Genomic DNA, 72,089 nt, shown 5'->3' with positions numbered 1-72,089 from the left:
GGATCTAGGTCGTCTCACATATTTTTTGGGAATCCAGGTGCACTATCTACAATCTGGGTTCATACTCAATCAAGCAAAGTATGTGAAGACTTATTACATAAACTTGAACTCACAAATCTCAAGCCTGTCGCTTCACCGTTCATAATAGGTAAACATCTGTCTCTAAATGATGGTCAACTACTGCCTGATCCATATCTGTTTAGAAGCACCATTGGTGCACTTCAATACCTGACAAACACTAGACCAGATATAGCTTATATATTAAATCATCTTAGTCAGTTTCTTAAAGCACCCACTGATATACATTGGCAAGCCACCAAAAGAGTGCTACGGTATGTCAGTGCCACTAGGCATTATGGGATTTTGTTTCAACCAAACATTGACCTGCAACTCATAGCCTATTCGGATGTTGATTGGGCTTCAAATGTTGATAAAATCCCAACCAAACATTGACCTGCAACTCACAGCCTACTCGGATGTTGATTGGGCTTCAAATGTTGATGATAGGAAGTCAATTACAGTCTACTGTGTGTATGTTGGTAACAACCTTGTTTCTTGGTCTTCTAAAAAGCAAACAGCAGTTGCTAGGTCTAGCACGGAGTCCGAGTACCGTGCATTAGCTCACACTATGACAAAGATCATTTGGCTTAAACAACTACTTGCTGAATTACATGTTCAACAAACCTACAAACTGATTCTGTGGTGTGATAATATCAAATCCTGTGTTTCATGTTCAAACAAAGCATATAGAACTTGATGTTCATTTTGTACGTGATCAGGTTGTCAATGGTCATCTCGAGGTCAGGTATATCCCCTCTTCTGATCAGATTGTTGATTGTTTAACGAAAACCATTGACACAGTCACAATTTCAACTACTCAGAAGCAAACTCTGTGTTGTAGAACTCCCCATGAGTTTGAAGGGGATGTTAGGATAAAAGATAGCAAGGACCAATCAAGTGGCAGCACTAAGACACCTCAGCAGCATCTCACCACATCGTCCGTCCAACAAAGAATTGAAGGACATTTAAAAGAAAAAGAAAAGGTTATTTAGCCAATCGGCCCCCCCATTTCTTCAAGCCTGTGATCACGTGACACGTAGGAGGCTGTGCAAATATGTTGTTTTTCTTTATTCTTTCATTATTAAGTGTAAATGTAAAACCCTAAGGGTATTGTATATCACATATAAAAAGGCTGTCCCTCTGTATCAGAAAACACTGAGAAATACAAAGGATATTCAGCTGCTACTCTGATTCTTCCCTTTTTCTGTATTCAAACTGAAGACATTCTGACCTTTTTGAGAGTATAGTTCTTTGAATTTTGATGTCTTTTCAAAAGAAGTTAACACCGAGCAGTGGTAGCGGTAGCCAAACCTCAGCTTTATCCACAGCCACCGTTTAATGCGCCCTCTCCAATCTTTAAACAGGAATTACAGAAGGAAATTGCCAAGAATAGATGAAGAATTTCCTCGAAGACATTCATGAGAAGCTTGATTGGAGAAAAATTCTCATGTTTCTCTACGAGAGCGATCGTGCATGGCCGTTGTTTGCATGTTTCTCCCTCCCCGGCGACAATGTTCCTATTCGTTTGACGACTGCAACAGAGACAGCTCTTCTCTCGCTGTTCCGCCACCGCTCATGACGACAGTGCGCATAATTGGAACAAAGTATTTCTAGTAGGAAAAAAAACTCTCACCGAGTAAAAACGGAAAAATCTTTTGGAGCGGCAGAGAATTTTAAAGCACTAACTGCATCCGGTCATCTGCATTTCGGCATTTTCTGTTCAAGAGAGAGCAAAAAGAAAAGGCTGGAGAAGAAGATTAAGAAGCAGAGAAGAGATGGAGATCAGCCATCCATGTACCAAGAGTTAAGAGAGCTTATTGGACCTCTTTATGAGTTGATTTAAATCTTAATTGATTAAGATTTTCAAGAAAATCTTTTCAATTTGGCAGATTTTAGATTTGAATTCTCTCTCAACTCCAAATTTGAATAGATTTATAATAAAATTTGAACGGATTGATTCATTTCAAATTAAATCAATGTTTGGGTTGAAATTCACGAGGTTTCTATCAATTGGGTTATATTCCAAATTTTATCTCAGATTCAAATAAGATTTTTGTGTTCAAGTCAAATTGTTGATAAAATCTCAAATTAGCTTAAATTAAAATTTGGTCATATACCAAATTTTACCCAAATTCAATTCATCCAAGTGTAAGCTTTGTCAAATTAAATTTTGGATAATGCCCCAAAATTACCTCAAATTAAAATTTGGATATATTCCAAATTTTATCTCAAATTCAAACAAATTTAGTTGCTTATCTCTAAATCCAAATCAAATTGTGGGTAAATTCTAAAATTTTCTCTCAAATTAAAGTTTAATCTATGTTTTCAACTTTCTCCCAATTTTTAATTAAATTTATGTACAAAATCCATAGTGTGATTAATTTGACATGTCAAATGGAGCCAAAATAAGAACAAATTACTTGTATTTTTCACTTCAACTATATCTTTTTCAAAATCCACCCGCCTATGGATGTGCATAAATCTCCAAAAGGGGTATTTGTTGAAGCATAAATGTTGGACTAATCACAAATTTTCAAGTCATTTACCAAATTAATGACAATTATAAATAATTGGATTTGTAACGAATTAAAAGTTGACATGTAACCCCAATTGAAATTGAAGACATAAATTGAAAAATTCCCATGATGCCACGTGTTTTCATCATAACCGTTGGATTGAGTTAAATTAATTCGGTCCAATTTGATATTATTATTTACACGAGAGTCAAATTAGGTCTAAAAATATGCTTAATTTGACCCAAATCTTAAATAAGGTCCAAGTCCAATAGAACCCAAGGGTCAAGTCCATGGACCAACCGCTCATACATAAAACTCGTTTGAAAACTCTATAAATAGATCATTGTTGCACCTTGAAGCTCAAGTCCTGAGGATCAAGTATGAGATCGAATCACATCTGCATCAAATCTACATCAATACGAGTTAAGAAACACATTTCTCCGAAAATCTCATGTGAACACATGCAATGGAGCCTACCGTGAAATATGCTGCTTACACATTTCAACAACTACACTCTTATTGAAGTTCATGCTTGGATACATGTCACAATAAATTGATGAGATAGGTGATAGTTTCTGATAAAGCTAAGTCCTATTGAAACTCGGGAGTAAACTGGTTGGAAAATAATTATCATCACATTAAATAAAAATTAAAGTTTGTAAATCGGTGTAAAACATAAGTAATTTAGAAACTTGAAAAAGTTATCATATAGAGAAAATCATAAGCATTCTCTTGCAAATGTAAACAAAAGTTGTAAAAATATTCACTAAACTTGTATCCGAACATGGGCATATTATATACGGAGGAACTCAACGTATATAGAAGAGATAACATGATCATACTATGCATAGAGTGATCTCAAGATGTATAGCAAAGCAAGCATGATCATACTATTTAACGAATAATCTAGCATAATAAACATTGGTCATACACGCACGAACAACCTTCAAAAAGTCTAAAGCTTATACATGTGTCAAAATGTCCCAAAAATCTCTTGTATCATGGCCTACATAGTGGAAACACATTCTTGATCTTATTAGTGAAAAATAATCATCATGAATATATTCATCTATTGGTTTAAAACCACTTCAAACTTAATACTCTTTACTTTTAAATTAAATCTTAATTTAACTTCTTTTTTATTTACTTTATTTGATTTAACTGCATGTTATTTTTTATCTAGGAAAAACCAGCTAGGTCCTTACAAATTTAAAATTATAAAGTTTACGAATTAATTCCTTGAAATAAAGAAGAAAAAAATTCGTACTCAAACGGTTGGAAAAAGTATAGTAGAATTTCTTTGATTATGAAATATATAAGTAAGATTTGGAGTAATAATATATAGTGTTCTTATCAATGGACTTTGTAGTTTTCTAGTATACCAATTTATGGAGTGGTTGCACTCGAAGGGGGAAAAATTGAGTATCTTCTGAAATACTAACAATCACCAATAAGAAGTATACTATTGGAAGAAGCTTCCAATTTGGTATGAAATATGTGTTTTATTTCAAATTCATATTAAAATGGAAAAAAAAAAGATAAAAAACAAAAAAGGCTCAATACTATAAATTCAAAACTATAGAGTTTAAAATTCAGAACCAAAATGCCTAAACCCAAAGTACCTTTTTTTTTTCAAAAATAGTAATTTGTACGTGCAAATTAGACATATGAATCATATTTTTTGAATAACATTTTTACTTCATTGAGTTAAAATACATATTGAAAATTTCCAAAAAAAATATATATTAATTAAGTGGAATGAATTAAAAATATACATTCGTTCTCTTTGAATGTTAATGCTTTTGACATAATGTTGAAGAAGTGGATGAACAATTAATTTTTTTATTATTTATTATTATTTTTATTTATTTTTATTATTTTTATTTTTTTTTTTATTTTTTTTTTTTTGTGGTGGTGGGGAGCGGGGACTTTAAAAATATTTCACTTTAAAGGGAAGTTCTTTCGGAATTATATATTGAATCAAAAGCTTCAACTTTAGAAATCTTAATAAATGAAAAACAATATTTTAGCATTGTCAAAATTTTACCCAAAAATAAACGCTCTACACTACAAAGATATTAATTATAAGGAAATATTCTTTTATTGTTTACTCGCAACCAATCATATACAATAAAATTCAGCTTCTCCAAAATTACTTAATATGTATCATAATATCCCATTTGGAGTGAGGAAGGATGGATAGATCATCTCAAATGGTATATGGTTTTGGTAATGGCATGTCCTTCACTAAACCACATAGCAAAGTATTGTCTGGGATGTTGTACTCATCTCTGAGGGAACGAGCGGGTGAAAGCACACTGATGTAGAGTTGTTGTCCTAAGTAACGGTTTTCTGTCAACTCAGACCTCAAGTTCCACATCCCAGCATTGTCAAATGTAAGAAGTATGGCTGCCCACGACTTAGGAAAGACTTGGATTGTATGCCTGCTCACAGCGTCAAGAAGATTGTAGTTGGCTCGTTTCTCCGGAGACCATCTCCCAGGCTCAATGCTGTAAAAATATTGAACAAAAATTCATTAGTCATGCTAAGTTGATGTATTTTTACACACTAATTACACACTAATTGTTTAAGACCACCACATAATACACATAATACTTACGCAACAGCGAAGAATGAGTAACCATTCAAATGCCATGATTGGAGGCTCTTCTCGTGGTTCTCAAAAATGATTTCAATGAAATTGCGGAAGGTTGCATTAACAACATTCGGAGCAACTGTCACAGTGGTTGCACCTTCTGCTAGCCCCTCATCAGAAATGGTATCATACTTGAACACCTTATCAGTAATTTCAAAGTACTCTGCAAGCTTCAATGGAGTTTCAGGATCAACATGAGAGACACCATTGATGGCATATCTTAGTTTACCATCCACCATACTAGCTGAATTGACGAGCTTGATGGTACGAGTAATGTTGATGGAACCATAGTGGTACGAACCTTGGGGATTAGGCCTTGCAGCACTGGCAGTGAGGTTCCAACGGAAGGTACGGAATTGATTGAGGGACCAAGCCCAACCCACGGGTGCCTCAGGAATTTCAGGAGAGGCGGGGCCTTTTCCATCGGTATATCGAACAATGCCTTTACCTACAAGAAGGTTCTTAATGAATCTAGTTGATGCAACCATGTAATAGTCTTTGGGCTCCTGGTTGGCTGTGACTAGCACCGAAAAGCATTGCCCTACATGGACGTCAAGTGATTCATAATCGTTTTGCACGGTATGAGACCCCTCCATCTCTACCAACTTCATGGTGTGTCCTTGGAATCTGAAGTTGAGAGATGACTTGAGACCCACATTGCAAACTCGATACTTGTAAGTCTTTCCAGGTTTCATGGTGAAGAGTGGCTCATCGGTTCCGTCACCCTTAGCAGTCTTTCCGTTGATGAGGACACCGTCAGGTCTAGCAATGGAGCGACCGCTATCCAAAAATTGCTTGAGGGCGGTGTGGCTCTTGGTGTACCAATCACCGATAAGGACAGTATAATCATCTTCTGGGTCAGCATAAGGGACAGGAATGAGTAAACGACTATTCACACGAAGGCCACCAAAGCCTCCCGCTGCCCTGTGCATGGCAGTTGATGGGTAGTAGAAGAAGCTTCCAATTTGGTCCTTAACTTGGAAATGGTAGGTGAAGTTTGTTCCCGGTGGGATTGGGCAATTGGTTCCAAGTAGTCCATCTTGCCACGAGTTCTTCCTGTGCTGAATTCCACTCCTGCAAGTCCCATCCAATTTATCAAATTAAAAGTTACATTTTTACGCATATGTAAACATATATGAATATAAAAGTGTGATACCAATGTATAAGGAAAGGTTCGTCGAGGTAGTTGAAGACGTTAATGACTAGGTTATTGTTGGATGTGGAATTGATATTAGGTCCGGGGAATTGACCATTAACGAGAATGCCCTGTTGGGGAACGCCCAAGGGAGAGATGGTGCCATAGGTGACGTTCCATGTGAAGAAGAAATAAGGGTCTTCAGCCCGGACCGTCGACATTGTTGCAGCTGAGAGGCAAAGCAGCACGGTAAATATCAACCCAGCCATTTTGTACCTCTCCCTTCTCTCTCTTTTGTTATTTTTTAAATCACTGCTCTTATTGTCGAGCAGGCTTTGTATCCCAAGATGGGTTATTATCCGTTCCCTGATGGCTAATCCCTCCAATCCTTCATTTATATACATGTTGGACTCAATTTCTCAACCATTTCGACTCCACGTTTTTCTCTAACTGCTCCTGCTTTCTAGCCTTCAATACTTCCCTACCTCTCGTATTTTAGAAAAATCCCATCATTCCTCTCCAAACAAAATGTCTCATTCAATATTTAAATTTGTGGTTGACTCTCCAAAAATAGTGGAGTATGAGAGACTCAGTTTCCACCAGATCTAAACTTTAAAGTTTATTATTTTATTTTCTCCAAAAATAATAAATTTTACCGAATATGTTTTCTAAATGATTAATTTTATTCAAGAAAAATTCTTCAAATGCTTTTGAATCCAGTGTTATTCCTAGCAAATTATCTTTCGAAAATATTTCTTTTTGTTTTTTTTTTAATTTATAATATATGTTTTAATCAATTGATTGTCTTGCTAAGATCTGCACTAGATCTTCCATAACCGTATGTCCAAAAAAAATTTGTATTTCTTGGTTACAATTTTCCGATTCATGAATGAATATATTAATCATGTCTATATTTAAGTTAATGGAGTCATGACTAAGCAATTGTTACGTTATATGAAGTTGGAATTAAATTTGTTCTCTCATTCCTAAAATTTTTTTAAAAAATCAAAAAAGAAAAATAAAGATTCAAATCCCTCACCCACATTTGCTCTAACTTAAATTTTCTCCGGACAATAATATAATGCTCATACTATTCTTCTTCAACTTATAGTAGAAAAGTAGTTTAATATGTTATATGAGAACTTGAACATAGAATCTGATTAAACATTTAAATCTACTAATTTTCCAACAAATATATTTTCAAATGTATATGGACAAAATATTTTTTAAAAAAATTAAAATCTCATATAATTACTGAAAATAATTAAAAAAAATTAGTTTATAACCTTTTAAACTCTATTCATAAAAATTTTCATAGATTAAATTAGTAAATTTGAAAAGTCAACGACAAAACATACCTAATCTTAAAAATTAGATGACCAGAAAGATATATTTGTAATTAAATACACCTATTCTTCGAAAATCGAGATTAGAAAGATAATTTCTCCCGAAAAAGGTAAACACACATTATGTATATATGTAGAGATATTAGTTCATATAATTGACTACATCAAGATGGTATGTAATAAGTCCTCGTTTTAAGAAATGTCTACTAAATTTCTAAACACTCAATTTTCTATCTAATAGATTTTTAAATTTTTAATTTTGTATGTAATAGATCCTTGAACTTGAGAAAATGTCTATTAAATTAGAGATCTATCAAATACTATTGAAAATTCAAGAGCTTATTTGATGGAAAATTAAAAGTTTTCAAAATTCAATTAGGCAAATTGCAAAAATCACCCTTTAAACAAGAGGACTTTCAAAATTGTAAAAATGAGACCTTCAAACCTTAAAAACTAAAATTATTGAAATTGGCCCGATTTATGAGAAGTCCAACCTTAACACTTCAGGTTGTGTTTAGAGATGTCCACGGGACGGGACAGGGCTGGGGATGTCATTCCCCATCCTGTCCCCGCTCCCCATTTCATTTTCCTCCCTGTGAAATTCCCCACGGGGATCAGGGCAGGGATTCCCGAGGGGAATTCGCGGGGATCTGGTTCCCCGCGGGGAATTTTTCTCCGTTACCTTTTTGTTTTTTTGTAAAATTTCAATTAATTTAAATAAGCAAATTTTAATTAAATAATTAACTTTATCACTAAATTATTTAGTATGGTTAGTTTTATATGACCATTTGAATTTAAAGATAAATTACTCAAATTTTGGTCTAAAAAAATAATTATTTTTTAGTAGAAAGAAATAAATATAAATCAAATTATCCATATATATAATCTAAATTTAAACATTCTATTTAAACATATTCATTATTTTTCCCAATAAATAATTAAATTTGAAATTTAAATGTAATATTTATACAATAATAATAACAACATAACATTAGATAACTATACTAAATAAATATGTAAAAGCTAATCGGGGCGGGGACGAAGAACGGGACAAGGTTGGGTTGGAGGCGGGGATGGGGAATGCATTTCCTGTTCCCGTCCTCATTTAGCTCACGAAGAAGTTTTTTTCCCCACTCCCTCCCCCATTCCCCGCCTAATCGGAGAATCCCTGCCTGGTTCGGGGTGGGACCCGACGAGAAAATTGGACTTCTCTAGTTGTGTTGGATGCCCTGCCTTTAGCACTTGGCATGAAAGAATAGTTGGGGTTTATTTTAATTAGCTAAGGTTATAGCTCTCTCTCCCGTCTCCATTTTGGGTTGGAGTTTGTTTTCGTTTTTCCAAAAGATCATAACCAACTTTAATTTTTTAAATCAAACGTTTGAGGATCAAATTTCTACGAATTTACAAGTTTGGAGCTTAATTTTTAAAAATGGTACGTGTATGTTTCCTAATTTTCAAAAATGGTACGTGTATGTTTAAGGATTAATTCTTACCGTTAAATATTTGGAGGTCAAATTTTAACGCTTATATAAATTTGAGTATTTAATCTTTACAATTGTTTAATCTTTACAATTGAAAGTTTGAGAGGGTAACTAACTACCAATATATTTTAGGAGTGATTTTTACAATTTGTCCTAAATAACTCTTTTTTAATTTTCCAAAGCCTATTATATATTTTCTCTTTGCTCCTCTATTGTTTTAACTCTATACCTATCCGTGAGACATGGCAAAGAAATAAAGATAAAACTTTGAAGGTTTATTTGGTCCCTCTACTTTTTATGTTTGTTCATTTTAATTTATATACTTTCAAAATGTTAATTTTAGTTCTTATACTTTCGACTTTAGTTCATTTTGGTCCATGTACTTTCAAGAAGTGACCATTTTAATCTTTTCATTTCTATTTTTACTTCATTTTAGTCTCTTCATTTCTATTTTTACTTCATTTTTAATAGATCAAAATGGTTGTTTTTTTTAAAATTTAAGCACCAAAATAAATAAATGTTGAAAATACAAGAACCAATGTGAATGTTTGGAAAGTACGGAGACCAAAATCAACGGACCAAATGAACCTTTTAAAAATACAAAAACCAAAATGAACAAAAACCAAAAATATAGAAATGAAAGTAGTATTTAAACACGCTTTGAAAGTAATTAGGACATTTTTTTATACACAATTTGGATTTTTTTATAGATTATGTGATCTAAATAGTATTGTTTTTGTAAACAATTTTTTTATGCTTTCAAAATATATAAGTTTTAAATTTGACATTTTAAAATCAAGAATTATATTTTTAAAAAAGGTTTAAAATGTTAATAAATATAAAATTTCATGTTGTAGACTCGATTCATTTTTCTGATAGTCACTGATAGACTATCATCATCTATCATTGATAGACATTAATAGATGTTTGTCAATATCTATCACTAATAGACTGTGACATTATCAAACCCCACCCTAAATTACCATACCTGAACCCAGAAGGAGATGTGACAGCAGTAGACCCAAGCGTGCAGTAGAGCCTATTGTCAAATTTTCCTTGAACTCGAAAGTTAACTTGTTTGCACATTGCTAAACAAACTGATGAGTCAAATGACATTTTATTATCAGCTAATCCCTGTTGAAACTCAAAAGCAATTTGACGGGGGAGAATATTTTTAAAAGGTTGAGCTAAAAATGCTCAATGAGGGATGAGAGTTTATAGGAAAATAATTTGAGAAAACTATATAATCATACTAAATAGAAATTCAAGCTCTATAAATCAATGTAAAACATGAACAACTCAAAAACTTGAGAAAGTTATGATAGAGAGAAAATCATAATCTATCCCTTGCAAACGTAAATGTGAAATTGTAGAAAACTTCGTCAAACCTATGCCCAAACTTAATCATATTGGCATAGATCACGTAGGTCAACATTTACACCATTGAAATACGTTCTGGTGGTGTATCGGGCAGCATAATCATATCATTTACACCTCAAGAACACATTGTCAAAGTATATCAAGAAACATAACCATAACATTTTACACATTAGAAACACATTCTCAATGTGTATCAGGAAACATAACCATAACGTTTATACCATAGAAACTTATTAACAGAGTGTATTGGTTAATCACATGGATACAAGATGTAGTGCTTTAAAAATCACTTTATCGTAAATCTCATAACCGTATTTTTCTCATTATTCTGAAACCATTCAGAATAAAACAGACTTGAGCCTTCTTAAGCATATAACTTCAACTAAGAACATCACTTCTAAAATAGTAGATTATCATAAATTTCCTGAAATCTCATAATATTTAAGTACTAATAAAACATTTCATAAAATAAACCAATCACTCAATTATTATTGTTTTAGATCGTTCAAGAACCCAACTTCGTCCATCTTGAAATTTCAAATTGAATGTTCAACAATCCATCTAAAAATATCCAAAAATCCATTACACCTATTATTCTTCTATTAATAATCTTTTTACTTTATCAATGTACCTATTTTAATTTGTCACTTTGTCACTTCCACATTATTCTCAAAATTTATGTAATTTCTCTCTAATCTCATCATACACTTTGCTTCTCCTCGTACCTTTCTTCTTTTTTCCACACTTTTTTTAAAGGTATTATAATTAAAATGTAAGATGAGAAAATCGAACCTCAGACCACGAGGTTGATAATATGAACACTATATCAGTTGAGTTACGTTCTTACACTTCCACTCTACTTTGTTTCTCTAATGAACCTTACTATTTTTATATTTTCCTTCTTAGTTCCAACCGAACTAAACTACAAAAATAAAATGAAATAAGAACCATTACCATAATGGACTTTCTTTTGTTTATTCATGTTGAATTTTATCTTTCATAAAAAAGAATCTAACAATACACTTCAAGCCTCATTACATATTGGTTGAAAATCACATACTGGTTGGAAACAATAATTCCTACATTATTAGAGGTTAAAGTTAAATCCTCCCTTGAACTTCCTTATTTCCTATTTTCATAACAAAAACCTAAAACTTTATTGCCTAAGCAAACCCACATCAAATCTCTTTAAATTCTTAGAGTTTAACGGTTTCCTTCCTCCATCTATGAAAAGAGAACTTACCAAAATCCCAAAATTTTAGTCTTACTTTCCAAATGCAACAAGATTCGAACCCCTCGCCTCTTTTCAGCTTTTCGTCAGGCACTTCTCTTTTTCTATTCACTGTCCCCCTTTCTTCAACCAAAAAGAAGAACATTATTTCTCCCTTTCTTTTTTTAGAACAATAAAGCAATCTTAGCCACACGTCAAGAAATAAAACACCCACAAATCCAACACCCGTCAAAACCACCCTCTCCTTCAACGTTTTGGCTAAATCTTCTTTTATTTATAATAATTTCCTTCTTTTTTAATTAATTAAATTTTCCCTAATTTGATTTAATTATTAACTTTTATTATTTTTTAGTAAAATGAACGATATTGATCTTACTATTGTAAAATTGAGAAACACAACGACGCACAACGAGAACTCGAATATGGAAAAAATATAATATAGTAATAAATAAATATGATAATAATATATAAAATAAATAAATATAATAATAATATAAAATAAGAAAAGTAAAATTATGAAAATTTTTCCTAATCTTTTTGAATTGCTCACCAATATGTGTGTCTCTACAAAGTCCTTCAAATGCTATTATGTATAGGTAATTTGACAAGTAGAAGATGGATTACGTGGATAATAATATTGTGTAATCTTGTTAATTTGACAAGTAGAAGATGGATTACGTGGATAATAATATTGTGTAATCTTGAGACACATGGACAACACATGGAATAATGGAGAAGTGACACTTGGTCTTTGGACACTAAGAATAGACATCTAAATTACACCTCTTTTGTAATATTTATAATACTCTCCCTTAGATGCCCATTATATATATGAGTTATGCCTCATTAAAATCTTACTAGGAAAAATCCAATGGGAAAAAACCCTAGTGAAGGAAAAAATATATATATTTCATATAATTTATACTCTTAAAAGAATATATTTGTTCCCCCTAGTGAAAGCTGTTGGGATTGGTGTCCTAATTCTCCCAGAATCTCGTTGTTTTGTAAAGATACACATTGTTTGATGAATAAAATAAATGTTATTTAATTCTAGCATTTACTCATATCCAATAAACAAAGCTCCTTGGTTATCTTATTGAACTTAAGCATGTATATGTGATATACAAGTAGATCATATCTTAAGTGATAACCTAAATAGGTCTGTAGTATAAGGATTAAGGTGGGATACTTGATCCTAGTGAAACTACGGATACGACCTGCTTTGTAGAGATTTGCAAGTGTTGTAAACTACTACAAATGGTAGATCCTAACCATTCATGTGGAGACGTGCGAGTGGAGGTGTCCTATACAAAGAGTTTGTATAAGACTTGGACCATGAGATGATTAGACTCTGTATATAACACCGTTGATACTAAAGACTTACATCTCACCTAAATGACCATAGGTGACAGGACCTCAATCATGAGTGTTTAGGGAACTCCTGCCTTTGAGGGCAGTCCTTTGATTAGTATGGGTGAGAGTGGCCAGATTGCCAACTCAACATGCCTACCTTTTTGGGGACTTGTCTGATCTAGAAGCTGGAAACTCAATCCACAAGATGGAATTCAATCCTTTCCCAAGGCAGAGATAAGTAGAAAGATTACTTCCTTAAGGGCTTGAACGTAATGGCCACATCTTCTCTTTAGAAGAGAGGACTCAGTCATAGTAGGACTATGACTTATGTTCATTAGAGGGATCAGTGGTACCTAGGGAGTTAGATGTAACTACAGGGGCATCACGATTATTAGCCCAGCTGTACTTACGAGCGATCTGTGAAGGGTTATCGCACTGCTGATTGGTTAAGATGGACACATATCCGTGGTAAGGAGAGTTCAGCTGTCGGTCTTTAGTAGAGTGCCTGCCAGTTAATGGATGGTGGATCCCATGACTAAAGAGTTTAGTTAGTTATTCACATACCGTTAGAGCTTCATACCGTTGGAGCTTCGAGCTACAGGTCCATAAGGTCCCCTTGGTAGCTCAATGGATAAAAGTTGAGGATCAGTTCTTGGTGTTGATTTGAAATGTTCAAATTGACAAGAGGTATTTTGATTATATATGATATAATTGGTATGATGTATGAGATAAATCTAGTGGAGGATTAATGTAAATAAGATTTACATTAAGTACCATGGAATACTAAGGTTTATATGTTTCATGAGATGAAATATTAAAACTATAGATTATAAATATAGTATGATAAGTTGGTTATCAATTATATTTATAATAATATTAATTATTGGATAATTAAATTTTTTTCTTTAATAACCAATTGAGTGGGAGGTTATTGGTGGTTCATGGTAACCGTGAGATAAAAGAAAAAAATTTTTCCTAATTTTAGTAAGACTTTTGGGAAAATGTTTTGAGATTTCTCTCTCGTAAAAAGGAAACTCACAGAGCTTGTCAAGTAAATACTGATTTACTAAGCGGCAGCTTGAACGAAGTAAACGATTGTGTAGTGTTTTGTAGGTGACAGACACTGAGCTAAACGATGAGCTAAAAGATCACTTAGCTTTTGTTAGACGATCGCTTAGCTTTAGCTAAATGATTGGGCATCGACCTATGCGATAGGTTTCAGCCATCTCCCACTTGCCCAATCGTGTACACAATTGTTCATTCCTCCTTCATCTGCCTCATACCAAGTCCACACAGAGCCCACCCTTTGGATTCTCATACTGAGAATACCAAGGTAACCTTCTTAGTGGTGTCATACTCAACTCGACGCCATCAAGGTTCTGTGGAGGTTGTTCGTGTTGCTGGAGAGTTCGTGACAAGGCCATCATTGAGGACGAGCGCAAAGTGTTCGTGCAGTGTTGCGGTCGTATTGTTCGAGCGTTCGAGGTTGCTATGTTTGAGCATTCGTGAGCAAAGAGCATAGAGACGAGTCAACAAACGTTTGTAGCATTCTCCTTGTTTATTTGATTGTTCATGCTTTAATTTCTGTATTGATTGCATAACTGTATGTTTTGTGTACGACTGTAATTGTAATGTTCATACATGATTGTATTTTGGAATGATCTTTTCCGCTACTCATGGAAATCCCTATGATCGATTTCCTTCAAAAGCATCACTTAAGTTCTTTAAGTCGCCATGTTCCAATGTTGTGCATCAATTTTTCAAAGGTTGCGGTTGGTAATGATTTTATAAATAAGTCTGTCAAGTTATCTTTCGAACAAATTTGTTGTACAGTGATGTCACCATTTTCTTCAAGATCATGAGTGTAGAAAAGTTTTGGTGAAGTATGCTTTGTTCTATCTCTGTAATATATCATCATTTGATTTGGGCTATGCATATTGTATTGTCTTCGTATAATATCGTTGGAAGAATTTTACTAGAAGACAAACCACATGTTCCACGAATGTGTTGAGTCATTGATTTTAGCCATACACATTCTCGACTAGCATCGTGAATTGCTAAAATTTCAGCATGATTTGAGGAAGTGGCCATTATGGTCTGTTTCATTGATTGTCAGAATATGGCGATTCCTCCATATGTGAATAAATAACCTAGTTGAGATCTAGCTTTTTATAGATCAGATAAATAACTACAATCTGCATAACCAACTAGATCAAAATTTGATTTATTTGAATAAAATAAACCCTTATCGATCATTCTTAAGAGATAACAGAGCATATGTTTAATTCCGTTCTAATGTCTTTTTATTGAAGAAGAACTATATCTAGCTATAAATTTATTGAAAACATGATATTTGGTCTTGTATTATTAGCAAGATACATAAATGCATCGATTGCACTAAGATATGATACTTTAGAACCAAGAAGTTCTTCATTATCATCTCGAGGTTGAAATATATCTTTCTTAACATCCAATGAATGTACTTCCATTGGAATATTTAATGGATATTCTTTGTCTATATAGAACCTTTTTTAAAAAAAAAAAAATCCATATAAGTTGACTGATAAACAAATATCTCATCTACTAAATGCTCAATTTGAAAACCAAGAAAAAAATTTTATTTTTCGAGATTTTTCTGCTTAAATTCTTTTTTAAGATATTCTATTGCCTTTGAAAGCTCTTCAGGACTTCCAACTATATTTAAATCTTCAATATATACAGTTATAATTGCAAATCCTGACTATGATTTCTATATAAAAACGCACTGATATATTGGCTTATTTTGATATCCTTCTTTCAACAAATATACACTCAAGAAATTGTATACCACATCTGCCCTGATTGATTCAATCCATATAGTGAATACAACTCCTGAGAATTTGATTTATATATTTCAGGTATCTTAAATCCTTTTGGGATTCTCATATAAATAACATTATCAAGAGATTCATATAAATATGTTGTGAATACATCTATAAGATGCCTACCAAGACTTTCATACATAGTCAAGTCAAATAAATATTTTAGTGTAATTGCATCTACTACCGGAGAATATGTCTCCTCATGATCAATGTCAGATCTTTCTAAAAAACCTTGTGCAAAATCTTGCATTATATCTTGTGACCTCATTATTTTTATTTCTTTTTCCCACAAATACCCATTTGTATCCCACAGGTTTGACACCCTCTGATGTTCGGACTACTAGTCCAAAAACATTACATTTTGAAAGTGTTAATTCTGCCTCGATTGCTTCTTTCCACTGAAGCTAATCTTTTCTATGTTGATATTATTCAACAAATTTTAGTTCAGGATTCTTACATTTTAGATATAATATCAAGAGCAACATATTGCAAAAATGTTGTCAATTATTACATTAGTCTGGTTCTATCCTTCTTCTGTCATGACATAATTTATTGAAATCTCATTATTGTCTTTAGGTAACCTTCCTCACTAGTCATGTCATGAATTTCTTCATGAGTATTTATATCCTCAACCAAGTCTTTTTTTTACTATAAACTATTTTTATTTTTTGAGAATTTTTAGCTTTAGAACGGAACCCATTGATCTACCATACTGGCATCTTCCACACTCATTAATGAGAACTTGCTGTGTTGAGATATGAATTTTTTATGGAACATTTGCAGCTGGTATTGTGATTTACTTACTTTCTTAGCATCTAAATACATCTAGTAACTAATTTGTTATATTTTACAAATGAATTATTTTATGAACTTCAAGTTCACATTGATCTGTATGGGGATCTAAATGAGATAATAACGATGCATTCCATGTGATTTCTTTTTCCAACTTCTTAATTTTTCCCTCTAATGTTGAAAATTTTGTTTCATTAAAATTACAATCAACAAATCGTGCAGTATATACAACACCCATCAAAGGTTCAAGATATTTAATAATTAATAGAGAATCATATCCAGCATATATTCCTAATCTCTTTTGAGGAACCTTCTTAGACGTTGTGGTAGAGCAATTGAAACATATACTGCACATCCAAAAATTCTCAAGTGGGAAATATTTGACTCACAGTCATAAGTTAATTGTAATTGTGAGTACTTATGATAAGCTACTAGCCTAATGCGTACAAGTGGCGCAGCATACAAAATAGCATGACCTCATACAAATGCAGGAAATTTAGCTCTCATAAGCAATGGTCTAGCAATTAACTGCATGCGTTTTATAAATGATTCTACTAAACCATTTTGTGTATGAACATAAGCTACAAGATATTCAACACTTATCCCAATAGACATACAATAATTATCAAAAGTTTGGGATGTAAATTCACCAGCATTATCGAGACGAATAATCTTAATTATATAATAAGGAAATTGTGCTCTTAACTTACTTATTTGAGTAAATAATCTTGCAAATGCAAAATTTTTACTTGATAATAAGCACATGTGTGACCATCTACTGAATGCATCTATAAATACCATAAAATATCTAAATGGTTCACTTGGTTGTTAATAGGTCCACATATTGGAATATAAAATTGAGAAAATTTGAGAAGAGATATAATTAATATATGTATATGATACATTATAATATAAAGGTTTATTTGAGAGAAAATAAATATTTTAATATTATTCAAATATTAAATATATGAATGTGATTCATATAAATACTATAGATTAAAATTAATGTGAATATGATTTGGGAACTTGACCTCATTCCTGAATGAGTTGGGAACTCCTACCATTGAGGGCGGTTCTTTGATTTGTATGGGTGCGAGTGGCCAAGTCGCCGATTCAAACCTACCATTTTGGGGATTCATCTTATTTGGGAGCTGGGAACTCAGCTACACAAGATGAAATTCACTCTTTCCCCGAGGCAGAGGTAAGTAAATAGATGGCTCCCTTAAGGGCTTATTTCGGGGCATGAATGATGTGACACCACACACCTTCTCTTGGCCTGAGAGGTGTTCACACATAGTTGGACTATGTTGTATTGTTCATTAGAGGAATCAGTGGTACTTAAGAAGTGAGATGTAACTACAGGGGCAAAACGGTAAATTGGCCCAACTGTACTTACGAGCATCTGTGAAGGGTCATCGTACTCATGATTGGTTATATCCGATGAACACAGAAACATATCTATGGTAAGAAAAGTTCAACTGTTGGTCTTTAATAGAATCACTGACAGTTAACGGATGGTGGATCTCGTGGCTAAAGAGTTTAGTCAGTTATTCACGTACCGCTAAAGCTTCGAGTCACAGGTCCATTAGGTCACCTGGGTAGCTTGGATAAAGTCGAGAACCAGTGTTTGGGTTAATTTGAAATGTTCAAATTGATAAGAGGAAGTTCAATTATATATGATATAATTTGACTAGTTAATTATATATGATATAATTGGCTAAATGTATGATATACATTATTTTGGAGGAAATTAAATATAAATATGATTTATATCAAGTATAGGAGAAAATACTACAGTAGATATATGATATCAAACTATAGGATATAAATATAATATGATTATATTTATTAATTAAATTAATTGATTAATTATTTGATAAGTAACCGATTGATCAGCGTTCGGACGTGGGAAGTGGGGCTGCGAAGGTTATGGTAACCAGCGGATTAAAACAATGAAAATGATTTTCATTTAATTCATTCGTGCATTCGTATTCGCCCGCGCCCAAAAAGAATCCGTGAAAGCGATCGCGAGAGCCTATACGATAGAAGCTCGTTCGTCTAAATGATCGTCTACCTCACACGTTCTCTAAACGATCGTATACATCTTTCCTAAACGATCGTTCAGTTTTTCCTAAACGATTGTGTAGCTCTACTATACGATAAACATTTTCGCTATAGGATAGTAGAGTTTATCTCCCACTTACTTATCGTCTACACGACACCTTCTCCTCCGTCCTCTACTAAACTCACCAGAGCCCACTCTTTGGGTTTTTGACGCCGAGGATACTCGGGTTTCTCTTGTGGTGGTGTCGTCCCCGCTGTATTGTTCGTGTACGCTTTGATCGTGTTGTTGCAGTCCACATATTCGCTGGGTACTGTAGATCGGTAGGAGGTTTTCCGCTGCTATGGGTTCACACATACAAAGAGAGTCTTCATCTGGTATGAACCTTTTCCTTGTGTTTTATTGTATTCTGAGCATGCCGATAATGAGTTTTATATGCCTAACTGTATGGATGGAATGTATGTCGTTTGTGTTTCGGTCACTGTGAAATCGGAGCGATCTAAGCCCGCTCATGGAACTCTCGGTATGAGATCCTTCAGAAAGTTCAGCCCAAAGAGTGAAATACCGAAACTATCCCTACCCATACAAAAAATCGCGACCCGCTAATTATTAATCGGATTATCCAAATTCGTCTGATATCCGCGTCCATTTCCACGTCTTTTTATTGCACCGACAACTGATCTCTATCTTTCACCCTCTATCTCGTCGACTTCTACCTCCGTTGCTTTTTTTTCTCCCGTTGTTGCTGCTTTCAATTTTTTGGTCTCTCCTTCATCAATAATCATCAACCAATCTCCGTTGTTTATTTTGCCGTCTTTTCCTCTTTAACCAAATTTTTCTTCATCTTCATCTTCTTCTCTTATTGCTACTTTCAATTTTTCAATGTTATAATCTATCATCATATCCTTCAAGTTAGTAATCATTCTTTTTTCATTTCATTTCATTAATTTTTCTATTTAATCATACTTATTAAAAAAAAAATTACCTAATTTTATTTAACTAAATGGTAAGTAAAAAAAAATAGTCAAAGTTGATGAAAGAAAAGGAAAAGGAAAGAAAATAATGAAAGTTGAATCATCAATAATCAGAGCAAAAGCAAACAAATCTGAAGAGAAAAAGAATGTAAACTATCAATAAAACTTTAACATCAATACATACTTGTTGTGCATTATGTCAACTATCTATATTAGGAACTTTAACAAAAACTTTAACTTCAATCTATCTATTATTGATAAATTTAAATTAAGATAGATATAGATAAAGGTCTATCTCTATTTATCTCAGATAAACAGTGATAGACTTCAATGGTAAACACTAATATTTGTTCCTATAGTTTCTTTACATGGATTTCACTCTATATTTGTTTAGTTGAGTGAGTCTATTGATAACTTTGAATTGAGATAGACAAAGATGAGATAGACAGTTATAGACATCAATAGTAAACACTAATATTTGTTTTCTATCATCTCTATATGGCTTGCACTTTATATTTATTTAGTTGAGTGGATCTATTTATTGATAACTTTGAATTGAGATAGACAGAGATAGAGCACTATCTCTATCTATCTCAAATATACAGCAATAGAGGGCTATCTCTGTCTATCTCAGATAGACAGTGATAGACTTCAATGGTAAACACTAACATTTGTTCACTATATGGTTTGCACTATATTTGTTTAGAGATGAGATAGACAGTGAGATAGACGGTGATAGACTTCAATGGTAAACACTAATATTTTTTTCTATAGTTTTTATATGGTTTGCACTCTATATTTGTTTAGTTATGTGTTATTATTGATAACTTTGAATTGAGATAAACAGAGATAGAGGACTATATCTATCTCTCTCAAATAGATAGTGATAGATATTGTTAAATATTATTGATAGTTATCTTAATAGTTGTTGGTGTTATTCAAATTTTACTTTCTAACATATTGTTAAATATATCTTTTCAACAGGTGGAACATGAACTGATCATGGAAAATGAGAACAGACACTTAAAAGTTACAGTCTACTTTAGTGTAGAGGTCTTAAATTTGATAAGAACAGAGTTAGATGAAACAATTTTTTCAAAAGTTTTAAATGGCCCATTTGGACACTTTCTTAATATTAAAATGACCAAAATACCTAACCAATTCTTCAACTACTTAATAAGAAGACAATGTTATACAAAAAAGCCAAATGTCCTTGCATTTAACTTCAATGATCATATAGCATAAATTGGGTTGAAGGAATTTCGTTTAATAACTGGATTGAAAGGCTACAAATTTCCTCAATTAAATTTAAGCCAAAGAAAAGTGTTTGAATCTAGGAATACTTTTTTTCTTCGTGACGAACATATAAGTAGGAGAGATATAAAGAGAACTTTCAAAGCATTGCGCAATGAAGAGGAAGAGTCATTGAAACTTAAATTAGTCAATCTCTACATCCTAGAAGCTCTTTTAATCCCCAAGCAACAACACAACCATGTCAATTTCAAATATCTAGACATTTTGTATGAAGAACAAGTCTTCAAAGACTATCCTTGGGGAAGATTGTTTTACAACTTAACCTATCTATTTTTTAGGAGAGCATCATATACTGGGAAGGATGTAATCTACCTCTAAGGATTCCCATTAGCATTAGTTTATTGGGCTTTTGAGACAATCCTAGAACTTTCCGATTTAGATTTTGGATTTGTAAGGAAACTTGGCATCAAAGGCCCAAGAATCATCACATGGGAGTGCTTGGAGTCAGATGAATGGAGGACTCTAAATAAAAACATTTTCGAAACCGAAGATGTAAGTAAATTCTTAAATGAGAATATTTTCATTGTCTATCACTTAAAAGATAGACAGTGATAATATTTTATCTCTATCTATCACTGATAGACAGTGATAGACTACTATCACTGTCTATAACTGATCATGGTGGTTTTTTTCTCTAATAATTTAATATTTGTTCACTTGTAGTTTTTCATGACACCACTGCATCCAATAGAAGAAGAATGTCAATCAATTTCCAAATATTTCATAAAAATTGAGGCCGGGTGGAGAAAGAGAGAGAAAAATTGTAACGGCCCAATTTTTTTTTTTTTTAAGGTAAAACGTTCTTAAATTATTTAGGGTTTATTTTGGTTTTGGATTTTAATAATATGTTTGAGATCTTTTTTATTGGGACAAATAAGTGAGGAATTAAATTCATTTGGTTGAGATTTAATTTCCTTTAGAATTTTATTTGAATTTTGGGGAATTAGGATTAAAGGAGATAAATTATATATATGTATATTTAATTAATTATGGTTTTTTGGCTTTAAAAAGGGTAATTAATGGCCTTGCAAGGAGCCTCCGCCGCCTAGTTGTAGCCACCGCCGACCATGCACCAGAAGGCGTCGCCGTTCGAGTCGCGCCCGTTAACCACCGTTCTCCGTCGTACTCGTCATCGTCGTTCCAAACGTAAGCCGCATCCGTTTTCGTCGTCCTCAGTCGCGCTAGCTGTCGCCATTCAAAACGCGAGCCACGCCCATTCGCAGCCGTCCTCAATTGCGTTCCACCGTCGTCATCAAGGTTGTCGCATCCGCAGCAGTGGTCGTCCGTACAACGCCGAGCCTGCTCATGTGGCCCTCTATTCATGCATTGTGGGGTAAGAACTTTGTTGTTTTGATCAATTTTTAAGGTTTCTTAGAAGATCTTGGCTATTTAATGAAATTTTGGCTTGACGATTGGTCCAATTTTGAATTTAGGAGACCAAAATGGAGGTTCTAAGGTGTTGTAGTAGCTGCCAAAGTCTTCATAGGTTCTTTTTGACAAGTTTTGGGGGTAAGTTGTGTGGTAATTGCTGAATTAATTTGTGTATATTTTGGGGATTCGCCCCACAAGTTGAACTGTGTGTTTGTGGTTGGTGTTAGGGGCTTTGACTCAAGCCTTTCCTAAATTAGGAGGGAGGTTCAGTTGTTCGCTTGTTTTTGCTTTGGCCTAAACCCAAAGTAAGTGATTTACTACTGGTTTGCCCTTGAACCCAAGCATGTGCCACGTACTGGTTCCTACGATAGTATGAGATATCTTGATATGCATGTTAGTATGAGATAGATTGATATGCCTGTTAGTATGAGATAGATTGATATGCCTGTTGGTACGAGATATCTTGATATGCCTATTGGTCAGTTGAAAATTTTGGAAGCTTACGTGAAACGTTAATGTTGTGTGTTGTAACAATGTTTGGTGGATGGGTAAATGTGAACTATTATGTGATCTTAGCATGATTTAAAAACTCAATTGTATGCCTATGTCTACTTGAGATTGCAGTAACTGTTAGCACTTCTATTGGGCTATGCATATCGTATGTTGTGAGCCTTCGGGCTCACACCTTATGCCTATGTACAATGTTCCCTTGCGAACACCATTTATGTTTATGATTATGCCCTCCGGGGTCACTACTTATGAAAGCGTACCTTTGGGTTCGCCCCTTATGCTTATGTTTATACTTATGCCTATGTTTATACTTATGCCTATGCCTACGACGTCATTATGCACTTGTATCCCGATGGGAATGCTAATAGATCACTGAAGGGGCCCAGTAGTGGTTCGCTTACTGAGTATACTTATATACCCATCCTTTCCCTTTTATGTTTTTTAGGTAAAGGTAGAGACAGACTGGTGAATGACAAGAGAGTTCTATGACCTGACCACTTGGACATTGTTTCCGCACTTTGATCACATGCGTTGATCTTCATGAAGACCAGATCGTTGCATGGATTGTTGCAACTATAGAATGATAACCATGATAGAAGGTCGATTGCAAAGTGGGTGGAATGCGTTGATACTTCAGAAGAAACAATCATGAGCGCATACCTTGGGAGTATTGAAAAGATAAGATGATGTTGACATTCCACCTAACACATCAAAAATGGCAGTGATTCAGAATGGGATTACCAATGCTATCAGCCATTTGAGCTCTATAAATAGAGCCTTTGAGCCCAAATTCAAGTCATCTGAGTCTCTGCCTTGGGCAGACTCTTGTGATCACAGATGAAGCTTGAGCAAGACATTCTTTAAGAGTTCTTCACTTCCACAACCCTTTTCGAGTGACGATCGGAGCTTCTCCGGAGGTAGAGCTCGAGAGAGACTACTCCACCGCCCATCTATGACACCACCGATAGCCTTGATGTACATCTGATGGAAGCAAGAGATTGCCTACATCTAGACCTCCACCTCTCTTCTTATCTCTGTATTGTATTATATTTTGGCTTAAGACATTAATACATTTTGTAATAAATGCATCTCTTTAGTTCCTTCAACACTATTTGCATCTTCTTCTTCTTCTTCTTCTTTATCATCTTTTACTTTCATCACAGTTAGTTAAGTGTTGATTGCAAGAGTTATCGCATACTCAATCATGCGGCATAGAGATATGAAGCATGTAGCAAACCATCGAGAGGTGTGTATTACGTGAGTATAGTGAGATAATCCTCTTTTCTTAGTGCGATGCTATCGTAATGCTTGTCTACGAGCTGAGTAGCTATAACCAACTGCCTGAAAGGGTAAATAGTGGAACTCACTAAGCAAAGTAAGCAATGTTCCTAGAGATAGGAATAATCTTATGCTCAACACAACCATACATTATAGAGATATAAGCATGGCTGACCACCGAGAGGTGTGCAATGCATTAGTGTGGGGAGCTGGGATTACCCTTGCAACCAAGCTTAATGACGTGGTGAATTTATCTCCTCCACAATTCTACTTCTCCATGCATCTTATTACGCATTAACAGTTGTTGCATCTCTACCAACTCTCATAATCAAACTTCCATTGCTCAGTCTGTTTAGCTATGAGTAGGAGTAGCACATAGTCCATTAACATCTTTCTTTTTACTTTTATTAACCTAGGAGTAGCACATAGTCCATTAACATCTTTCTTTTTACTTTTATTAACCGCCTCAAATGCATTACTTCACAAACATCATATTAGTTACAAGTCCCTGTGTCGACCTCAGATCATCTCGAGAAACTTTCATTCTCGTTATACTTGGTGAGAGAGCAAGAAAACTTGTGACAAAAATGCATGGTCATCGCATACACGATTAAGGCATATTGAATATTCTCCAATTTAACGCATGACCATCAATGCATAGAAATCAATGTATATCAAAAGAGAATCTTTTTCCTATCATCACCTACAGATGGAATTCTTTGTTTTTTAGGTCTTCTAATTTGACGTTCAACAATAGGAGGTAATGTTTTCATGACATCATCTTCAGCTCTCCAGTCCAAATGAACTCCAACAGGTCAAACACAATAACTGTATGTTCCCGATAATGTTCTTCTATAATAAAAGTCAGTTACATAAGAATAGGTATTTAAATTAAGCATTCGGAGAACGGAAAGTGCATGTGCACATGGAATTTCCTCAAAATCCCATACTCGACAACTGCAAGATCCCAAGTCTAGCTTCATACTGAACTGTTTATGTCAATGCATTATCTTGTATTCAGTTTGCTAATGGGACCAACCTAATAGATAAATATGAGAAAGTAATCAGTATCAACAAATAGAATACTATCAAATTGTTTATTTGAGAAAGATAGTGATAGATAAACAATAAGAAAAAGACAGAATTCTTACCAAGAAACTTCTTGACTTTTCATGTTCTCGTCATAATCTGTTCTCAGCCCAAGAAGTCAAAAGAGTTTTCATTGCAAAAGCAGCTTTACTTCGATCATAAAACCACTTTTGCAATATATCTCTAATTGAACTTAACATGCTAGACACGGGTAATTCTCTAGCATCTTCAAAAATTTGAGTTTATACTTTCTGCAATATTCGATGTCATCATTCCATACGTTCCTCTTCATGAATATGCCCGAGCCCACTTCTCAAACTCAACACTACTAAGATAACTTCTAATATTTGGACAGATTGACCCCATGGATCTCATGGGGTACTCAAAGTCAGCAGTAATTTAGGCATTAGTACAAATAAAGAAATAATTATCAAGCAATAGATCCTTAAAATGAAGTTTTAAGTTTCTTAAGAGATGTTATATGCACATACACAGTACTAAACATTAGCAAACACTCTTAAAACTCTTTTAGGAATGCTAAGATGCATATCAGAAATAATGACTAGATTCTCTCGTTTCTCGAAACTACTTCGTAAGTTTTCAAAAAACCATATCCATGATGTGTCATTTTTAGAATCTACGATACCAAATGCAAGGAGAAAATTTTGATTGTTATCTTCTACTGATGAAGCTGTTAATAGCATGCCACCAAACTTGCACTTCAAAAATGTTCCATCAACAGATATGATAGGCCTACGATACTTCTACCCCTCGATTGATGCACTAAGAACCATGAAGCAAAACTTAAAATGACAACTATCATCCATTTCTAAAATAGTGTAGGTACCTGTAAAAAACACATAAAAACATTTCTATCAATGTAAATAGTAACAAAACATATATACGTGTGTGTGTGTGTATGTATGTATGTATGTATGTGTATGTATGCATATATATTAATTTGATTAAATTATTTTATTTTATTAGATTATTATTTTTAAATAATAATGCATTTATTGGGAGGGAGTTATGCGATAACTCCTACCCCGGTTCTCTCTTTTGGTGTGCGTGGGATTTTGGAGAAGGGAAGTTTTTATTCTCATTCTTCCTCCTTCTCAGGTTGAGGCAATATAGATTTGTTTCAAAAGAAAATCTGTGTGCAATTTGCTCTCAAAATTCAATTCCCTTTATCTGCCAAAATTGAAAGAAGCCCACAAAACTCTCGTTGATTCTCTACCCTCCGAGAATACTTAGGTACCCACATGTTGGTGTCCGATTAATTGGGTTTTGTTATTGTGTTCAAGGAAGAAAGAGTTTGTTCATTAACGTACTGTGAAATTGGAGAGGTACGTGAAGAATTGGTTTTCAAGGGTTAGTGAACTCTTTAACCTTTGATTCCTTTATTTTCTATATAGCATGCTTAATCAAGATTGTAATTCTATTTTCTGTCCTCTGTAATTTATATGTTCTGTAAAATTAAATTGGGATTACGATTCGCTTCCACTTCGGGTGTTCACACATCCTTTCAATATCACCATGAATTCATTCCAAAGATGTAGGTGATTCAGTTCCCACTTTAGCTAATAATAGTCTAATTATCAATTTTCCTTGAGAGAAAGCGTCACATGTTAATTCATTAGATTGAAGAATTTTCTTACTCTTTAATGGATGTCTATTTGAATTCTCAATAATTCTTCTCATCATTATAGACCTTGGTTGACCTAATCTATCATGCCAAATAGTAATTATATATGGATTCATGAACTTCAGGTTTATTGTTGCATATGTTTCAATTATTCGTATATGAGTATAATATAATCCAGAAGATAAAGTATGTAACTTTTTCAATATACATTTTTCATGTGAGACAATAGAGAGAATATATAGGTATTCCACATTATTCTTACTATCAGTCTCAATATGATAACAATTGCAACGTATATTTTTAAAACTTAGAAGATTTCTCTTCGATTAACTAGAGTACAATGCATTATCAATTGTAAATTTTGTCCCTCTAGGAAAAATAATATTTGTTTTTCCGTAACTTTCAATCAAGTTTGCATAAGCTATTATTGTATTTACTTGTGCTTTCAATATTGTCAATTTAGAAAAGTATTTTTTACTTATAAGTATTGTGTAGTTGTGTAGTTGCACTGTCTGCCAGACATAGATCTTCTTTCCTCATTTTTTAATTACCCAACATATGAAAATGATCCACATTTCTTCATTAAAAGGAAATAATTACAATAAGAAAAAACAACATTTGGAATATACAAAGATTAACTAAGAAAAAAAAACATAAAGATGGATAATAATTTTAAAAAATAACAACAACAACAACAACATTAATTCTAGATATTCTCAAAGTCATTTGATGTTCCATCAACTGTGCTGATTTTCTCTTCAAGATATTCAAAGAAGTCTGTCACATCCAAAGTTATCAAATGGGATGGGTCAAATATATCATTATCCTAGCATGCAAAATTTGCTTCCACATTTTTTCCTTTTTTCCTTCAGAGAAGCTTGATATTGATCGACTAAATGTATCAATGTACGACAAATTGTGATCAATGTCCAACCATACCACATCGGAAGCATTTTTGTTCATCACCTTTTGAATTTTATCTTGTGAAGTTTTTCCTTCATGATCATTGTTTCGTGTGGTTCTTTTGAAATTTGAATAATTAGAACGACCACCACAAAAATAATTATTATTTTCTCCTCTTCCCGGTCACGACCTCGGCCATGATTATTAAAATTCACATCATTCACTTCAGGGAATGGTATTGTTCCAGTTGGTCGAGATTTGTGATTCTTCATCAATAACTCGTTATTTTGTTCGACATAAAGAAGACATGAGATTAGTTCAGAATACTGTTCAAAATCTTTTCTCTCGATACTACTATTGCAGGAGCATATTCGCAATATGAAATGTGAAAATTTTCTTCTCCAACATTTCTGCATCAATAATTTTCTCTCCGTATAATAACAGTTTTGAAATGATTTTAAATAATACAGAGTTGTAATCACTTATTGATTTGAATCCTGTAGCCTTAAGTGCATCCACTCATAACGGAGTTTAGGAAGAATAAATGTTTTTTATGATCATATCTTTCTTTCAAATTACTCCACAAGATATGGGAAACTTTTATTATAAGATACTCCATTTTCAATCCCCCATGGAGATGATGACAAAAGAAAATCATGACTTTTGCCTTTTCTTGACTGGTCATTGTATTCTCTTCTTTAGATGTTTCTCTCAAGTTCATAGCATCTAGGTGGAATTTGGCATCGAACACCCATGACAAATAATTATTATCATTAATGTCAAGGCCTACGAATTCTAATTTTGTAAAATTTGTCATGGTAACACTATCACAAAATATTGTATTTATATTAGAAATTTAATATGTACCAAATATGTAAAATAATATTTAGTTTATTAATTATAATAAAGAGAAAAAAAAAACTTACATACCTTTAGGACTTACCTTCAACGGGGGAAACGGTAGGAGCTCGTGCTGATAACGTGTTGTGAAATTGAGGAACACAGCGGTGCACGATAAGAACACAAATATGGAGAGAATATAATATAATAATAATGTATAAATAAATAAATATAATAATAATATAAAATAACAAAAGTAAAAGTATGAAAATTTCTCTAAATTCTCCACTTTCTTCAATATTTTTGGATTGCTCACCAATATGTGTACCTCTACAAAATCCACAAGGTGTCATTATTTATAGGCAATTTGGCAAATACAAAGTGGAATTTGGATGTGACACTAATATTGTATAATCTTGAGACACGTAGAGAATACTGGGATAATAGAGAAGTGACACTTGGTCTTTGAACACTGAGAATGGGCATCTAAATCACACCTCTTTTGTAATATTTATAATACTTACTATTTAAGTTAAATTTTCTTTGTTTTTAACCACCAATTCAAATTTTATTTTATTTTTATTTTCAATTATCCAAATACTAGAAGATATAAAAGTGGGTCTTACAGACATTGTACTATATTTAAAAACATTTTCAACAATTTTATCATTTAAAATAATTTTTCACTTTTTAACCTAAAATGTGTTCACAAACTAATTAATAATATGCTTCAAAAAAAAATAGTTAATGATAATTTATATTTAACCTAATATTTAGTGGGTAAATATAGCAAATTTTATTGTTTATTAATATACTATCAAACACATGTTCAACAACAGTTGAATTTGAATATAGTTTCTAAATTTGTTACCAATCACGTGTTGGATAAAAAAAATACAACTTCATTTTGAACGGAACACTTGTTTTCAAATTTTTTATTTTCAGCCTATCGATCCGGGTCAAATTTTGTTCGATTTGGCAGTCCCGATTTGGAAATGAGGGAAACCAAATATATCTAATCCAAATTCGAATTGGGAGTCGACCGGTACTATTCATATTAAAACTAGAGGCAACCACCCTTGAATCTCATAGATGCAAACGAACAAGAAAAGAAAAAACATCAAGAATATGAATGCTTTTAAAACGGAGAAGAAAAACCATATCAATGGAAAATCGTGGACATTGGCACACCTACCATACCAGAGTTCTGTAATATTCCTCGCTCAAAAAAAATATAATACACATTTGTACATGTAGGAGAAGTAATCGAACTTATTGGAAGAATATTTTTCTTTTAAAAAAAATGAGTATTGAAGAGACGCATTCAGATGAGATCCACGAGACATTATTAAAATATAATAAAAACAAACTGTAGTTCACCTTATAAGCTAGGTTAATTTCCACAATATCCCCAAAATTTGAAAATATTATAATAAAAAAATGTGTTTCCTTGTGCCATAGATTTCTTCCGCTCCAAGATCTAACCGACCCTTTTATCTACGGAATTCGGGAATAGAGTGAAAGTCAGTTCTTTTTATTGAACTTGTTTCCCCATTTAGACGTCAAAGCCAACGCATCGCTTTTACTCAACACAGCCGGACGTTCCAGGAACTTCCTTCGATGAAAAAATTTTATCCTCGACAAAAGAATTATACCTAGTAATGTGAAGCTGTACAACATCGATCTACATTAACCAGCCGCACCTGAGTACTGAGTAGCTAGTCGTAAACGACGATATTTGTGACATCAAAATAACACGAGTAAATAATCAACAGATTCACTAACTCAATGCTCTAAACCGTCTGCAGCTGATTTCCATCTGCATACTCATCCTACAAAGACTAAATCGAGTTAGTTAGAACTTAGCAGCAACATGTGCAGCGGGGGTGGGTGAAGGCAGAGAAACAATCTGGTGCAGCAAAATAAGCTTACAGAAGATAAATGCTGGAAAGCAGCGAATTATTGATAAGATACCTATTAAATAACAGTTCAAACTGCCACATGCATTTCATCAATTCAATTATATCGAAAAACTAAGCCTCTCTCATGTTGGCAAGGGGAAAATGATGCATAAAGTAATCTTAAGCTCTACGAATTGACCATAATAAAGACGTTGGAAAAGACGATACTCTCCAAGTTATCAAACCATGCTTCTTACATGGTGCATTTTATCCCAGTACTCCTTTATAGTTAACATCCCTAGTCTCCTTAAGTTGACCACAAAAGAAAGTAAACAACAAAAAGACATGTATAATACACCAGAATTAAACATCTACGTTCCCAAATATAAAAGAGAGGAAATCACCAATCAACCCAAAAAAAATCAGCTGATAGGTTACGGACTTGTGATTAGTTTAATTACATCAATATTTCAACATTTTTCCTCCCTTGTAGGCTCAGAAATTTGTAGAATGTCCAAGTGAAAATCAATATTAATTAGAGAGAAAATGACCTTATAGGAGTTCGAACACAAGATCTCATGCTTAAAATCATAATCATGTTAAATCACCAATCAACCCAAAAGCTTAAGTACATAGATAATGTTAGATTTAATTATATCCGCAAATGCCATGACTTCACAATGTCATGGTATAAAGAAAATGTTCAACAATTATTCCCCCATGGTATTTAATCTATCATAAAACAAATTTAAAGCATCCAAAAATTTTGTCGCATTGCAACAAAATGCAGGCTGATTTCTAACCACCGCTTGGTAGTCTTTGAACCCTTTTGTAGAGCATGGAGTCGAGGAAAGTCAAGGAAAATAAATTCATCTTCACAATGTAGAATAGGCAAAGCGTAGTAGATTATCTCATCAATGATAAATCTAGTCCAAAAAAAGCTTCCACGTATGACTTTACCATTCTTTTGTCCTGTGTTATGTGGCCTTTAAGACCAAGTTCATATCTTCTTTCAGCGCTCTTCCCAAGACTCGCTGGTTTTCTTTGTTCTCTGTTTTCAACATAAGCTGGTTTTTGGTAAAGATGTTTGAAGCAATGTTTTCCAAATTGTTTGTTGTCTGTCTCTTCCATTCAAAGCCAAGCTTTTTTGGATCAATGCTTCCCTCCGAAAAGAAATCTTTAGGACAAATTTTAGTCATATCATTTTGAGTCAAGATCAAAGCTTCGAGCTTCCCAAAGGTGTTCCCTCTCAAAAACTTTCGAGGGTTATTCTTTCCAAGAAATTTGTAACAATTGAGAGGCTTTTTTGTAGCTTTATGCTTTAATTTCTCTTCTTATATCTTGTGTATTTTTTGCTTCTTTCTTTTGTCTCCCTCAGTCTACTATACTCTACTTTTTATTTTATCTTGTACTTTTTTCTTCCTTAGTGTCAAGTGTTGTTTCCTTTTAAGAAAAAATAAAATAAAAAACTAGATCTACCTAGTAACTTTTTTCTTTAAGGCCCCAATTATACATACATATAAACGTAAAGGTAAGAAAGGGACTTTACCAAAGGAAAGTTAGTGGAGTTTGTTATTCTTGTGGGGACCACGGGAATTGAAGGGTTTATGTAGGGTTCTTGCCTAGAGGGGAGGGGGTGTGAATTGTGATCAAGCTTTGGCTTGTAGGAGATGATTTCCAACCCTCTAGAGAGTGGTGATAGCTAGGTTCCCTTTGAGTATTTTCTTTCCCTGTTGCTTGTCTTACTGTGTCTTTCCCTTGAAGTTCTTAAATTATATTACCAGAGTACTACTCTGATTCTGGGGATTGTGCTTGTTAGAAGTGTTTGTTGGCAGGTGAGTTAGATTCCTAACAAATTGGTATCAAAGTTGCAAACACCCTGGGAGAACAAGTGAAACAAAAAAAGATGAAAGAGAAAATCGAAGACAGCACGAAAAGCATTTTCAAATTGAAGGAATAAGGGCATGGATCACATCGCGGCAACAATGCAGAGTAAATCAATGGGCCGATAAGGATGGATCGATGGTTACATCAAGTTCATAAAAACCATTGAAGGATAAAGATTGAGAAGGCCAAAGCTCTCGGATCAGAAATGTTGGTGGAGGTGTAGACCGGAGCAAATATAAAAGGTTGGAGATGCTGATTTTTTCGAAAGGAAATCCGGATGCATGAATTGTCAGAGATGAAGATCAAGGTATTTGTAATAGCATTTGTGCCAAAGCATGGTCAATTGGTTCCGTCGAACACATAATCGTAAACAAATACCTACCTGGGAAGCCTTGAAATAGAGGTTAATCGAGCACGTTCGACCAAATCAAGAAGGTTTGCTTCACTCTCGGCTTCTTCAAATTAAGCAAGAAACTCAAAGCGTACTCGGCTCCTCTACCTTGAACAGCCAAGGAAGTTCTTGAAGAGAGGTTCTTAAATGGACTATCACGGGAGATCAAGGCAGAGGTAGTTAGTCATAACCCGGTGGGTTTGGATGCTTGCATGAAAGAGGCCCAATCCATAAGTGATCGAAATATCTCCCTAAAATTAGCACTAGAAGATATGGGCTCAGGATGACCGGTGGCCCAATCCAACTCGAGTAAACAAATCGTCCAGAGTGGGTCAAAGAATCAGGGTCAAGGCCAGGGTGAAACGACCCTAAAGAATGTCTTGCAGCATGATAAAGGAGGGATTCAAAAAAAAAAAAAAAAAAAAGCATCACTACGAAAATTATTAGACACTAAAATATAAGACGAACGCGAAAAGGGACTTTGCTTCCGTCGTGATGAAAGGTACTTTCACGGTCATCATTGCAAGGCAAAGGAAAAACATGAGTTGAATTCATTGATAGTTCACAATGAAGAAGACGAGTTAGAAGGGGTTGCGGAAGCTAAAGAAGACCAAGAAGTTAAGGCTACCAAGGTTGCAAATAACGTGGAAATTGCTTTGCGATTCATTCTTGGATTCTCCGCAAAAGGAACAATGAAATTGAAAGGATTAGTTGCGGAAAAGGAAGTTGTGATGATTAACTATGGTGCAACCCATAACTTTATACATCAGAAGTTGGTGGATGATTTATAGTTACCGGTGGTGCACACATCCAATTATGGCGTAGTAGTGAGCAATGGGATGGTCATTCATGGTAAAGAAATACAGAAATTCATGGCAGTCGTTTTATCTGAGTTGGCAATGACTGAGGTCTTCTTACCATTGGAGTTGGGACGTGTTGATGTTATCTTTGGAATAATCTAGCTCTGTAATATGGAATAGATGGTAGTCCACTGGCGAAGTCTAACCATGACCTTTGTGGACGGTCAGCATAAAATCACCTTGAAAGCGGATCCATCCTTGACGACTATCATGGTATCCTTGAAATCATTTGAATATGCTCTTGAATGTCTTGCAAGTTGCAAGATAACCAATTGTGTGCCAATATGGGATAAAATGTATTTTAGCTCAAAAGAGAATCCATTATGTGGGTCATTGGATCTCTGAACAGAGGGTAGCCAATGGAAATAAAGCGCAAACAATGTTGGAGTGGCCAATTCAAAAGAATTTGTCTAAACTCCGTGGATTTCTTGGCCTTAATGGTTATTATTGAAGATTTGTGGTGGACTATGGGTCGGCAGCAACTCCTTTTTTTAAAAAAGGAAACGATTCATTGTATTAATAAATAGAGAGGAGCGAAAGTTTTAAGTACAAGAGAGTTATACAAAGAGCAAAGCAAGAATACAAGTGCTTGTAAAAGGATCAGGAGATGCACCCGGACGTCTCAACTAGGTTGACACTCCCTTAGCACCCTCATCATCTCCAATTCTAACCCATAACTAGGAGATAAGAGAACAAGATTACAAAAAGAGGACAAAGCCTAAAGAGACAACAAAAGTGAAAAACTAAGGATAAAGCCAAAACAGTGGCCTAAAAATAATGGAAATATATAAAAAGTTCAATAAGTGTTGCTGAATTCTGGAAATTTGGAGAAGTTTAGTGTTGTCCGATAAGAGGGGTTGAGATAAAGGCCTCCCAATTGAGGTTGAAGTCTGAAAGGCTGTAGGCACGGAAAGGGTCGGAAAGGAGGCACCAAGAGGAGGCTTGACGACGGGCGGCTTCAAGGCGGTCTTGGCAACTAGTGGCTTGTTATGGAAAATTCTTTGATTTCTTTCAAACCAAAGGTCTGCCAATAAGGCTTTTACAGCATTACACCATAACAAATGGATGGATTTGTCAGAGATGGGGCCAACAAGGAGCTGAAACACGTTACTTTTGAAATCATTGCACAAGGTCCATGGAAGATTGAAAAAACACAGTAGCTTATTCCAGCACCAATTTGAGTAAGGGCATGTAAAGAAAAGGTGAAGGGAGTCCTCACTATGATGTAGGCAGAGTGGGCAAACTGTGGGGGAAAGGGAAGATGCTGGTTGCTTTTTCTGAAGGACTTCAGCTACATTCAATTGACCAAAAAGCATAATCCAGATGTTGACTCTTCTTGGGCTTTTTGTTTTCCAAATAGCCGAGAAGATGGGCTTTTCCAAAGGGGAGAATGGTGTTAGGTGGCTTTTGAGGGATTTAACGGTGTATTGGCCATTGGTTGAGATGGACCACACTTTTTTATCAAAAGAGAGAGAAGGGCTTCTACTTATAATTTTTCTCAACAAGTCTTGGAAGGCCAACACTTCTTCATCTTTAAGCGATCTTTGGAAAGTAATGGACCACAAAGCTATGTTTTTGTCTCAATGATCGGCAATTGAGCCATTGGGGAGCATGGTGATTCTGAATAAGCTAGGAACAAGGATGCTGAAGGGGGAATGTCCTTCCCAAGTGTCTAACCAGAAAGCAATATGACTGTCATTACCAAGTTTGAAAGTGGCCAAGGATTCTACCTTCAGCCATGTCTTTGAGATGCTGACCCATGGACTTTTCAGACTTCTACCTCCTTTCCCTGTCGTATGCCAATCAAAAGCATCCATACCATGAATGCTTCTAACAACTTTGCCCCAAAGAGAGTTTTCCTCATTGAAAAATCTCCACCCCCATTTAGCAAGGAGTGCAATGTTCATAGCTTTGAGCCCCCCAAGACCTAGACCACCATCTACTAAAGGTTTTTGAACCAATTCCCATTTGACCAAGTGATTATGCTTGCTGCCCTTATTGCCTTCCCAAAAAAAACTTCGTATTAACCTTTCCATTTTAGTTGCTACCCCTTCGAGCATAAGGAAGATAGCCAAATAGTGGGTTGGGAGGTTTGAAAGGACTGAGGTACAAAGAGTGGCTCTTCCACCCCTAGATAGATTGAATCTTCTCCATTTGTCGAGTTTACCTTGTATTTTATCTAGGACCGGCTGCCAAAAGGAGGCTCTTTTGGGTAACCCCCTAGAGGCAACCCTAGATAATGGAAGGGGAGATAGTCAGCCGAAACATTTAAAGAAGCTGCTGTAGTATAGAGCTCGCTATCATCCACATTAATGCCATAGAGTGCTGATTTATCCCAATTTACCTTCTGCCCTGAACACCATTCAAATAGCTCCACTGTATGCTTAAGTTTTGACAGCATAGTGCTGTCATGTTTGCAAAACAATAAGGTATCATCCGTAAAATGGAGTATGGAAACTTGGACTTGCTCTTTGCCTACTAAAAACCATTCAATGATGCCGGATTGGTTGAGTTTGGAGATTAATGCACTCAAAACTTCGCTGACTAGAAGATAAAGAAAAGGGGAGAGAGGATCACTTTGTCTAAGCCCTCTTGAAGCGGCCACTCTTCCCCTTGGTCTCCCGTTAATGAAGACCGAGTAAAGTGGGTTTTTAACACATCCCAAGATCCATTCTATCCATTTCTGATTGAAGTTCTTGGCCCAAAGCACTTTTTCTAGAAAATCCCAATCAACTCGGTCAAAAGCTTTCTCCATATCAAGTTTAAGTATCCAACCCTTCTTCTTTTTTGCTCTATACTCTTCCACTACTTCATTGGCTATAAGTATGGGATCCAAAATTTGTCTTCCTTCTATGAAAGCACATTGGGATGGAGCAATGATGTCGAACATAACCCCTTTTAGTCTCTCGGCTAACACCTTAACAATGACTTTGTAGATTAATGAGGTTAAACTAATGGGTCTATAATCACTTACCTTGATTGCTACTTTCTTCTTTTGAATTAAGCAAATGAAATTCTCTCTTATACACGCATTGATCTTGCCATTCTTGTAGAAGTCATTAAAGGTATCTTGGAAGCTTGTCTTGAGAATAGGCCAAAACTTTAGCAAAAATTCAGTGATGAAGCCATCGGGGCCTGGGGCTTTGCTTTTGCCAAGGGTTTTTATAGCTGAGAGGATTTCTGTGGCTGAAAATTATTTTGCAGGAGAAGATTCTGATTCGAGTTCACACAAGGCCAATCTAGATTTAAAGGGAGGTGCCTCTGCCCTGGAGATTTTAGGTAAAGGTTGCTGTAAAAGTTGAGTATTAGGTTTTCAATTTCTGCACTCGACTTTGTTGGGATCCCTTGTTCATCAACTAACTCATTTATAAAATTTCTCCTCTTTTTTGCTGCTAAGAATCTGTGAAAAAAGCTTGTGTTCTCATCTCCCTGCTTAAACCAGTTTAGTTTACTCTTCTGCAATAGATTAATTTCTTCCAACCTATATAAGGCCATTAGTTCTGATTTTGAAGAAGACCAAGCTGCATAATCAGTGATAGACAGTGGGGAATTCTCAGCAAGTGTACCCCATTTTTCTATTTCTGCTAGCAACCTCTCCACTTTCTGTTTTAACTCTTCCTTATTGCTGAGATGCTACTGTTTTACTGCTGTTTTCACATCTTTCAGTTTCTGATTTAATGCAAAACCAGTCCAACCATGTGTTTTGCTGTCAAGCCATGCTTTCTCTATAATTTGGATGCAATCTTTGTTGAGTAGCCAACTATTGCAAAACCTGAACGGTGAAGGACCCCAACTAAATGATCCAGCTTCTAATAAAATTGGGTAGTGGTCTGAAAAAAACCGGACTTGTCTATTGGTTCTAGAATTTTCAAATAACTCATCCCAACCTTTTGATATGAAGAAGCGGTCTAATAAGGATCTTGAAACAGTGATGCCTTCCCTTGACCATGTAAACTTCCCATTACTCAACCGGATTTCTATGAGTTTTGCTTGCTCAATGAACTTATTAAATTTTTCTCATGCCTCTAGTGCTTCTACCCAAGGGAAATCTTTCGTGTGCCCATCTTGTGATATTAAAATCGCCACCCATACACCATGCGTCTTCACAATAAGCTACCAAGGACAGAAGTTCTTCCCACACAAATTTTCTTTCTTTGTAATCGATTAGCCCATATACATTAGTGACTCAACAAGTCTTTTTACAATTAGTGTTGCATTTAATTGAGAGAGGGTAACCGCCTTTAAGGGTTTCTATTACTGAAATTAGACTTATATCCCACATTGTTAACAGACCACCCGAAGCACCAAAAGATTCAACGAATTCCCAATCAACATCTTTAGAACTCCATAAAGATTTAATGAAACTTGCATCAAAAATTTCCTTCTTGGATTCTTGAATTAACACAATTGAAGGGTTAATTTTCTTTAAGAATCGTTTAAGGGCCAATCTTTTATTAATGTCTTTGAGACCTCTGGTGTTCTAGGATACAATCTTCATCTTTTCGAGAACAATTATCAATGCCAACCAAAGGTTAGTCCAATAATAAGCTGCATTCAGTGACTCTCCTTAACTCTATTACTTCATAAAGATACCTTCAAATGGACAGAACAAGCCACAGATGCCTTAATTCTCGAACAAGTGATAGTAACTCTTTCGATTTCGGCTCTCCCTAATTTTAACTTAACTCTTTGTGATTGAAATAGATGCTTCAGGTTTTGGGTTGGAAGCAGTCCTTATGCAAGAACAAATCGCTTATTTCAGTCAAAAACTTTCCACGAGGGCTCAAGGTAAATCCACCTACAAACAGGAGTTGATGGTTGTGATATTATCAGTACAAAAGTGGAGACATTACCTGTTGGGATGAAAATTCATTGTGGTATCTGACCAAAAAGCTGTGAAATTCTTGCTTGAACAGTGGGAAGTGCAGCCATAGTTCCAAAGGTGGTTAACCAAAGTTATTAGGATGTGATTTTGAGATTCTTTACTAGCCTGGTTTGAATAACAAGGCCATGAACGCGCTCTCTCGAATGCCACCCTCTGTTGAATTGTTAACAATAGTGGCACCATCCCTGATTGATGTTGATAAGGTGCAGCAAGAAGTAATAGAAGATGTTGACCTTCAGAAGATCAGACAGAAGGTGGAACAAGATCCTCTAAGTGTGACCAAAGTTTTCTTTGAACAGGGAATCTTGCTGTACGAAGGCAAGTTAGTGTTGGTTAAAACTTCCTCATTTATTTCTACTTTATTGAATACCTTCCATGATTCAGTTTTGGGAGGCCATTCAGGATTTTTGGTATTTATAAACGTATGTCTGGAGAACTATATTGAATGACATGAAAGAAGATGTTAAATGACATATATCAGAATATTTAATCTACCAGAGGAACAAAAATGAATCTGTAGCACCTGCTAGATTGTTGCAACCATTGTCTATCCCAGATAGGGTGTGGGAGGATATCTCTATGGAATTTGTGGAGGGATTTCCGAAGTCAAAGGGATTTAATTCTTTCATGATAGCAGTAGATCGACTAAGTAATACGGGCACTTTATTCCCCCAAGTCACCCTTACACAGCAAAGGGAGTTGCGGAAAATTTCATTAGAGAGATTGTAAGGTTGCATGGGTTTTCGAAATCCATTGTTTCAAACAAGGATAAAATTTTTGTTAGAAGCTTCTAGATTGATTTGTTTGTTGTTTACAACACGGTTCTTAAATGCAGTACATCCTTCCACCCTTAAACGGATGGCCAACAGAGAGGGCAAACAGTTGTGTGGAGGCTTATCTTCTATGCTTTTATAACGAGCAACTAAGACAATGGAGCAAATGGGTTCTGTGGGTGGAATACCGGTATAACACTATTTTTCATACATTGATTAATACAACTCCATTCAATGTATTGTATGTTAAGAAGAATAGGGGTTAATTGGGTAATTAGGTAATATTCTAGGTTATCTTGATTCTTGGAGAAAATTCTCCTTTTATCTCCTTTAGGCTATGGTCGTCCAGCTCCAGCTTTAATCTCTTTTGGACATCCAAAAACTTCGAAAGATACATTGAATCAACAGTTGATTGAGAGAGATAGAGCCTTGGTTGTCTTAAAAGAACATTTATTAGTGGCTCAACAGAGAATGAAGAAATTTGCAGACCAACATCAAAGAGAGAAGACTTTTGAGGTCGAAGATGATGTGTTCCTTAAACTTCAACAGCACAGACAAAGGACACTAACTCAGCGTAGGTATGAGAAGTTTGCTCCTTGATCTTTTGGCCCTTATAAGGTGCTGGAATGAGTGGGGGAATTGGCATATAAGCTGGCGTTACCTGCAGATGCCATGATACACAATTTCATGTATCACATCTTAAGAAGTGCATGAGGGCTACTACTAGAGTGCAAGATCACCCACCAGACCTTTCAGATAACTTTGAACTGCAGATGGAGCTTGAAACTAGTACTTTGGGATAATGAGATGGTGAAAGAAGAATGGCTAGTGAAGTGGCTACACCAACCTGAGAGTTGGGCTACTTAGGAGATAGTGGATTGGCTAAAGCAACCATTCTCTTCATTTGACCTTGAGGAAGAGGTAAATGTAGAGGTCGGGGTATTGTGAGGCCCCCAATTATACATACATATAAACATAGGGGTAAGAAAGGGATTTTACCAAAGAATAGTTAAGGTTTTGACTTTAGATTGGGGAGAAGGGATATTCGTCTAGAGCTTTAATCCGGTGAAGCGTTTTTCCCGCAAGTCATATTTTAGGATTTTAGTTGATCCCTCTCCTGTTGACAGGTCGATCTTTGATGTTTTATGGAGGATTAAGATTCCAAAGAAAGTTAGGTTATTTGCCTATCAGGTTCTATTTGGCCATGTGAACATGATGGATAAGGTTTTGAGGAAGATGTCCTTGTTATTGGGTTCTTTTTGTTGCATCCTTTCTCGGAAGGTGGAGGAAAACCTGGATCACCTTCTCTGGAGTGTCAGTATCACATCCCCTCCCAAGTTTACCTCTTTAACCCAAAAGGAGGCGTGAGGACAACAGATATCACTCTTGCATGACATCTATTGCCCAACTCTACTAGCTCGTTTTAAACAAATAAACTTACAGCGGATATTCAAGAAAACAACTAGAAGCTTAACTCACTTTGGAAACCAGTTTATACACATTTAATAAACTTTACAACATTAGTCCCATCCCAACTACAAACTTAATCTAGCAATATTCTAAGCAAACCTCGACTTTTCGTAGCAATCTAGACTCTTCTGCTACCTGTAAGGAAGACATTAGAGAAAAACGTGAGCCTTTAAGCCCAGTGAGTGGTAACAGTTGAACAAGTCTCTTTCAACTTATAAACATATAAGCAAATCACAACCCGAGGTACTACGCGAACCTCCATCTTGAACATATCTGTTCTCAACCCTACCTACACACACGGTAGATAGTTAAAATGATTACTCATTACAACTACTTATTTCCCTATGTGCACATAGATCTCCCTCTTATAGGCTCAGAAGCTAGGCCTGTCGGCCCTCTGATCATCCCATGCAAGGTTCCTTCCACAGGCTTAGGAACTAGGCCTCATGGCCCCTTGACCATCCCGTGAGTTTCTGTCTCGGGCTCAAGAGCTAGGTCCGTTGACCCCCTAACCATCCCTGCCACGTGTTCTCTTCATGGTTCTGACCATTCGTTCATAATACTAGCATATAATTTAAAATATGCTAAAAGACTTAAAATGAGAACCACTCACCGTGATTTGTTGGAACCTTTCTCTCTTCCGAAGTTCCTTGGTTTCCCCTGACTTCCTTTTTGAACCCTATTTCAGATTCATTTTGAAGCTCAAATTTCTCATCGTTTCAGACCTTATTTCGAGACACTTCCTTCAACAAATATGTTTAGAAATGTCTTAACTTACCTTAAAATTTGGCCTTCAAATTCCAACGCAAGAGTTCTGGGTCTCAAGATTTCTCCACCTGGCCCGGTTGTCCCCTATGCTGTGAACACCTCTCGATTTCCTTCAATTTTGATAGCCCTCCACTTAGAATTTCCTTATAGCAGCCCTCATACAGAAACTACATTCAATTTATGAGATTTTGACTCAAGAATCACCTGATTTGTACGAGTAGTTTGGGAGAACTCCTCGTTTGAACTTGGTGTTGCAGTCTGCCCATAAAGCCTGAACAATAATTACACCTTCTGTCTTTGACCAACGCAAGGGTTTTTACTATCAACGCATGCCCTTTCTGATCAACGCAAGGTTTCCTCCGAACTTGCTCTCAAACACTCTTCCTAACGTCTTTTGAAGGGAATTTGTGTTGTGAGCTGAAGTGAAGCCTTGGGATGCTATTTATAGGCGTCCAAAACTCTTCCTAGCTTGACACCTCCAGCTTGTTTGCATGTCTAAGTGCCTTCTTCTCATACTGCCAACGCCAACCCTTGCCACATTAGTACTGAAGTGTCCTCACCATCTTTAACCAACGCATCTACTTCAATTTGCATATCTTCTCATGTGCCCACCTCAACTTGCATGAAATCCAAGACATCCCTTAGTTAGCCACATGTCCAGATGGGTTAGCAATTCAGCCTTGTCCTCCAAGTTTTCCTTGTCATCACATAAACTCCCTCATGGCCGCATGCTTGCTTGAACGCATGGCTTGGCCAACGCATCACCTCCCATGTGCCATACTAACCTCAATACCATCGCATACCCTTACTTGGCCGCATATCCTTTGGCGCATGCGTCCATCAAGACCAACGCATCTCCTGCATCGCATGCCACTCACATCACCAACTCCACGCCTAACTAACCTTGTCCTATGCGCCTGTGAAGTCCTTTCTAACCTCGAATGACCTTGGCACATAATCAAACTTCGCAGCATGCCTTTACTCTTCAACATCAACGCAAAGCACATCATCACCGCATGGCAAAGCTTATTAATGCATGACTAGGGCTCTTCAACACATAGCTAGTCTCGGCCACCACACTCTTGGCCAACAACTCTATGCGTCCAACATATCTCTCATGCCCCGCCTAGTCATATGCGTCCAACTAGCTTCTCAAGGCCAACACATAGTCCAAATGACCGCATTCTTCTTCCCATGCTTAGCATTATGATTGGTGCATACTTCATAGGCCGACACATAGTACCCTCAACGCATGGTCCTACAGACCTAGGCATCACATGAGCATCACATGGTCTTGTCAGCGCACATCGCATGCCTCATCGCACGCTTCCTAGCTTCATCGCACAGCCCTAGCCTCATTGTCTTGCCTTTGCATTGCATAGCCCATCAGTCGCACACTCCAACGCACATCGCATACCCAATGCCTTGTGCTCATCTCCGTGCCACCCCGCATGCAACCAAGCGTTCACCCTCGCACAACGCTCCACGCTCGCGCGCAATTGAGCGCTACTTTGCTCGCACCTGGCCCATACTCGATGCACGATGACCCTTACTCAATGCACGATAGCCTTTCCTCGATACACGATGGCCTTACCTCGATGAAATTTGGTAAATACTCTATAATTACCTTGTATTTACTCGATGATTGGCCCTTCAACGCCTAGGCTACTTCCATGCTTGGCCACCATTAGCAATACTTAGCCATTAAATGGCTCTTAGCTACTATACTTAATTATCCACTTCTAAAGCATAGTTTAGCAAAGCTTATCCCTTCAAGCTTGCATTTTAAGCTACTTCCTATTCCTTAAGTAATCTTAGCAAGGTGAGGGTGTCACAGTCAGTATGAGAGATCCGTTTAGATCTATCTCTTGCAGGAGTTCAATTTGTCGCTTGCTTGCCAAAGAGACATTCGTTTGACAATCGGGGAGTTCCTCCTCCATCTGTCTAAGGTCGTGATATAGTAGGATAAGGTAAATTAGGGTATTATGTGATTAGGATTGGGATTAGTTTCCATGATTGATTAGAATTAGCATTAGTTTCCTTAGTTTATTAAGATTAGGATAAGTTTCTTTGATTAATTAGGATTAGGATTAGTTTATTTTCCAATTCTCTATAAATAGAGAGATTGTTTTCTTGTATTGGCAACTTTTGATTCATAATAAAGACTTTGATTTGATTCTTGGAGAAGGTTCTCCTTTTATCCCTTTAGGCTACATCAATTGGGTATCAAAGCAGTTGTTTGAGCAACACTGACTACCGCCTATGGAAAACCGAGAAACTCTTGACGACACTGATCAACATCTATGTAGGGAGAACCCATTAAATTCTAGAAAAGAAACAAAATATCAAAAGAAAATTTCAAGATTTTGTTAGAATGGATATTACCGATCAAGGAAGACACCGAAGAAAAAATATAACAATTGGTATAGGCAAGAAAATTAAATTTACTTCCAAAAACAATGCTGGAATTCTGACTCAAGTGATTCTGAAGAAGGATTTCAACATACTAATTTTGCCCATGCCCGGTTTTCTTAAAGAACCTATCATTATCCACATTGGAAGTTAGATTCTAGCGATTCTAGTGACTCTGATCACGCTTCTAAGGCAGTTTGAGACAGAGTAAGAAGACAAAAATATCAACAAAGGGCCCAACGATCCAATCAAATCCGTTTTTCAAGAAACCAACTGGCAAGATTTCAAGAACCTTAAGGAATTCAAGATCTTCCAGCAATAAACCAACATTTTAATCAGCAAAACCAACCAAGAATTAGTGCTCTTGGAAATCAATTGGAAAAACTTCAAGAATCTCAAGGAATTCAAGATCTACTAGCAAGAAACCAACATTTTAATCAGCCCATCAGATCTAATGAAAACCAGCACTTGGGAAGAGATTTTGGAGGTCAATTATCGGATATATGATAGAAGATCCAAAATCTTCAGATGAAGGCTTTGTTGAGCATCATGAAAACTTGAATATGGCTCGAAGAAGAAGATATTATGATGAAAGAACACCCATGAATCATCCCACCAACAATTTGGAGGCCGAAATATTTTTCAAGAAAACATAAATATTTAAATAAAAATATCTATCAGGAGGACTTCCGAAAGGGAATGGATGAAATTTGAGTTCTTTTGGGAAAAATTCAAGAAAGACATAATTATAATCTTCAAGTCTTTTCAAGAAGCCATAAAGAATTACATTTAATCACTCAAGAAGATCAAGAATACAACCAAACAAACTATGAAATCTCACAAGAAACAAACACAACAGAGAACCGGTGCGAAGATGGAGAAAAGTCGCACAAAATAAAAAGTGGGAAAAAATCATTCGAGGAAGACAAGTCGAAAATCACTTGAGGAAGACAAGTTGAAAAAACAAAATAAAAAGTGGGAAAAAATCACTTGAGGAAGATAAGTCAAAAAAAGAAAGTAGAATGGGCAAGGAAGAGCTTGCATTGGAAGAAGAAAAAGCCAATGAAATCGAAGAAAGCTACACGGAAGATACACTTCAGGATCCCAAACACAAGGTTCATGAACCTGTACAAGGTGTTCTCAGGCTGGAATTTGAGAAGCACCATATTTGCCATATTAACAATGAAAACATGTCAAAAGAGTGGTACTGTGATCAGTGACTGTTGATGTGATGGATAGTTTGGTTGATTCCACATTCAAGAAGCTCCTAAATAATAGTTCTGATAGTCATCATCTTAGTGGCAACTCGAAGATAAAATTTTCTATCGGGAAAGATATTTCTGAAAGTGGAGCGATTTCTCATGAAAACGTCAATACAAACGCAAATGATTTCCATGCATTTAATGATTACCAATTTGGAGCCCACTTCTTTTTAGTGAAATCAACAATCCAGTCCATACCCAAATTTACTGAAATACGTAAAACTCATCTCCAATTGGCTTTTCTTCAGACTTATAAAATGGGCTTTTGGCTTTTCTTCATTAACTAAGGAATATGCTCATATTTCACCAGCAGTAGATTTTCCTTCATTGGCATTGGATGAAATTTGGTTGTTATTGACATTGGATTATCAGAAAATTTTAGTTTGAATGACTTACTTTTTTATTTCTATCTTCATTTTTGTTTCAAAACTCAAGGACGGGCTTTTTTTTTTTTTTTTTTGAGGGATAGAATGATGTAGTGGGATTAAGGTAGATTAGGGTATCGTGGTCAAATCCTTGATTGATTAGGATTGGTATTAGTTTCCATGATTGATTAGAATTAGCACTAGTTTCAAAGATTTATTAGGATTAGAATTAGTTTCTTTGATTAATTAAGATTAGGATTAATTTGCTTTCCAATTCTCTATAAATAGAGAGATTGTCTTCTTGTATTGGCAACTTTTGATTTATAATAAAGACTTTGATTTGATATTTGGAGAAAGTTCTCCTTTTATCTCTTGAGGCTACATCAAATCGCTTTCTTTGGCTTGCGAGGGTATGTGATATTTTGTTGGATCTATGGGGTGAGAGAAACAATAAAGTGTTTACGGATGTGGCGAGGGACCCTAGCGAGATTTGGTCTTTGGTGATGTTTCATGTTCTTCTTTGGGCTTCGATTTTGAAGGATTTTTGTAATTATACTCTAGGAAAGATCTTACCTAATTGGAAACTCTTCCTTTAAATGGGCCTTTAGTGGATTCTAATCAAGCTTTGGTTGACTATTTTCTTTCCTTGTTGCTTGTCTTGCTGCCTGCATCTTGCCCTTAAAGCTCATAAATAATATTAGTAAGCATTGCTCTGTTTGTGGGAATTGTGCTTGTTAGAGTGTTTGTTTGCAGGTGAGGTGGATTCCTAACAGAAATTTGAAAACAGTGGATTCAATTAAAACAGAATTGTATTTCATGTTCCCATATGTGACAAATTCAAAAATTCGATTCTAATTTAAACAATAATTTAAAATGTGTTTGATACTATATATTTATAAATCATAAAACTAGTTGTAGTTACCGACTAATATTTTTTTGACAATAAACTATTATTAATTTATTTATGTATATGATATATGTTAAAAAAGATTTATATATTATTAATTTGTAATATTATATAATTTATAATACATTACATAAAGTATATTATATTTTGAAAAAATGAATTGAGTTTATAACATGATATATTATTTTGATGGTTGCTTGTTGTGTAGATTATAATTATAGTTGCTGCCTATGTATTCGTCTTAAGTCTTAAGTTTTTTGGGGCAGGTTTATGTTTTGATTAAGTTCACCATTCTACATATGTCCTCAATTTTGTCCTAGGAGATGATGATGGTGCTAAGGGGGTGTCAACCTATAGTTGAGATGTCCTGGTGCACCAGTTGAACCAAAATATTATCTTGTCATATCTTTGTATTTTGAGCATTAGTCTCATTTCATTAACTTAATGAATAAAGAGACTCGTTTCCTTTTCAATATATATATATATATATATATATTGTATTTCTATATGTTTTTATCTTTATATAATATAATTTTGCATTTTAAAATTTAAAATTCAAAATCTAGATAAAATGAAAACATAAAAATATTGTTTTCAGAATTTTCACGATTTGGATCACAGAATCAGATACTGTTCTCAAAAACAAAATCAGGGTTATCTGCCAACACAATTTACTGAACTCAATGAATCTGAAAACATAAAACTTTCTAGATTCTCTACCAAACAAGCCCTTAGTTTTCCAAACTTGTTCTTATTTTTAGAATTTGATTAAGAATTCAACTCTTATATTAAGAAAGATGTAAATTATTGTAAGAAATTGAGAAAAATAGGCTTAATTTTCATCCCCACATATATGTATGAAATTTAATCAAAGCAGTGCTGGAAATCAATAAGTCAAGTTTGTTCCATCCTTCTATAAATCGCAGACAAGAGAATCAATAAACTTACTCCAGTTTCTCCCATTTAGCATGTCCACCCTCTAATATTTTATTTTAACCAGAAACGAAAATATTTATTTAATAAAATAAAAAAAAATTATAAAAGGAAATTAAAAAATAAAAATAAAAAAAACTCTGATATTCAAAGGATACGAACTTCGCAAGAGAAAAAAAATAAGAAAATAAAAAATAATAATAATAAAGGTTAAAGAAAAAACCCCCTTCGTAGTACGATTTTTTGCAAAAATAAATAAACAATAATAATTTCAAATCGTATAAGCATCTCAATATCAACAACTGAGGCATGCCAATACATTCACGGTTAACCCACCTCCTATCATCCAGTGAAATATCCAAATCCAATCATAATAAATTTTGGTCAGGCAGAGTGATCGAAATTCTATAAGCCTACAAAAACTAACAGGTTTCATTATCTGAGATAAAGGATACTCACATCTGCTACTTGGAAATGTCTAGACAGCTTTGATCGAGATACATCTGGCCCAGAGGTAGAACCATTATCACCATTACCGAAATGGGAGATCTGCAGCAGAAAATAGTAAAAATTGAAGCTATAATTGTTTGGTTACTGTCTAACAAAAATAAAAGAAATGAATGACGCTGAAAACAAAATATATGCGGGTGAGCACGCAGGGGGTAGCACAATCTCCAAAGGTGCAAGAGAAACACCTTTTTTTTGTTCTTAAAGGAGAAATGATTTCATTTCATAGAACTCACAAGGTTTCAAAGAGGGGAAGGGAAAATAAGAGGTCACCGGTTCAAAAACCATCATGGCTGGCCTAGTGGTAAATAAGGAAACATCCCCTTGATTAAAGGGCTAAAAGGTCATAGGTTCAATCCATGTTGACCACCTACCAAAGATTTAATATGCTACGATCTTTTTGACACCCAAATGTTGTAGGTCAAGCGGGTTGTCCTATGAACTTAGTGGAGGTGCATGTAAATTGGCCCGGACACTATGGATATAGAAAATAAAATATACAAATAAAAAAGAAAAAGAAAGGGGGAGGGAAAATCAAACCCTAAGTCAAGGATGAAAAAAACTCTTCCGATTGGCAGAAATATTGGAAAGATTTACGATCAATATGGAGCATAGAACTTACACAAAGAGACCTACCAAAAAACATGATCCAAACCCTCCAACCTTATCTTCCACCGTGGCCACAACCGAAGTCCTCTACCAGTTTCAATTCAGACGTCCTTGATCATCTCCATAGTCACCAGCACAACCGATTTCACCTTTCCTAACCACCCTAACACGATTTGACTTGTTTAATCGCGATTCACCTTAGATCTACTTGACAGCCGTCACCTACTCATTTGCAACACTGCCCGCTGCCAACTGGAGTTTAGCATCGCATCTAGGATCGTTTCTCAGTTTTGCGACTAGTACAAGGGCTGTCAATTGAGTTTTTTCTATCGGTGAGCCTGTTGGTTTTTCCCCTCTTTGGTGTGATTTAACCTATTTTTTGTTAGTGTTTTTTATTGTTAAGATCCAGTAGTCCGAAACATGTCAGACAAGAAGTCATCAATGGCTAAAGTTTCTAACAACAGTCAAATTCCGAATGGCCAAAATACCACTATCCAACTTATTGGGGACAATTTTCTTCGTTGGTCCTAAAGTGTTCAGATGTATATTCATGGACAAGGAAAGATTGGGTATCTTACTGGAGACAAAAAGGCCCCTACCAAGAATGATATGTTGTTTGCTACTTGGGATGCTAAAAACTTCATGGTTATGACGTGGTTGATCAATTCCATGACTGAGGAAATATGTTCCAATTATATGTGTTATTCAACCGCGAAGGACTTATGGGACAATGTCAATCAAATGTATTCCAACCTAGACAATCTTATGTAACCTAAGTATTCTCAAGGAATAATCTTCCAAGAATCAATCTTTTATACCTTTTATTGAAGTGATAATAATTGCGCAAGAGGGGTAACTCCTATTTATAAAGTTCTATTACCACGGGGTAAAAAGAGAATTAACCTAGAATATTACGCAGTTGCCCAATTAACTTCATTCTTTTTACATCATTCTATCCCTCCAAAAAGGAAACATGTCCTCAAGTTTTAAAAGAAAAAAATGAAACAATCAAGGAATAAAATAAACTTGTTCGATGAAGTATGGCTAAACCAACCTCCTATATCTTGAAAAAAAATTATGATCAAAGAGGTAAATCCAAGTCATAAAATTTCTATCAAGCTCATTCAAAGTCGCAAGTAGAGGATGAATCACCAAAAAATCACTTGCCAAAGAGAATCCCTTGAGAGAATGGTGGAAAAGAATTTGAGCCATATGAAATGGTTAAAAGACAAAGGTTTGAGATAATTTTTTTTTTACAAAGGAAACTGTCTCTTCATTGAGATAATGAAATGAGACAAGCTCAATATACAAAATGAAACAACGAGCAACAAAAACTAGAGATTAGGAGGTACACTCAGGCATCTCAACTAGGTTGATACCCCCTTAGCACCCTCATCATTTCCAAATCATCCTAAATATCAAACAAATACATACAACCAAAAGTCCGACAAAACCAATTACAACTCAGCCAAAAGAATCCCCTCTCTCCTCTCCCCTCTCCTCCTTCATCCCTCCTAGCCTCCTCCCTCGCTTCTACTGAAACTTCTCCGGCCATTTAGGTTTGTCATTCCCTTAAGCCGCTTTTTGTTGAAAGTTGAATAGGCATAGGAGCTATCGAGGTGAAAAGTTGTACTATTATGGATCACTTTTTCTGTATGTGGCAAGTTGGCAACGGCTTCTTTGTGGAAGATATGAAAAGAAGCCAGAAAGTATTCTTCTCAACGACGATGGAAAAGTGGCTCGACTTCAGCAGAAGGAAGGAAGAACATTCACATTCCTTATGGAGATGGCAATTCTGGCTAGCAAGAGTTTAAAGAAATGGTTAGTTTTAGTATCGATAGACCCCTAGCCTTCACTGATCAATCTGAAAAGTAGGGTAATCGTAATCTTGCTGCATCAACTGCTGTTCTGGACAAAAAAAGATCTTATGCAACAATACTTAAACAAGGTGTTTCAAATTTTAAGCATCCCCAAGTTAGTCCTTCATCTTTCTGGGTAAAAAAGGAATCTGAAATGTTAAACCTGAATTTGAACTCCTTATTTGTGGTCTCGAGACTGTTTGCTCACAGTTCATGGTCCGTTGTGAAGACTGCCTTGGAGGAGCTTCTCCAAACTAGAATGATAATCAACCCGTTCATGGTTGATAAAGAATTATTGAAAATTGATATGAATCAAACCTCTGGTATTAATATTGGAAAATGGCAACGTTTTGGTAATCTTCATCTAAAGGTCGATGCTTGGTCAAACAGGGCCTTTTCAAGACCCGAATGGACATATAGCTGTGGAGGGTGGATCCGCATTAAGAATTTACCTTTGGTATACTGGAAAAATCCAGTTTTTGATGCAATTGGGCAACAATTAGGAGGTTCGGTTAGCATTTCATCCCAAACTCTTAACTGTCTAGATGTCTCTTCAGCCATAATCAAAGTTGAAAAGAATGCTTGTGGTTTTGTTCCAGCATCAATGAATATAAAAGATTTTAATCTTGGAGACTTTACCATCTTTTTTTAGGCTCTAGAAGACCAAAAATCTCAAGTTCTAGAGCATTTAAACTGTAATAATTTATTAAAGTGACTCTCCAAATCCTATGGACCAAGATCGAATTTCAAAAGCCTTGAAGGATGAAATGCTTATAGAAAAAGAGAAGTCCATTAAGTTTAATGCAAGTCTGATGAAGAAATTGCAGTTTCTATGGAAAAGAGTCTTGAAAAGACTCGAGACATTGAGAGGAAAGCTGCACAGATGCTGGAAAATGTGGAGGAAGTCGAACAGCCACTGGAATTTGGGGAGTTTTCTGCAGTAGAAGCTGTAAAGGCGCATTTACCTTGTGCAGAAACCGAAAAGCCACAGCTGGAAGTCCCCTCTTTTATTGCAAAAACATTGGGAGGATCAGAAGTAAGGACCAACCCACAAGCATTAATTTCAGTAGAGGTACGCATCTCTGTCTTAAAGAAGAAAGAAAATCTGGAAGGGGGGAGTTCAACCAGTGCTTTTGCAAGCCCAGCCGGAGTGAAGTTACCTTTGGAAGTCGAAAAGTCTCACTCACCGAAGAAAGAGAAGATAACAGCTAACTCGTTTTTGAAGCATAATGAGGATCTAAGTTCTATTGACATGGCAAATAAAAATTCTGACCCTTTGCAGCCAAAATTAATTGACTTACCTAAAAAGGGAGCCCAATCGTCACTCAGCCCCACTCCAGCCTTCCCCAGCCCTTCCATTAGCACGACTTCATCCCCTGTTACATCAGAACCGTTGGCACCTCTGTCCATTGCCGTTTCAGTACCTAACACAAGCAGCTCCTCATCTTCTGATGTGTCTTCCTCTTCAGATATCTCCTCCTCAATCAAGGTTGTACCTAGAGCGACCCGTTCAGTGGCTAAACGACACTCTAAAGCAAGGCATTCCTCGTACCTTTTCAAATCCTTTCCCAAGCACTTCATCAGAAGGAAGCACTCGAAGGATTCCTCCGAGAGGATTTGCTCCAGAGCCAAGCTATTGTTAGAACAAAATTCGAATTTGCTGGAAGCAAGATGCGTTCAAACTCAAGGCCACTTCCAAGTTAACAGGTTAGATTCCCAATCCTCTCACCTTCCTCTCTTTAAACACTATTTTTTCCTTGCCTAACTCGGAGGTAAAATTTCTGAGAAGTACACCAAGCCACACTCCGGTTTTCTCTTCAAAAAGAAAAGGTGAAGCATTCCTTGAATCTCCTTTTAGCGTAAGCAGTGAAGAAGCTGGTCGTTTTGATAACTTTGAAGGTTCAAAGGATTTGAGACAGGAGGCACCCTTGGAGACCGACCTCAATGCCCTGTTTCAGACAAAGGAAGAAAAGGCTTCTGATAAAAAAGCTCCTGAAAACTCTTCACTAGTTCATCCGTTTGAAATTCCAGCCCATTTGAAATCTGTAGTCACCGATTGCAGACTTGTAAGAATCAAAGAAAGAAAGTTTCGAAGCAAGCTTCATCAAATCCCTTTGGAGCTCTAAAGAGATAGGCTGGGAATTTGTCGAATCTTATGGCACCTCTAATGGTTTATTGAAAATGTGGGACATGAGTATGGTAGCAGTAGTTGAAACATTAAAAGCTGGGTATTCATTATCAGTTAAGTGTATCACTATATGTAAAAAAAACTTGTTGGATCACTAACTTTTATGGACCAAATTAACTACAAGGAAAGGAAATTTGTTTGGCCTGAGCTCCTTTCCCTTTCAGACTATGATGTGGAAAGCTTGGTGTGTTGGTGGTGACTTCAATATCATAAGATAGGCCCATGAGAGGTTCCCTGTCGGCAGAAACACCAAAGGTATGAGGAAATTTAACTATTTTATTGATCAAGCCAAACTACTGCAGGTCCCTCTTTGCAATGGCAACTTTACTTGGTCTCGGGAAGGAGCTTCAGCTACAAGTTCTTTAATAGACCGATTTTTCATTAATAAAGCTTAAGATGAGGAGTTTGAAAGCTCGAGAGTCAACAGGCAGGCCCGCACTTTTTCATATCATTTTCCACTTTTACTAGAAGCTAACTCTATCAGTTGGGGCCCCTCCCCTTTTAGATTCTACAACAGTTGGTTGCTCAACAAGGATTGTGTTAAAGTCATTGAGCGAGCATGGTTAAGTTGTGTTGTTTGTGGCTTGATTGGTTTTTCCCTTAGTGTCAAACTGAGAAAGGTAAAAACAGCAGTTAAGGCATGGCACATCAATTTTCAAGAAAATCAAAGAAGGAAAGAAGAGGGATTGTTAAAAGATATTGAAAAATGGGATGCTCTTGCTGAAAGGTCTACTCTCTCAGACAGTGACAATGTCCTTAGATCCTCTCTAAAGGCCGAATTAATGTCACTTTACAAGTTGGAGGAAATTAATCTAATTCAGAAAAGTAAGTTGAATTGACTCAGATTGGGAGACGAAAACACGAGCTTCTTCCATAGATTCTTAGCAGCATGAAATAGAAGAAACTTCATCACTGAATTAGTAAGCAATCAAGGGGTGCCAACTAAGTCTTTTAGAGATTGAAAGCCTAATCCTGAATCATTACGGAAACATTTACCTCAAATGCCCGAGTTGGAGACATTTACCCTTGAATTCGGATTGGTCTTATATCACCTCTAACCAGAATTTGCTGCTTACAGCTAAATTTTCGAATTCAGAAATCAAGTCAGCCATCAATAGCCTCGGAAAATGTAAAGCTCTTGGCCCTGACGGAATCATTGTTGAGTTCCTTTTGAAATTTTGGGACTTAGTAAAGTCAAGCTTCCAATCCATTTTTGAGGAATTTTACAAAAATGGAAGAATTAATGCGTGCGTAAAGGAAAACTTTATCTACCTAATTCAAAAAAAGGAAATTGTTGTTGCAGTTAATGACTTCAGGCCAATCGGCTTAACTACATTGACTTATAAGATCATCACCAAGGTGTTGGCCGAGAGGTTAAAAAAGGTGATGACAAATATCATTGCTCCGTCCCAAAGTACATTCATTGAAGGAAGGCAGATACTGGACCCAATTCTTATAGCTAATGAAGCAGTGGAGGATTATTGAGCCAAAAAGAAGAAGGGGTGGATCCTAAAGTTAGACCTAGAGAAGGCCTTCGACCGGTTGACTGGGATTTCTTAGAAAAAGTTTTGAGAAACAAGAATTTTGGACAGAAATGGATTGAATGGATAATAGGTTGTGTCAAGAACCCTAGATTTTCAGTTTTCATCAATGGAAGACCAAGGGGAAGAATGGCTGCTACACAGGATATTAGGCAAGGTGACCCCCTTTCACCTTTTCTATTCCTTCTTGTTAGTGAAGTGTTGAGCACTTTAGTGTTTAAACTCATTCGAGCTGGGCTAGTTGAAGGCTTCCTGGTAGGAAAAGAAAAGATTCAAGTTTCCATTCTTCAGTTCGCGGATGACACTTTATTATTTTGCAAGCATGACAGCACCATGCTTGCCAAGCTCAAGCAAATAGTTGAGTTTTTTTAATGGTGTTTGGGCCAAAAAGTGAATTGGGATAAATCGGCCTTATACGGTACTAATGTGGATGAGAGCGAGCTGCTTAACACTCTGCAAATCTGAATTGTAAGGCTGAACACTTCCCCTTAATTTACCTGGGTTTGCCATTGGGTGGGTATCCGACGCAATCCTCCTTTTGGAAACCGGTGATAGATAAAGTCCAAGCAAAACTAGATAAATGGGAAAGATTTAACCTTTCAAGAAGAGGAAGAGCTACATTATGCAACTCGGTCCTTTCTAATCTCCCCACTCATTACATGTCAATCTTTCTTATGCCCGGAGGTGTTATTTCAAATATGGAAAGGTTACTAAGAAACTTTTTTTGGGAGGGCCATAATGGTAGCAAGTTGAATCACTTGGTAAATTGGGCTTTAGTGCAAAGGTCTATGGCAGATGGAGGTCTCGGTTTGGGTGGCTTCTAAGGCAAAAAACTTAACCCTTCTAGCTAAATGGGGATGGAGATACATCGATGAGGAGGATTCCTTTTGGTGCAAAGTAGTTAGAAGCATTCATGGTAAAGACTTTTTTTTTTGTTTGTTTGTTTTTTTGACAAGAAACAAACCACTTCATTAAGATAATGAAAGATGTTACAAGTGAATGAAAGGAAACAAACATAAAGAGCAAAACAATCCAACACACTAAAAAGCGCAAAAAGGATCAGCAAATGCACCAGGACATCTCAACTAGGTTGACACCTCCCTAGCATTCTCATCATCTTCTAGAAGGACTAGAAATTCATAGCTAAGTACAATATAAAGAAGACCTTGCACATGACAAGGCTTACAACCGAAAGATAAACTGAAAATTAATAACCATCTCTAGGCTGTTACAAAATCAAGAAAGTGGAAAAATGAAGGCATTCCAATTGAGGTTGATGTCTTGTATAGAGAAGTCTTGAAAAGCTTTGGAAAGAGAGCACCAAGAGGAGGCATTGATATGGGCGATATCAAATTTAAAGGAGCTAATAGAAGCTTTGTCTTGAAACACTCTTTAATTCCTTTCGAAACCAAAGTTCTGATAATAAAACTTTTAACTGCGTTGGTCCAAAGTAATCTTGGCTTCTTCTTCAAATATGGGCCGATCAAGAATTGAAGCACATTAGCCTTAAAATCATTATCAAGAACCCAGCTGACATTTAAGCACTTAAATAGATTTGTCCAACAATTTTCTGCAAAAATACACTGGACGAACAAATGTAAGAGAGATTCCGAGTTTACCCAACAAAGAGAGCAAATCTGTAGAGAAATATAGTGAGTAGGTAACTTCCTTTGGAGGATATCTGCACTGTTAAGTGAGCCATTCAGCATGATCCATATCAGTATATTTACCTTTCTAGGACTCTTAGACTTCCATAAGGCTGATTCTAGTAGCGGACCTATTGGGGAGGAGAAAGATAGATGCTTTACAAGAGACTTGACCGAGAAAAACCCACTTGGTTCTAAAGACCACCTTCTTTTATCTGGAAGCGAATTAAGTTTACAGTGATAGAGTTTTCCAGTCAAGAGCTGGAAGTTTTCTGCCTCTTCATCCTTTAACAGTCTTCTAAAATGAAAAGTCCAAGAGGTTGAAGTCTCATCCCAATAGTCTTGTAATGAACATTCGGGTTTGGTGGAGATGGAGAAGAGATTAGGGAATGAGATTTTTAGAGGAACCAAATCCAACCAAGGATCATACCAAAAGCTTACCCTTTCACTGTTATCAACTTTGAAGGCTTCCAAGGAATCCACTTTTAACCAGAATCTTGAGATGTTAATCCAAAGGCTTCTAAGGCTGCTGGAAAATTTACCATTGGTATGCCAACCAAACTTACTTCTTCCATGAATGCTTATAATTACTTTCCTCCAAAGTGAGTTTTCCTCAATGATGAACCTCCACCCCCATTTTGCTAGAAGGCTCTGATTTCTGAGTTTCAAGCCACCAATACCAAGACCACCATCTTCTTGGGACCGTGAAACTAGGTTCCATTTAACTAAATGATTTATTTTGCTTCCAAAATGCCCTTCCCAAAAAAAATCCCTCAATATTCTTTCTAGAGTTCGAATCACCTTTTCTGGCATTTGAAAAAGTGACATATAGTAGGTTGGTATATGAGAAAGAACCGACTTACAAAGGGTGGCGCGACCTCCTCTTGAAAGGTTGTATCTCTTCCATTTGTCCAATTTGCTTTGGACTTTGTCAATCACTGGTTGCCAACAAGCTAATTGTTTAGGGTAGCCCCCTAGAGGAAGGCCAAGGTACATAAATGGGAGGGAGACAGCCTTGCAATTTAGGATGGCAGCTTCTAATTGTAGCTTGAAATGGTCTATATTGATGCCACTTAAAGCTGATTTTTCCCAATTGACCTTCAGCCCGGAATACCACTCAAATAATTCAAGTATTTTCTTTAGATTGTTAAGCTTTTCTTTATCATCTTGGCAGAAAATTAGAGTATCATCTGCAAATTGCAAAAGAGCATGAATTCTATCTTTGCCAACGATAAAGCCTTCAAACTTGCCTTTTTCTTGAAGCTGGGATAGTAGTGCATTTAAGACTTCATTGACTAGTAGAAATAGGAAAGGAGAAAGAGGGTCACCTTGCCTTATTCCTCTTGAAGCTTGAATTTTACCACGAGGTCTTCCATTTATGAAAATTGAGAATTTTGTGTTAGAAATACAGCCCATCATCCACATAATCCATCTTGAGTCAAAATTCTTTTCAACCAGAATTTTTTCAAGAAACTCCCAATCAACCCAATCAAAGGCTTTTTCTAGATCAAGTTTTAAAATCCACCCTTTTTTCCCCATGGAACGGTAGTCTTCAACCACTTCATTTGCAATAAGAATTGGGTCTAATATTTGTCTTCCTTCGATAAAAGCACTTTGTGAAGCCTCTATTATACTTGGCATTACCTTTTTCAGCCTTTCCGTTAGCACTTTAGCTACGAATTTGTAAGACAAAGTAGTTAGACTTATTGGCCTGAAATCACATATCCGAACAGCATCCTTTTTCTTTTGAATGAGGCTGATGAAGTTTTCTTTTATACATGAATTCAACTTTCCATTGTTGTAGAAATCTTCAAAAAGTTCTAGGAATTTATCCTTGAAGAAATCCCAAAATTTGAGGAGGAATTCAGCTATAAAACCATCCGGTCCAGGGGCTTTATTTTTACCTAACAGGTTTAGGGCAGATTTGATTTCTACTAAAGAGAACCTTGCTGTCAGCTTTGCATTATCAGCAGTAGACACTTTGGACCATTTTAGGTTGAGAGGGACTGTTCTTTGACCTGGATACTTGGTGTACAGATTGGAGTAGAAATCTATGATAAGGTCTTCAATTTCTTTGAAAAAATTGGTTGCTACTCCTTGATCATTTATGAGCTCAGAAATCAGATTCCTTCTTTTTCTTGCATCCAGAAATCTGTGGAAAAATTTTGTATTTTCATCCCTTAAACTTAGCCAATTAAGCTTGCTTTTTTGTCTTAGATTTCTTTCATCAATTCTATATAGGGAAGAAAGTTCAGCCATCAAAGAATTTCTCGAACTTTTGTCTGAATCTATTAACCCATGAGCTTCTACTTGTTGATCAATTTCCTCTAATTTTCTTAATAACACTTCCTCACTTGATTTTCTTGCTGTCTCAAAATCTACATGCCAAGCTTTAAGGGTTGTTTTGACTTTTCTTAGCTTCATAGAAATGAAAAAGCCAACTCAACCTTGCTGAACACCCATTGATAAAGTGTCTTTAATAATTTTACAGCTTTCTACTATGGATAACCAACTATTACAAAATCTGAAAGGAGATGGCCCCCATTCAAACGATCCGGCTTCAATCAGAATTGGAAAATGGTCTGAACATATTCTTGCCAATCTTACTACTCTAGTATTTGCAAAGGTATCATCCCAAGTATTTGAGACCAAAAATCTGTCAAGAAGTGAAGAAGAAGTTGGAAGACCTTCTCTTGACCAAGTAAATTGGCCATTACCAAGGGGGATTTCCAATAATTTTGCTGAATCAATAAATTTGTTAAACTTTTTCATCCCTTTTGTTAATCTCCCTGTTGGATTTCTTTCTTGAATCCTTCTAGTGATGTGAAATCGCTTCCAATACATCAAGACTCGCAATGGTACCCTGAAAGTGAATATAATTCTGACCAAATATGATTTCTTTCTATCCGTAGGGTCATAAACATTTGTGACCCAGCTTGTTTTCTTGCATAATGTAATGCACTTAATTGATAATGAATGACCTCCCTTAAGAACTTCTATCACAGAGATCTTGCTTTCATCCCACATGGTTAATAAACCTCCTGATTGACCTTGTGCTTCCACATACTCCCACCCTATGTTTTTGGAACTCCAAATTTCTTTTATAAATCTGATACCAAAAGAATTTTTCTTGGTTTCTTGGATCATGACCAAATCCGGGTTGACTTTTCTGACACATCGTCTTACTGCCAATCTTTTGGAGGCATCACCCATGCCTCTAGTATTCCATGAAATGATTTTCATGGTGTGTTCTTGTAATTAACCCAAGATCAATCCACAATCCTCTACCAACGAAATCAAATTGTTGGGAATATCTCCTTTGTCAATGGGCTTAATGCAAGAATTGATGATACTAACTGTATTAAGTTTTTCTTTAGGTTGAAACAAACAATGCAAGTCTTGTTGCTACTCATAATCAAGGTAATCTTCTTCTTGGAGGAATTCAAGGACTAGACTGCCACCCTCATCACTGCTAATACTGAGCAGGGAATTTTCATCTGAGTCATAACCTTTGATATCTTCTGGTGGAGGGGTATGCCTCTCATAAAGGCTACTTGTGAGTCTCGGACTTTGAAATCTTGGAAGGAGAAAGAACAGGGATGAGAGGGAAAAGATACTGACCTGAAAGAAGTGTCGGAGGGTAATTGCACCTTGATGCAACAATTCTCCAATAGGTCTGCATTCAACAAAGAAGTCCAGCCGTTTTGGAAGGAGGTTTTCTTTCTTGTGAAGTGTTTTCGAAAAAGTTTTAAAATGGAGTCCTTGCTTGTATTTTTTGGATTAATTCCGGGTAAGGGAGAGGATGAGGAAACGCCACCAAAAGAATCTTTTCGTAATGATTCGTAGGTGTGAAGGGGGGTGACTGAAAGTGACGATTGACCTTCTATATGGGCAGGAAAAGCACCTGACACCTTCGGGGCCAAAATACCAATGCACAAAGGGGTTGCGGCTTTCAGATGGACTTTCAGGTTGTCCATTATTAAATTTTCTCCTTGCTTTAATGAAATGGACTGTTGGACTTCCTCGGAATAAAAATTTAAATTGGAGACCGCTGGGATTCCAAGAGAGGAGATTAAGGGAGCCGTTGGTAGTGTAGAAACCGTTGGACTTCCTTTGGAATGAGTTGGATTTTCTAGAGGTTCTCTCCTCATTAAATGAACCTCCTTCTCTCCTCTTAATGATTCCTCTTCTTTCTCTTTCTTTTTGTTCACACTAAACCGGTTAGGGGAATGTACTATTCCTGATTGGTCTTCACTAATCTTAACTTCTGGCAGGCTGGCTCCTCTTCCATCCGTCTGAAAAACCACCGGAGCCAAATCTTCTGATGGGGAAGTACCTTGCATCTCCCTTTCCGGTTGTCTGATACCTTTAACCACCGTTTGGGACAAAAATTCCTTTGAGAACAGGGGATTTCTGGAGAAATTCAACTGATTGATTGCTATCTTGAGGAAGGACCATTGTTCAGACTCATTTGAATTACATAATCCTTCATCTAACAAAACTTGATTAAATCTAGCCTTGTCTACCGGGTTTGAGAGATTCTTTTCAATAAAAAACGTCTTGGCCTTCTTTGGAGGGTTTAGGAACTCAATATCACCAAAATGTAGGACGATGCTTCCCCTATTTTCACCTTAAACTTCTAGAGTTGCTAGTAGAAACCCACATAAATTTTTCTTAACTTGAATTCTAGCTTCTACGACATTTAGGAGGTTTAAAGTTTCTATGGCAATGGCTTCTAATCCACCAAAATATGCACCAATTGCTTCAAAAATTTGCTTGCACCAAAGTTCTAGTGGTAGATTTTTAATTGAAATCCTTTAATTAACCTTGGCCGGCTATGTAAGTTGGTGTTCCACCTTTCAAACTTTAGATGAAGATGTCCAATCTTTTGCCACACTCCCAGATGCTCAATCAAATCTTCCAAATTCCCCTTTTCCAACTTTAATAAGGCTGATTCCGCTGAAAGAGGATTGATGATAATTTTAGAATTGGACCACTGCCTTACTACCTCTGAAACTTCCGACCATTTATTGAATTCACAAAAACGGTTGACTACCCACAATTTACTGAAATCTTCCTTGAGGACATCTTGGTGTTTTTGAACCCAAAAATTAGTTTTGCTCTGTTTTTTGGTGCTCTGAGGGGGCAGGGGACTCTGTTTGTCTGAAAAAACTGACTTAACCATGGATTTTCTCCCCCTTACTATGTCTGCATATGAGTTTGGGACTAAGAGGGGGTTGTTTGTCACCCGATCAGCTTCAAATAGAGACAATGCATCATTTAACATGATAAGGAAAGAATGTCAACCTGAATTAAGAGTTCCTGATGGAACATGGATGAAGAAACGTCCTCCAACTGCAGGCCACACTACGCATCTTAAAAACCAATTTGAGTAGACTCTGATCTTAGATATCTTGGTTACACTGGAAGCATCTTGACCGCTTTTGACAAAGAAGCTGGATGTTGGAAGTTTCGAAAGGGTTGAAATGTTTTCCACAAACCAAAGTAGTTGCGATTTTGACAAGGAGATTTGCTTCTTGGCTTCCACGTCTTCTATGATAACTGAACTAGCTTGGAGGAGGGAACAGAAATGGCTGTCATTGATTCTACAACTAATAACTTCGACTGCTAAATTAGGCTTGGAAGGGAGGGTCGTTGGGAGGGCCATGAGGGATAGATGAGAAGAGAGTCACAGGGGAGGGCTAAGGTTGGTGAGAATAGGCCGAGCTTGGTCGGAGATGGAGAGAGGGCGCAGAGTTAGGTCGGAATGGGATGTCGGAGGGAAGGAAGGGGAGAAAGGAGAAAGGAGAGAGGGGAGAGCATTTTTTGAAAAGATTTTTGCCAAGTTAAGTTTGGTAAAGACTCTTTCAATTGGCACACGGCAGGCAAAGGTGGTAAGAGCTTGAGAAGCCCTTGGGTAAGCATTTCAAGATCTTGGCTAAAAGTTGAGGCTTTGGCAAAATTCAAGCTAGGAAATGGTTGTCGGGTTGCGTTTTGGCTAAACCCGTGGGAAGGAGAGGTTCCTTTCAATATCTTGTTTCCAAGACTTTTTAGAACTACCATTTTTCCAAAAGGGTCCGTAGCCATCATTGGGACAGCCTCTTGGCCTCTTGGTCAATTATTTTTCACCGCTTATTAAAAGAAGAGGTGCTTGATTTTCAAGAGTTGCTTGGCAAAATTGCAGCAAGAAGAGTTTCAGATGATTTTGATAAAAGGGTGTGGTCTTTAGCAGTCAATGGCTATTTCTCGGTTAATTCCCTCAAAACTCACTTTTCTCCTTCCTCCCCAATGGACAAAGTACTATTTTCGGCCCTTTGGAAGACGAATAGCCCACGAAGGGGTAAACATCATCATTTGGATTATGCTATTCGGTCAGCTGAATGTAGCCTCTGTTTTGCAACACAAATTGCCCTCTAGTTGCGCCTTTCCCCATCCATTTGTCCGTTGTGTCTTCAGTTCCGCAAAGATCCCCTCCACCTTTTCTTTTTGTGCTCTTATTTGGCTTGGTGCTGGGAGAACTTATTTTCTATCTTCAACTTATCATGGGTGTTGAGCAAAGACTTTCGGGGGAATGTGCAACAACTTCTAGTTGGAACAAGCTTTAATAAACCCATTCGTTTACTTTGGTTTAATGCGGTCAATGCATTATTGGTAGAATTATGGTTTGAAAGAAATCAGAGGGTGTTCAATGATTAATCACTTGGTTGCCTGAATCGTTTTGAATCTGCCTGTCGTATTGCCATCTTGTGCATCCTCTCCAACCATTTTAATAGCTACAACATCCTGGAGTTCAACCTCAACTGGAGAACATTTATCCTCCCTTCCTAACTACGGTCTTTTCGCTCCAACAGCTGTTGTTCTCTTCCTGTTATCTGTTTTCGTTCTTCCTTGGTTCTTCTCACTATGTTGTTCTCTCTTGTACCGACCATTTGTTTGGTCTAGCTAAGCAGTTTGCGTTGTTTTGGCTGTGTTTCAGCCGTTTCTCTTTTCCTTCTTGTGTATGTATGTATTTTGGATATGATGAGGGCGCTATGGGGATGTCAACCTAGTTGAGATGTCCGGGTGCGCTTGTTGATCCTTAGGCCTATTGCTCATTGTATAATACTCTTGTACCTTGAGCTTTTGTCTCACTATTCAATTAATATAGAGACTCATTTCCTTTCACAAAAAAAAAAAAAAAAAAAAAAAAAAAAAAAAAAAACCTCAAACTATAGTGTCTAATAGAGATGTGAAATTTATGAGTTTTTCTTTTTTTTTGAAATCCTTATGGAAAAAAATTGGAACGGGTTTACTCTACAGCACTGCAAGTCATCCACAAACAGATGGTCAGACTGAGGTGACAAATAGAGCTCTAGGAAACTTGATTCATTGCTTAAGTGGTGACAAAACAAAATAGTGGGATCTTTCTTTGGCTCAAGCTGAAGTCGCCTTCAAGCACATGGCAAATAGATCAACAGGAAGTCTCCATTTGAGATAATTTATACTCGTTTACCTAGAATCACATTAGATCTATCTAATCTACCTTCTAATGTTGATTTAAGTGGAGAAGCAAATTTCATGGCTTAAAGAATAAAGGACATTCATGAAGAGGTCCGTGCTCATCTAGAAAATGCAAATACTAGATACAAGGAAGATGTTGATTCCCATAGAAGACCAAAATCATTTGCTATTGGAGATTTAGTAATGGTTCACTTGAAGAAATCTTGATTACCTACCGGGCTTCACAATAAACTACCTAACAAGAAGATGGGACCATTTCGAATCCTAGAAAAATATAGAGAAAACACCTGCAAGTTAGATCTTCCTCCTGATCTCAGAGTCAGCCCTACATTCAACATTGCTGACATTTTTTTAATACTACTCTCCTGATGGATTTTCTTTAGCTAATTAATACAAGGACGTGTAATTTTCTTGGGAGGAAGAATTTGATGTAGTAACTCTCTGTTTTAGTTAGTAGTTATTTGTTTTACTTCATTTACAGCCTTTTACAACTGGTTAAACTAGTCTAAAACAATACACTGCTTGTAAAACAGGGTACCTGTTCAGCAGGTCACCTTTTTGTATCCTTGACTGGCTGTCTTCCTTATAAATAGGGCCCTCTTGTACTCATTTCATCATCTTTTGAATAAAATTTTCAAGGATTCCTCACTTGTGTGCATCATGATCTTAATTCAATATATGAAAATAATTAAATAATTTTTTTTCATATTAACATGTTACTTAATTTAGAACAAAAATTTAAAGAAATAATTCGAATTACCCGAACCAACCCACCAAAATGTTTCATGGTTTGGTCGGGTTGGGTTCATTTATTAATAAGGGTTATTTTGGTTGAAGAAATTTACAACCCGAACCATTAGATTGGGTCTAAAAAGAGCTTCAACCCAACCCACGGATACCTCTATCTAAGAGGGAAATCACGAAGGTGGCCCCTCTTCTCTTTCTGATTGAGGATTTTAATTTTAGGATTGGGAGATGAGACATTCGTGTTTGGAGTCCTAATCCCTTAGAGGGCTTTTCATTAAGTCTTTTCTTAGGATTTTATTGGATCTCTCTCCTGTTTTTTAGTCGGTCTTTGATGTTTTATGGAGGATTAAGATACCAAAGAAGGTCGTGGTCTTTTCTTGGCAAGTTTTACTTGATCATAGGAGAAAGATGCCTTCATTAATAGGTTCTTCTTGTTGTACTCTTTATCAGAGGGCGAAGGAAAACCCGATCACCTTCTCTGAGAGCATTAATTTTTGAGTTCTGTGTGGAATTGCTTCTTTTAGGAATTTGATTTTGTATTAGCTCGCCAAAGGAATGTTCGTTTGATTACAAAGGAGTTCCTCCTTCATTTGTCTTTCAAAGAGAGAGGCAATTTTGTGTGGTTTGTGGGGGTATGCACTTTGTTGTGTGATCTTTGGAGGTAGAGGAACAATAGAGTGTTTAAAGGTGTAGATAGGAACCCTAGTGAGTTTGGTCCTGGATAAGGTTCCATGTTCTCTTTTGGCTTCAGTTTCAAAGACTTTTTGTAATTATTCCCTAGGTAACTTCTTACTTAGTCAGAAACTCTTTCTCTAGTGGGGTTTTCTTGTGGGCTTGGGTTTTTTTTTTTTTTTTTTTTGGCTATGTCCTTGTATTCTTTCATTTTTTTTCCTCAATGAAAGCAGTTGTTTCTATGTGTGTGTGTGTGTGAAAGAAAGGTACCAACCTTGCACCCACCAAGGATGCCCAACTATCCAACTTACAGGGTTCATAATTAAAACCCAACATTTGACATTTTCCTTTATTAATCTTCAGACCCAAAATAACTCGAAAACAATAATATCTTATTCAGATAAAGGATTTCTCTTTTCATAATAGGAAAAACTATATCGTTGGCAAATTGGAGATGTGCCAAGGTCCTATCCTTCCAAACCTAAAAGTCCTCTTGAATATTATCTTCCACCCCTTTTAAAATAACTCCACTCAAAATGTCCACCACCAAAAGTAATAGAAAGGAAGGGAAAGAATTGTCTGAGATCTCTTGAGGTACAAATGGAATACTTACCCATCCTAATCCAGCTCCAAATCCCACATCTCCACTTGAACTAGAAGTCCTTTTTCTCACGGGTCTTATCCAGAAAATCTCAATCCACGTGATCATAGGGCTTCTCAAAATCAATCTTAAATATAGTTTTCTCCTACTGACCAAGATATGTCTGCTAGCTAGATAAGCCCATTAAGAATATGAAATTGTTGTTGGAAAAGCTTTTCTGATCTTATATTCACTAGTCATCAAATTTATAGGTCTAAAATCATTAACTTTCGATGATTGTTCAATGATTTTTTCTTCTCAGGAATAAGGAAAACAGGTTTCATTTAGATAACTATCCAAAATGCCTCTCCAAAGCATTGTCCCCTCTATGACATTCTTGCCATGAGATCCATAATGATGTAAGAAGAATAGGGGTTAATTGGATAATTTGGTAATATTCTAGGTTAATTTTCTTTTTACCACCACTTGTAATAAAATTCTATAAATAGGAGAATTTCCCTCTCATATTAAACAATTATTATTACTTCAATAAAAAATGCACAAGATTGATTCTTGGAAGATTGTTCCTTGAGAATACTTAGGCTAGATCAATTTGGTATTGGAGCAACTTCCTGGGACAACATTGACTGTCATCGGTGGAAGATAGGGGACGCCGATAACAATAAAGAGCTTTGAGTATTGTGGTCGTTGCCAAACAACCTACGTATATTTAGGGGAAACCCTTAAAAATTCAAGAAAAGAAAGAAGAAAATTAAAGAATCTTCGAGAATGGACTTTTACAAGTCAAGAACGAACATTCAAGGCGCGAAATTACTCTTTTGGTTATAGATCAATTATAACCAAAAAAAATTGCAAGAATTCAAGAATAGATTGATTTTGTATACTGAAGAAAAGGAATATCGATTGGAAACTTTCCAGATAAAAAATCTTGATAACAATTTTGGGGAAAATCTCGTTGAGACCCATGCAGTTGACGAAATTTAAGAAAATGGAAACAATTCAAGCGAAGAAAATATGATTGAAGATGTATGCGACCATGGGCGAAAGGATTCAAAAAACATTGAAGTCCTAATTTCAGTTGATTGCATGGAGGATGTAAGGGAAGAAAATTTTAGTACTTCCTACATGGAGATTGTGCGACCCAATCTATGGAAGATGAAGAAGAAGATGATACTCATGAAGCCAAACCCATGGTTGAAGGTGATGGGAAGCATCGTCGAAACTTCTCCAGCAAACTCTATGTCGTGTGCAACCAATTTCAACGCGCACCCTACAACTATGATTTCTCTTATGACGAAAAGATGGGTATCCTTCGTACAAACTTCTCTATCTTGGAAGTTGACCTACTCGACTCAATAGCTACGCAGCCTAACCCAGATGAAACCCTAACCTTTTCATATTTTTCACCCAATCTATCATGTGACTGGGCTGCATTTTCAAAAAATTTGACTCATTCCTTGTATAATCCAGCCCAGACTCACCATTTTTAAACCAATATGCAGCCCATTTCCTTAATTCAACCTATCTCTCATTATCTCATTAAGATCTCCTCAAAGGCCTCCATATCTCTCATTAAGATCTCAATTATCTTGATAAAAAGTCAAAGTGAAACACGTCGCTTAGTAAAGGGCCTTGTCTCTAAACAAACCAAAGATAACCTTCCAAATCTCCCCTAAGGAAGAGGTAGGCTTCCAAACTACTTGTTCCCAACTCCAAGAGATAGGTAACCAATCCAGACCATCAAGAAAATGCCTCAAATCAACATTAGGGAGATTATTTTAGTGAAGAAACTTGACTTACATTGAGTAAAAAGAATACACGGATATACAAAACGGGAAAACCCCACAAAAATGAGCCAAACTATAAGAAAGGGCTTCAGTTAAGAGAAATAAGACCTAATGAAGAATTGCAAAAGAGCCTAGAAATCGAGGCCTAAAGAGAAACAAAGAAGAGTAAACAGGGAGTTATATGGCGATGTTTGGATATAAGGAAACTATAAAGAATAGTAAAAAGAGAGCACTCCCTCTTTAATCTCTCAACGACCCTAAACAATTCCCGCCATCGTTCTCTAAGGCCCCAATCATAATCTTGCTTCTCCTCCCCCTAGAAACTCTAGGGAGGAAAGAAGTATTACAGTTTCCCTCTTTACCCCACCTACCTTAGTTTTATGTCTCCAAAAAATTCTCTCTCCCTCCCCTCCAAATCATCGAAATCAAGAATTCATTCAGTACAAGAAACTTATAGTAAGCCCAACCCTTTTCATCTTGTAAGATTTATGTGCTGAAAAAGATGCCATGGGAAACCAAATACTTGTAAAAGATAAAATGAAGCAATAGCTAGCAGATTTAAAGCTAGTAAATCAATGACGAGAGATCAAGAACAGTACATAAAAAAATTGATACATTACCCCAGACAAACATTTACTATCTTGACCATCATCAAATAGAGACGAGTAATAACTTGGATCATAGATGGAGCCCCCTATCATATCGTCAGAACCTGATGGTTGTCTAACTACAACAGGTGTAGCCGGGCTAAGAAAACTATTTCTCAAATCATAATCTGCCTCTCGGGGAACTGAAGTTTCCATGTATGAAATCCCCAGCCTGTAAATTTGAATCCACAGTAGTGAAGAAGATAACCTAACAGAAAATCCAATAATCTGCATAGCCAGAGTAAGCTTCACTGAAAAGGTAAAAAGGGATCCATATTGCTCGGATGAGAAGTTCCTGCATACAAGCAATCCTTCACTCAATTTACAGGGTAAAACAGCAGTCAACACTATGCATCAATTTAGAAGCACATTATGCACATGTGCACTTAATGAACATTGGAAAAGAAAAGGCAGGCAAGAAGGTGGATGTCGGGATGCAGGAAAATACATTGCTCAAATAGAGTTTCACAAAAATAAATAAACAAATAAGTAACTTAGATTGGGTGATATGCAAGCAATGACAGATGATAAAAACGTTCAAGTGTTGCTGCAACTATACAAGATCAAAGTTTCCTTGAAAATCTCTTTATTAATCATACCTAAATCAAAATCAAATTTTGTCAGAATTAGAATATCCACTTAGGGTGTGAAGTTTCAGCATCAATTGAATAGCTTCATCTATATGATATACTGCAGTGTTTCCATGGACCAGTGACAAACATGAAACTATGAGGAAGGTTTGTTATGAAATCGTCCAAGTAGTTAATGTATTTTTAGGGAGAAAGAAAAGGAAAACAATTGGTAAGGGTACCTACTAGGTATCATACGAAGCATAAGAATATGCAAACTAGAATTATATAATATAACACGAGCTTTGTTCTGAATGCATCCTTTCTAATTTTACTCTGTGAACAAGGGTAAGACATCACTAAGTAATCGGCAGTCCGGACTCCCATTCTCAGAAACAAACTAAACATACTAAAACGAAAGAGAGGAAGAGACCATGTGTCATAGGCGAAAAGAATAAACCAGAAGACGTCGAGGAAAATCGCAGAGAACAGGAGAACAGCATATGTACGACCAAGACTCTGACTGCTGCTCTCTATCGCTACCAAAGCGAACAATGCGATCGCCAAATTTATAAGCAAAACACCATTGTACAATGCCCCAAGGGATCCAATCAATGCGCACCCGATCTATCTCATGTATATTTAGAATCAAAAAACAACAACAACAACAACAAGAATAATAATAATTAGATTAAGAATGCAAAATGGAAATAACAAAGAATGACAGTCACGATGGGCGCAAGAATGCACCTGAATATAAATGAGAATGACTGCGAAAGACTGAAGCCTGTCATAATCACGAAGCCATGGCCGAAGTCGATCTCTCAATGAATTGCAAAGCATCATATACCATTTGAAAAAGCCACCAACGAACCGCCCCTGTCCGCCGCACTCCCCCACTCGATATCGAATTTCTCTATACTTTTTTTCTGTCTCTGTTTCTTTTCCCTCTTCCTTTTCCTAAACTGCAATTACACCGTACAATCAAATCATTCATGAGCGTGCGCCAGCGATTGAGAGGAGTACGAGCGCGATGCAGCGAGGACGGAGGAGTAATTTAATGAAAGAATCAGTTCTAGAAAGGTATACTCTCTGAAGGAGGGCAATTAAGTAGTTTTCAGGTTGAAGATGTCACTGTGAAGTGTTTCAATAGGCAACGGGCTTTGGAAATTAAATTGCATTCTTGGTGGAAATTCTGAAAATAATGCCCATTGTGGCGTTTCGCCACCCACTTAAAACTTCTCACAAGTTTAACAATAAATTCGGTTCAAATTTGCACATTTTTATCCAATAACTTCAGCTCGTCATCTTTTTCTATTTTTCACATTTGTTAAAAAAAATTATCTTCTTCTGTAAATTTACTTTTTACATTTATGGAGTAATTTCATATTCTCCTCTTAATCTATGTTTCACATGGTAAGATTTACAAAATTAATGTCAAAAAATCTAATAATATTACAAAATTAGAAATCCAAATGTCATAAATGTTATGACTTTTTTTTATTCCATCTAAGGTGCAAATAGAGTATCCGACAAATTTATATCACTTTCGTTCGTAAGTTCTTGTTGGTGTTGACATTCAACATGCAAAAGCAATTAGGATCTTAAGCACTCTAATTCCATAAAGTTTAGCAAAGGAACATGCAATATCAAAAAAGACAAAGTATGATTTCTGAAATTCATACATGAACTCTTTAATCCTAGCTCGAATTTTCTCAACAACACCTTGTAGAACACCACTTGATCTTCCCTACTATTCTCTAGGACCCTAGATTGGATTGTGGGATCCAAAATAAGTAGGAAGGGAATTTTGGGGAAGTTTACTGGTTTTGGTATCCAATAGTTGAAAATGTTGGGGTTGATGCCCTAAATGTCGCTGGGTCCAGTAGTTTGTAAACATGTATATGAATAAACATTTTGTAATGTAATAATATGAGATATTTTCTTCACTACAGTCTTTGCTATATGAGATATTTTGTTGCATTAACCACAAACCAATAAACTAAGATCCCTAGTTATCGTTGTAACTTAAGTATGTATGTAATGATATACAAGTGGATTGTGCTTTAAGTGATAACCTAAATGATCTGTAGTAGATGGATAAAGGACAGAAACCTTATCCTATTGACACTACGAGTATGGTTTGCTTTGTAGATGTTACAAGTATTGTAATGTACTACAAATGGTCTGATCCTGATCATTCATGTATTAAACATGCGAGCAGAGATGCTCTATACAAAAAAGTTTGTATAAGATCGGACCACGAAATGTTTAGTCTCGTTATATAACGTCATTCATGACAGAGACTTTCATTTCACTTGGATGACCATAGGTAACATGACCTTAATCCTGAGTGAGTTGGGAACTCCTGCCTACGAGGGTGGTCATTTGATTTGTATGAGTGCAAGTGGCCAAATCGCCGACTCAAACCTACCACTTTGAGGATTCGTCTGATTGGGGAGTTGAGAACTTAGCTACACAAGACGAAATTCACTCCTTCTTCGATTTTGGGGTAAGTAGATAAATTACTCCCTTAAGGACTGATTCCGGGACTTAAACGATGTGGCGCCACATCTTCTCTTGGCCTGAGAAGAATTTGCTCATAGTAGGACTATGATGTATTGTTCATTAGAGGAATCAGTGGTACTTAAGGAGTTAGATGTAATTACAGGGGCAAAACGGTAAATTGGCTCGGGTGTACTTGCGAGCGATTTGTGAAGGGTCATCGTACTGTTGATTGATTATATCTAATGGACACATAAATATATCTGTAGTGCGAAGAGTACAGCTGTCGGTCTTTAGTGGAATGTCTGGCAGTTAACGGATGGTGGATATCGTGATTAAAGAGTTTAGTCAGTTATTCACGTATTGTTGGAGCTTCAAATTATAGGTTCATAAGGTCCCCTTGGTAGCTCAATGGATTCATGTTGAGAATCAATTTTTGGATTAGTTTGAAATGTTCGAATTAACAAGAGAAAATTTGATTATATGTGATATAATTAAATTGTATCAATTATATGAGATATAATTGACTTAATGTATTAGATACATTAATTGGAGGAACTGTTATTAAATGCTATAAGGGAGAAAAAGAACTATAGTTTATATATTGTATTAGATGTGATATTAAAACTATAGGTTATGAATATATTGATTATATTGATAATTAAATCAATAATAGGATAATTGATTACGATTTTTTCTCCCATAACCAACTTAGTGGGAAGTTGTGATAAGTTATGGTAACTGATGGATAAAATGAAAATTGTTTTCATTTTTACACTGTGCGATCATTTCGAGATTGTGAATCGTGCGATCAAAAGCAATAGCTATACGATAGTTTGAGAGCATACACGATCGTGTAACAAGGTTTCTATATGATAGTTACTTAGCTTCTAAACAATCGAGTACACTATCTATATGATAGACACAAACCATCTCCACTTACTCAATCATCTACAGGATCTGAAAAATCCTCCTACCCTCTACCAAATCCTACAAAGCTCACAACTCCTGGATTCTCACACAGAGAATACCGAGGTAACCTACTGGTGGTGTCTGTTTATTGTTCGAGGGACGAGTATTGTTAATGCTTGTTTGAGGAA

At 36.0% G+C, this 72,089-nt stretch overlaps 2 protein-coding genes across 5 annotated transcripts; both read right to left on the bottom strand.

Annotated features, from left to right (window-relative positions):
• Nucleotides 1-4,647: 4,647 nt before the first annotated feature.
• On the bottom strand, nucleotides 4,648-6,707 carry LOC120088038 (protein SKU5 SIMILAR 14-like). The gene is made up of 3 exons (XM_039045059.2): nucleotides 6,389-6,707; nucleotides 5,197-6,306; nucleotides 4,648-5,086 (listed from the first exon to the last, which is right to left on the bottom strand). The coding sequence occupies exons 1-3, from the start codon at nucleotides 6,634-6,636 to the stop codon at nucleotides 4,786-4,788; spliced, it is 1,659 nt and encodes a 552-aa protein (XP_038900987.2). The 5' UTR covers nucleotides 6,637-6,707; the 3' UTR covers nucleotides 4,648-4,785.
• A 23,353-nt stretch (nucleotides 6,708-30,060) lies between these two features.
• LOC120088513 (uncharacterized) lies at nucleotides 30,061-69,741 on the bottom strand. Of its 4 annotated transcripts, none has more exons than XM_039045880.2 (5): nucleotides 69,235-69,741; nucleotides 68,918-69,111; nucleotides 67,889-68,210; nucleotides 48,071-48,160; nucleotides 30,061-30,629 (listed from the first exon to the last, which is right to left on the bottom strand). In XM_039045880.2, exons 1-5 carry the CDS (start codon nucleotides 69,328-69,330, stop codon nucleotides 30,591-30,593), a joined length of 741 nt encoding a protein of 246 aa, XP_038901808.1. In that variant the 5' UTR covers nucleotides 69,331-69,741; the 3' UTR covers nucleotides 30,061-30,590. The 4 variants fall into 4 exon arrangements, with proteins under 4 accessions (XP_038901808.1, XP_038901809.1, XP_038901807.1 ...); XM_039045881.2 differs by having other exon boundaries at nucleotides 30,061-30,638; nucleotides 67,868-68,210; nucleotides 69,235-69,695; XM_039045879.2 differs by having other exon boundaries at nucleotides 67,868-68,210; nucleotides 69,235-69,695.
• Between the last annotated feature and the right edge of the window lie 2,348 nt (nucleotides 69,742-72,089).

Source organism: Benincasa hispida, chromosome 10 (genome assembly GCF_027475165.1).
Source record: "Benincasa hispida cultivar pf3 chromosome 10, pf3_genome.v1.1, whole genome shotgun sequence".
Lineage (NCBI taxonomy): Eukaryota > Viridiplantae > Streptophyta > Magnoliopsida > Cucurbitales > Cucurbitaceae > Benincasa > Benincasa hispida.
This window is presented reverse-complemented; position numbering and strand designations above follow the sequence as displayed.

Coding starts and splice junctions, on each gene's coding strand:
- LOC120088038 (XM_039045059.2), bottom strand. CDS start 6,636: ATGGCTGGGTTGATATTTACCGTGCTGCTTTGCCTCTCAGCTGCAACA. Junction 6,307..6,388: donor GAACCTTTCCTTATACATTG/GTATCACACTTT, acceptor TGGGACTTGCAG/GAGTGGAATTCAGCACAGGA. Junction 5,087..5,196: donor TACTCATTCTTCGCTGTTGC/GTAAGTATTATG, acceptor ATATTTTTACAG/CATTGAGCCTGGGAGATGGT.
- LOC120088513 (XM_039045879.2), bottom strand. CDS start 69,330: ATGATGCTTTGCAATTCATTGAGAGATCGACTTCGGCCATGGCTTCGT. Junction 69,112..69,234: donor TCATTCTCATTTATATTCAG/GTGCATTCTTGC, acceptor TACATGAGATAG/ATCGGGTGCGCATTGATTGG. Junction 48,161..67,867: donor TAATGTATCAATTTTTTTAT/GTACTGTTCTTG, acceptor TTTCTGCTGCAG/ATCTCCCATTTCGGTAATGG.